Source organism: Ixodes scapularis, unplaced genomic scaffold, assembly GCF_016920785.2.
Source record: "Ixodes scapularis isolate PalLabHiFi unplaced genomic scaffold, ASM1692078v2 PGA_scaffold6__148_contigs__length_123643588, whole genome shotgun sequence".
NCBI classification, from domain to species: Eukaryota; Metazoa; Arthropoda; class Arachnida; order Ixodida; family Ixodidae; genus Ixodes; species Ixodes scapularis.
This window is the reverse complement of record NW_024609881.1, coordinates 8006436-8067383: the sequence shown is the minus strand read 5'-3', so window position 1 is coordinate 8067383 and position 60948 is coordinate 8006436. Positions and strand designations below refer to the sequence as shown.

Here is a 60948-nt window from a genome sequence, read left to right as displayed (position 1 = left end):
CGTGATTTTCAGATCTGCCACTTCCGCCTTGGACTCTTGTATGAGGAGCACATTGTAGGGCCTGCGTCTAGCTTGTCCCTTACTTGTGTGAGCTGTCCGCGAAGCCCGTTGATGTTCCACTGCAGAACGGAGGGACAGCTGGGAGTCTGGACACTCATCCTCTTGCTTGCTTTAGGGCGTGCTGTCATTGTGGTCCAGCGGTGGAAAGACGTGATGCCTGCGGAGAGTGAGAAGGGGAAAGTCGGCCGGCAGATCCGACTGGAATTGAGCGAACTAGGTTAGAGCTGGGCCCAGCATCCACAGCAGGACGTCCATTTGCCACAGAGCGTCCCAAATATGTTGCTCGAGGGGGTGTGGAGGGGTGCGTTGCCCGCCGTGCCAAGGGGATTCCTGGGTGCTTGCCGCTGCTGGGGGGAGGAGGAAAGGCGGCGGGCATGCGCCATTAGAAGAGGGAAGGAGGCCACCGTCCGACCAGACTGATTCGTGGGGGAGAGTGGGACCTGTCCATTCCGCTTGTAGGGGGGAGGAGGGAGCTGTTGGGCCCGCTGCTGTTGAGGGGGGTTGGGGGAGGAAGCGTTGCAGCGCTCCACTTGTCTTCGGGGTAGAGAGGAGGGTGCGCGCGCCGCTGCTTGTTTACATTTTAGTGGTCGTCGCACGAGATGACCGACCCACGGGTGTTGTGACAAAGTTCTGCCCTCCTCATGCGCTTGCGTTGTCGCTTCGAGGGCCGGCTCCGTTCGGGTCCAGACGTCTCCTTGTAGGGTTGGGGGTTCCGCTGGCTCTCCTGTTTTCGGTTCCCCGCGCGCTGTGGGCTTGTGTCTTAGGCACGGTGGGTGTCCCTCCTCTCCGCCGGGTGGTCCTCGCTGCTCGCCGTGTTCCTGTCGGCTGTGGGTGCGCATCAGAGGCTGTGGCAGACGCGGAGCCGCAAGTTGCTTTCCCTGTAGACTGTTGGCTTTGGTCGGAGACTGGGGGAGTTTGGTGCTCCGCGTTGCTCGTCGCAATCCTTGTAGGCTGTCGGACACGGTAAGGGGCCACCTGCAGAGTCCCTGTCGACTCGGGTCAGAGGCTGTGCTCGTCGCGCTCCCTGTTTGCTGTGCGACGAGGTCCGAGGCGCTGCACCGTCTCCAATTGTGCCCAGTGGTTGCGGGAGAGTTTGAATAGTGGCAGCATGTAGAGGCCTCGTGAAAGGATAAGTCCTTTGTACAGTGTGATCATCATAGCCCGCGATGTGCGGCGTTGCGGTCCCGCTAGCATACGGATTATGTTTGTGTGACGCCTCACTATTTGGATTACGTCGCGGACTGTGGGGCTCCATGTGGGCCCCCTCTCCAGCGCCACCCCAAGGTGATTCGCATGTTTTTGAATTGGAATTTTCGATCCGTCTGCCCAAATTGTTATTGCGAATTTGTAAGTGTGATGAGGCGGGCTACAGAGTACGACTGATTATGCCGCGGAGAGTGTTAGGCCGAGGCTAGTTGGGAAGAATTCTGTGTTAGTTACCGCGCATTGTGGGACTGTTTTTACTGCTTCTCTGTTCTAACCTCGGCCTGTGACCCATATTGCGATGTCATCCGCGTAGATAGCGATTCCGGGTTGTATTACTCCTTCGCTTGGGGGAGAGTGGCTAGGGCAACGTTGAACAAGAGGGGGGATAGTACGCCGCCCTGGGGGGAGACTCCTTGGCCGATCGGTCGCGGGGTGCTCAGCTAGCCAGAGGAACGAAGCTGAGCAGTCCTGCCCGACAGGTAAGCTCTCACGTACTTGAGTGGGCGGTCCCATATTCCGAGCTGCTTAAGCGCTTTTATGATTGCGGAGTGTTTGACGGCGTCAAAAGCTTTAGAGATGTCTAGCAGGACGACTCCCGTCATTCTGCTCAGTGCTTTACCCTTTTCGAGCAGCGTGGCAATTTCTACGATGGCATCGGCCGTGCATCGATTCTTTCGGAAGCCACAGGTGTTCTCGTGAAAAGCTCCGACTGACTCGAGATGGTGCTCGAGCCGTCGTTGCACGAGTCGCTCGAGAAGCTTCCCAACGCACGAAGTGAGTGCGATGGGCCTGTAGGAGCTGAGTTCAGTAGCTGGCTTGTTAGGCTTCCTAATGGGCACGACCACGGCCGATCGCCAGGACTCCGGTAGATCCGCGTCCCGCCACGCCTTATTGAGAAGCTCTAGGAGAGCAGGGCGGCTGTTTTTGTCCAGATTTCTGAGCGCTGCGTTAGTGACGCCGTCCGCTCCGGGGGCCGTCTTCTTGCGCGAGAGGCCTGCCAGGGCGCGGTCTAACTCGTGCAAAGTAAAATCCTCCTGGCCAGCGGTCATCTTGGTAGCTCTCACTGGCAACCAGCCTCTCCAGCCATAGGGGGCTCTTCGCGCGGGGGGAGGAGGGGGGGCACTGAGCAGCGTGTCTGCCAGCTTTTCCAGCATGTCGGCATAGGAGATGCCGAGGCGTATAGCTAATCCTTTGAGGGGATGTCTCGGCCCTGGCCGATTGGCCAGGACACGCGCCATTCTCCACGCCTCGGCTGCTCCTCGGGGTCCGGCAAAGGAGTCGCACTTGAGGTCTCATTGCTCTCTGCTGAGGCGCAGAGCGTGCCGTTTAAAGAGCGCGTCGAAGCGCCGGAACACGAGTGTGTCCACGTGCAGGCCGGTCCGATTCGCTCTCTTCTGAGCCTGCCGGCGCTTGGCTCGTAGCTGCAACCAGCGAAGGTCGGGGTTTGGCCGATTCACCGGAACGTGCACCGTTTGCGTGGCCTCTTTTAGGGCTTGGGCGATCGTTTCTGCTGTGAGGGGTTTACCGAGAGCTTCGAGGCGCCACAGGATCGCTCGATAGCGGTCCCAGTGTACCACTTTACAGAACTTGACGGCCGGTTTGGGGGCGGGGCCCATGAGAATCGGGGTGTGATCGCTCCCCCAGCCGTCTAATTGTGTCTGAGGCACTCCTGTGAGTGGGAGGCTCGCCGTGCAGATCGTTAAACCTAGGCGCTACTCTCTACTCCCGCCCTTAGAGACGTCGGGGCTCCCGTCCCACAATGAGCTATGTCGGTGCGGTCTAGGGTGCACTGAAGCTGCCTACCCCTCGCACTCGTCCGTTTGTCCCCCCACAGCTCATTATGCGCATTGAAGTCGCCCCCGAGAAAGATGTGTCCAGTCTCCCGCGCTCTTATAGTCGCGAGTACGCGGGAACGCCAATGTCCGACGGGGTGGACGTAACACGAGAATACAGAGAATTCGTGCTCACCCCTTCTGATGCGGACACCGACGATCTCCGCCCTCGCTGAGCAGTAGTCCCTTGTGTCGATTCCGCAGTGGGGCACAGAGTTTTTCACGTAGAGGACGGCCCAGGGATGTTTCTTGGCTCCACAGCAGGTGTACGACGTGTAGCCCGAGATGTCCAGTTTGGACGCCTCGAGCTTGGGCTCCTGGATCAGGAGCACGTCGTAGGGCCTGCGTAAGAGTTCGTCCCTTACATGAGCGAGCCGTCCGCAAAGACCGTTGATGTTCCACTGCAGAATCGAGGGACAGCTGGGAGACTGGACGCTCGTCCTCTTTCTTGTTTTAGGCTGTGCTGGCATAGTGGCTCAGCGGAGGGAAGGTGTGATGCCTGGTGAGCGTGAGCATGGGGGAGTCAGCCGGGAGGGCAGACTGGAGATGAGAGTATTCGACCAGAGCAGGGCCGATCACCCGAAGCAGGTGATCGATCTGGCGCAGAGTGACAACCAGCAGCTGTTCGAGGGGATGAATGGGGGGGCGTTGCCCGTCGCACCAAGGGGATTCCCCTGCAGCTGCTGGGGGGAGAGGGAAAGGTGGCGGAGGCGCGCCGTTAGAGGAGGGGAGGAGGCCACCGCCAGTCCAGACAGACTCGTGAGGGAGAGAGGGGCCAGTCCATTCCGCTTGCGGGGGGAGGAGGGAGCTGCTGCTGCTGGTGGCGTGCAGCGCTCGCCTCGTCTTCCGGGTGGAAAGGAGGGTGCGGGCGCTGCTGCGCCTCTTGTTCCGCAGGAGGGGGGGGGGGGGGGGGGGGGGGGGGAGGAGGAGGCTGCCTCGGTTTGTTTACATTGGCCTCTCCGTCTGTCTGGGCTGCCGGGGCGCTCTTGTTTTGATGGCGCTCAGCCTGTCTTTGGCGCTTCCGCTGTCGCTTCGAAGTTTTCGCCGGTCCGAAGGTCTCCTTGTAGGCCTGAGGGCTTTGTCGGGTTGACTGCTCCTTGCGTTGGGAGATCCTCTCCTCCGGTTGAGTTTGTCGGTTCTGCTCTGTCTGCCGATCCTGGTCCTCAATCCTGGTCGGCTGTTGGCGCTGTTCAGGGGCTGCAGGGCCGTGGTGCTCCGTGGTGCGTTCCCTGTTGGCTGTGGGCTCAGGTCAGGGGCTGTGTGGGCTGCGCTCCCTGTTGGCTGTGGGGTAGGGCCTTGTGTCGCTGCTCTCGCGGGGCCTCGCTGAAAGGGGGCGGGTGGGGCTGCGAGGGGGTTTGAATCCGCGAGGAACGGGAATTCCCGCCGTGACTCTTCGCTTGGGTGGCGGGTGAGGAGGAACGTCGTGAGGGACGGGTGCTTCCACGCGGCAGAAGAGAGTGGGCGTGGCGTCCGGAGTTCCTCCCGTTGGTCTTGTGCTTGGGGCCGACGTTTTTGGTCCTCTGCGAAGGCCACGGCGTGTTTTCTGGCTTCCGGCCTTGTGCAGCCCGTGCCGCGGAAAATCGTTTCCTCGAGCCTGGCGCGCTGGTAGGCGGGGCATCTTTTGTCGGTGGCTCGGTGGAGGTATCCGCAGTTGGGGCACTTAGGGTTGGCGGCGCGCGGACACTCTCCTCGGGGGTGCTTTTGTGGGCAAGTTGGGCAGGCGGTGGGCATGGTACACGCAGATCGTACGTGCCCAAGTCTCCCACACGCCGTGCATTGCGTGGGACGCACCTTCAGGGGCTCGACGTAGAAGCGCACCTGGAACAGCTCGACGAACCTCGGGCGAGGTCCGTCAAAGCGGAGTTTGGCGCATCTCCTTTCGCCGAACCGCCTCAGGTGCACGATGGGGCTGTCGGCTATCAGCCTGTCCTTCAGAAATGCGTCGCTATCCCTGGGGTTGAGGCCGCAGATAGTCCCGCATTCCTGGGCTGTAGGAACGGGCGTGAAGGCGTGAACCTCCATCTCTCCCAGTTTTTGGGTCCCGAGGAGGGTCTGTCGGGTTGCCGCTTCCTCAGTGTCCACGGCCAGGACGTTTCTTGCAAGGTTGAAGCGAATGGCCATCGTCTTCCCGGGCACGATCTTCTGCACGTAGCTGGCGATGCGCAGCCTGTTTTGTATAGTGAATTTCGCCTGACCAGCAGGACGAAACAGGACAGTGCAGGGGCCATCTTCTGCCAGCTCCGTGCCTCGGTCAGTGACGCCATCTTGTATAGCCGAGGAGGCCTTTTCTTGTGGTGTGGCCTTACCACGTTCGAGAGTGGCCTTGGTCGGTTGTCCGACGGCCTTGTCATTGGAAGGGGAGAGGAGGGCGAAGCTGTTGTGCACGGGCAGGGAGTGGTGCACGTCATCGTTCTCCTCCTCGCTCTCGTTGTCATTATCGGTGGAGGGGAGGGTGTCTTGTACAGGTTGGTTCCCTTCCTCCGTCGGGGGGGTGGGAGAGGGTGTCACGCCTTCCGTCCGCTGGCCGTCAGGCGAGGCAGGGGGGAGGGGGTTGTTTACGTCCGTTCGCGGAGGGCCGCCTGATGTGCTGGCGCCCTGCAACGGGTGAGGGGGGTGAGAGGGGCTCACCTCCTGGTGTCTTGGGGAGGCCGGCAGAGGCCGGCTCGCCATCTTGAGTGTTTGGGGACGCTTGTCCGCCATTGTCGTGTCCCGTGAGATCCGGGTTTGTGTTTGAAGATGGCTCCGCGAGGAGCTCTTTGGTGTCCCTCGCCAGCGTCTGGCTGGCGATTGAATCAAGGATAATGGCCTCAAGAATGGCCTCTTTATCAGAGTTGCGCATGGCCACGCTTCTTGTTACGTATGGGGGCTCCTTTGTGCCCTCCATTTGGGCTTTGTCTTGCCCCTCCCGAAGGAGGGGCGGGGGGGAAGGGTTAGATTAAGAAGAAAAAAGGGGTTTGGGTCCCTCTGCCCTGGGGCTCTGGGATCCCTTTTACCTGTACCCCTCCAGGGGGATGAGGTGTCCTAAGTTCCTAACGATGAATTAAATTAAATTAATGTGCTATTTTGTGGTCTCTCTGCCGCCTCTTTAAGGCAGCAGTTTAACCTTAACTTTACTCTCACTTTAACTAAACTTCTATTAACTTTAAGCTACCAAAAACGCGTGTGCTCACTTTGGTACCTAAATTAAGAGTCCACTCCCTGAACTCGTTGGCGCGTTTTAGCTTTTTTATAAGTTTTCACAGCATTCTGAAAAATGTGCTCCGCCCAAAATAAAGCTTCGCGATTGGTTCCTGCGCGAACCAATGAGCAAGCAGTTGAAAGTACAATTTTTTGGGAGAGGGTTTTGGGAGAGGAGTGTTATGAAGCAGAAACAGTGCAAGGCGAAAACGCGCTCTTGCAGCGCCCCCCAAGCGGAGAGGACTGGCACTTGCTTTGATTTTCTGCTTCTCGATGTGCTGACTCCCTCACTCACTCAGTGTTCGTTGGTTTGTTCGGTTGTCCACTTCTCACCTCCACCTCGAATTTATACACAACCCCCCACAAAATTGTAAAAAAAAAAAAAAAAAGAAAAAAAATCCACCAAAAAGAGATTTAATTGAAGGACCGGGTGAAAATAAAATTTTTACGTCTTGGTTCCAAAAAGACGTTTGCCCGAGCATTTAGACGACTTTGCAAAAAGAAATGCAGTCTTGGTTGCACAACACTCTTTGCCTGGACATTTGAACAACCCGGCGAGAATGGGAAATTTTTTCATCTTGGTTTCAAAAAGACGTTTGCCTGATCATTTGAACGACCCAGCGAGAATAGGAACTTTTTACGTATCCACTTTTGTGTGTGTTTTTTTTGATTATTGAAACACTTTATTTCAAAACGTACAATTGTTCTTGTCAAAGACTTAGCGCTAACTTGTGAAGTACGTCTATACCGGGCCTTTCGTTTATTTTTTTCCTCATGAGTGACGTTAACAAAGAAATAACATTTGAAGAATATAACAGTTTCTCTGTTTCAAAAGGGTCAATGGTTTCTAAAGTTTCGAATTTCCTAATGTCTTTCGTTGCCTTGAAAGGGCTTTTTCTGAACAATAGCTTCCAGAGTATAACGCCTAGAGTCCATACGACGGTACTCTCGGGGTAATATATACCATTTATATACCATTTTGGTGGCGCATAAAGTGGTGTTCCTGCGTATGTTCTCCTAAGACGTTTTGAACACTCTACTGCAAAATCGAAATCTAAAATGGTAATTGCCATTGTTTCTTTATTGATGAGTATATTTGCTTCTTTTAAATCACAGTGAATAATTCCACATTTGACCCAACAGTCGTAATATCATAATATCATAATATCATCATCATTCTTGACTCGATTATAATACGATGTATTGTCATTATCATCGTCCGCATTGTCACAATAAGTATCACTATAGACGCTATCGTCAATTAATGTATCATATATTGACGATTGTGATAAACAATCGTCAATACTGTCATTACTATCAAAACCGTATTTGATTAGATCTTCAATATAAGACTTGTTCATCCTCTCTTTAGTAATCAAGGGTCAAAATTAAACTCAGAGTCTGTATGGATACCTTGAAATAATTCTTCTGCTAATCTTCGCTTGCATACGTTATTAATAGCCACCCTGTTGATAATCGATGTACCAGGTTCTTTTGACGAGCTAGGACATGGTGTACCTGTAATGAAAGGAAAAAATAAATATTAAAAATTATATATAGAAAGGGAAGAACTAAACAAATAACGTACGTAAATAGATCTCGTCAAAATTGATTCGACCTTGCATGCAGGGTGCATCTTCGTTACAGCCGACATCTTCATTGCAAGGTAAATCACACTCGGCAATGGATTCTGTAATGTAGATAAATAGACAAATAAATAAAACAATCATAAAACTATGTTATACAATAAATTATTGACATACGTTTCAGAACATCGTCAAGATTGAGTGGTGGTTGCCAGGACACCTCGTCCACCAAAGAAGGTGCTGGTCGGTCGTCGATATCTCCATTAACTTTATCATAGAGTTCAACGTTGTCACAAGCGCCTGCTTCAGAGTAGCGCTTATGTTTGTCACACATTTCTTCTTCCCCATTAGTCATGAATTGTATATCACACTCTTTATCGTATTGGCAATCTTGAATAACTATGCCATCGTTACCAATAAGCGCTCTTTCGCTTCCATGATATTGGGACTCTTCCTGGCATATCGGTTGTCCGTCATAGCTTTTTACAACTTGTGTTATGCACTCTTCTTCGTTGTCTTTGCGAACTTGGGTAATCGCAGCCTGATATTCCTTGCCATCTTCTACTGCGTTGTCAACACCATGTTCGGTCGGCTTATCGAGCCCTTCTTTTTCCTCTTCGGAACCCCCTACCCCCAGCATTGGTTTTTCTGTAAAATGAAAGCGATATTTGTTCAATTTTGATTATATTACGAAATGAATACAAATAATTACTAACCAAAGAATAAAAAAAATACACTTACCATTCGAAGCGTTGTCGATTCTCGATGTCCATGCCATGTCTTCGTCACATCCTCCCCAGGGATCCGAAGATTCTGTCAATTGGTTAATGCGATCTCGCACATCTTGAAAAACCTGATCCTCTGGATCGTCCGTTGACACTTGTATTGCAGCAGAAGTTTGAGGTGTTTCCTTCTCATTGCTTTTAACAGCAGCAGCAGCAGCAGCAGCGGCGACACAATTGTTGCTTGATGGCATTATTCTCGTGAATATACGGATTGAATTAAGTACTTCACTAAGACATTGTTTAGACCACATATGTAGACGAGTGTCCGTAATGTCTTCAACGTTTGTATTAGTATAAATACTCATAAGAGTACTCATTATATCAATGAAGATTTGTGGGTGCAAGAACCTATTGGCAAAGGCTTCGTCTTGACCAGATTCCCAAAAATTCGTAAGATGAAATATGAAACTTTTTTTATTTCCTCTATTAGAGGTTTTTGGATTTGTAATAGTATGCCTTGCAACGTGAGCGAACCCCACAGCAGTGCGTTTGCCTTCTTGTGCATGTTTCATGTTCTCATTGACAGTGCCAAAGTTTGAATCGACGATAGACTTTATGTTATGCCTCACCATAAATAAGGAAGCTGGAGTATTCAGCTTCATGTTAAAGGGATTTAGTATAGGTCGCATCCTCAAATAGAATTCTGCCAATACTTGTACATTTGTGCATTCGATAATAAAGGTACAATCCATGGGATCACTGTATCGAATTACACTATAAATGACGTAAAAGAAAAAAGAAGCTTCGAGTAAAGAAGTGTCCAGTTGATTACCCTCATTTTTACACGAAAAAAAAATATTAGTCAAAAATTCCTTCAGAAAGTCCCAAGGAACTTGCGCATTCACACTCCGCACACCGCTTGCGTACACGTGTGGTTGTTCCCAAATGGCTGGATATGCACACATACTTTCGACAATGCTGCTCATGGAATCCAAATCGTTTTTCTGACTGATGACGAATTTTGAAAACACGTTCCATAAATCGTCGTCGGTTGTAAACATGGGAAGGGTACAAACCGTCTTGATGCTTTCTACGATTTGATTCACCATAACGTCCTGTTGATCAGATGGAGTTTCGTGTAAGAATTCCTTGATGTTGTTTCGGACCTCCTGCGACGTTAATGCTGGTATCATAAAATATTCGAGCATAGCACTGTTCCCAACAGTGGGTCGGTGAGTCTTGGTGGCTATATATTTGTACGGATAATAATACGGTAATGTATATCCATTGAATAGATTAAAACCAATATTCCATACTGGTTTCATAACTGTAATACTCTCTAATATAATGGGTTGCAAAACATTAGGTTGAATTGAAATATTCTTCCCAGAGCGGTAGTAAAATAATTTGCTTCTATCCATATCTTTTCTTAGTGGCAACAATATCTTCGAGTCTAACTTCTCGATGGTTTTCTTGAGCACTACCATCAAACTTTTAGCAACGGATCTTTCTTGAAGATCTCTAATTAACTTAACATCCATGTATGGTAGATACATGGACGTATCTATTGCTGGTATAAAATCCTGAGTCGAATAAAAGACTGTTAAATGAATTAAATCTTTTATAATGTTGTTAGGCATCACTATTTTAAAAGTTAGCATATCCCAATCCGATGGGAGTTCTTCGAAGATTGGCAATACGCTTCCATACTGCTTAGCACATCTCGTCAAACTTCTTTTCTTGAGAAACAATGAATTAACCTTTTCTTCATTCAAATCAATCGACGAACTTCTATTCCCTCTTCGACGACGTTTACTTTTAGTTTGCAGTTGCATAGACGGTGAATCTGAAAACGACGTATTCGATGGTACGAGTACGGCTATAGGCTCGGAAGAAGAAGAAGTCCGTGCGCCGAACGAACTGTCACTCTTACGCTTACGATCCTTTTTAGGGAAGTTCATCTCGTAGACTGATATTCGTAGTTACATGTACGGCCTATATATAGGCAAATATGCGTAGCGTCTCGTGTTACTATACGAAAAAAAAATAACAGCCACAATATAAACAAATGCTTTTGGAAGGGATAAATATTGTTTTATTAACGTACCCATCCAATCGGAGAGCATGGTACACTCTCATCCAATATCTTCTTTCTTTCATTCTACCAACACCCAGACGCACACAGACACACACATACACAAAAAAAGCACGTAAACTTCGTATAGACAACATATACACACCCCCACACTCTCTTTTTTGGGGGTGGGTCTTTTTTATATACCACTCCACACACTCTATTTTTTCTTTACAATAACAATAACGCAAAGAAAAGTCTATATGTATATTGTATAGAAATGTGAAGGAATACGAAAGAAAATGTAATAATTAAATGTCATACGTTTTTAAGAGCAATACCCTCCACAAGATATTTTTTGTGTGTGTTTTTTTTGATTATTGAAACACTTTATTTCAAAACGTACAATTGTTCTTGTCAAAGACTTAGCGCTAACTTGTGAAGTACGTCTATACCGGGCCTTTCGTTTATTTTTTTCCTCATGAGTGACGTTAACAAAGAAATAACATTTGAAGAATATAACAGTTTCTCTGTTTCAAAAGGGTCAATGGTTTCTAAAGTTTCGAATTTCCTAATGTCTTTCGTTGTCTTGAAAGGGCTTTTTCTGAACAATAGCTTCCAGAGTATAACGCCTAGAGTCCATACGACGGTACTCTCGGGGTAATATATACCATTTATATACCATTCTGGTGGCGCATAAAGTGGTGTTCCTGCGTATGTTCTCCTAAGACGTTTTGAACACTCTACTGCAAAATCGAAATCTAAAATGGTAATTGCCATTGTTTCTTTATTGATGAGTATATTTGCTTCTTTTAAATCACAGTGAATAATTCCACATTTGACCCAACAGTCGTAATATCATAATATCATAATATCATCATCATTCTTGACTCGATTATAATACGATGTATTGTCATTATCATCGTCCGCATTGTCACAATAAGTATCACTATAGACGCTATCGTCAATTAATGTATCATATATTGACGATTGTGATAAACAATCGTCAATACTGTCATTACTATCAAAACCGTATTTGATTAGATCTTCAATATAAGACTTGTTCATCCTCTCTTTAGTAATCAAGGGTCAAAATTAAACTCAGAGTCTGTATGGATACCTTGAAATAATTCTTCTGCTAATCTTCGCTTGCATACGTTATTAATAGCCACCCTGTTGATAATCGATGTACCAGGTTCTTTTGACGAGCTAGGACATGGTGTACCTGTAATGAAAGGAAAAAATAAATATTAAAAATTATATATAGAAAGGGAAGAACTAAACAAATAACGTACGTAAATAGATCTCGTCAAAATTGATTCGACCTTGCATGCAGGGTGCATCTTCGTTACAGCCGACATCTTCATTGCAAGGTAAATCACACTCGGCAATGGATTCTGTAATGTAGATAAATAGACAAATAAATAAAACAATCATAAAACTATGTTATACAATAAATTATTGACATACGTTTCAGAACATCGTCAAGATTGAGTGGTGGTTGCCAGGACACCTCGTCCACCAAAGGGGGTGCTGGTCGGTCGTCGATATCTCCATTAACTTTATCATAGAGTTCAACGTTGTCACAAGCGCCTGCTTCAGAGTAGCGCTTATGTTTGTCACACATTTCTTCTTCCCCATTAGTCATGAATTGTATATCACACTCTTTATCGTATTGGCAATCTTGAATAACTATGCCATCGTTACCAATAAGCGCTCTTTCGCTTCCATGATATTGGGACTCTTCCTGGCATATCGGTTGTCCGTCATAGCTTTTTACAACTTGTGTTATGCACTCTTCTTCGTTGTCTTTGCGAACTTGGGTAATCGCAGCCTGATATTCCTTGCCATCTTCTACTGCGTTGTCAACACCATGTTCGGTCGGCTTATCGAGCCCTTCTTTTTCCTCTTCGGAACCCCCTACCCCCAGCATTGGTTTTTCTGTAAAATGAAAGCGATATTTGTTCAATTTTGATTATATTACGAAATGAATACAAATAATTACTAACCAAAGAATAAAAAAAATACACTTACCATTCGAAGCGTTGTCGATTCTCGATGTCCATGCCATGTCTTCGTCACATCCTCCCCAGGGATCCGAAGATTCTGTCAATTGGTTAATGCGATCTCGCACATCTTGAAAAACCTGATCCTCTGGATCGTCCGTTGACACTTGTATTGCAGCAGAAGTTTGAGGTGTTTCCTTCTCATTGCTTTTAACAGCAGCAGCAGCAGCAGCAGCGGCGACACAATTGTTGCTTGATGGCATTATTCTCGTGAATATACGGATTGAATTAAGTACTTCACTAAGACATTGTTTAGACCACATATGTAGACGAGTGTCCGTAATGTCTTCAACGTTTGTATTAGTATAAATACTCATAAGAGTACTCATTATATCAATGAAGATTTGTGGGTGCAAGAACCTATTGGCAAAGGCTTCGTCTTGACCAGATTCCCAAAAATTCGTAAGATGAAATATGAAACTTTTTTTATTTCCTCTATTAGAGGTTTTTGGATTTGTAATAGTATGCCTTGCAACGTGAGCGAACCCCACAGCAGTGCGTTTGCCTTCTTGTGCATGTTTCATGTTCTCATTGACAGTGCCAAAGTTTGAATCGACGATAGACTTTATGTTATGCCTCACCATAAATAAGGAAGCTGGAGTATTCAGCTTCATGTTAAAGGGATTTAGTATAGGTCGCATCCTCAAATAGAATTCTGCCAATACTTGTACATTTGTGCATTCGATAATAAAGGTACAATCCATGGGATCACTGTATCGAATTACACTATAAATGACGTAAAAGAAAAAAGAAGCTTCGAGTAAAGAAGTGTCCAGTTGATTACCCTCATTTTTACACGAAAAAAAAATATTAGTCAAAAATTCCTTCAGAAAGTCCCAAGGAACTTGCGCATTCACACTCCGCACACCGCTTGCGTACACGTGTGGTTGTTCCCAAATGGCTGGATATGCACACATACTTTCGACAATGCTGCTCATGGAATCCAAATCGTTTTTCTGACTGATGACGAATTTTGAAAACACGTTCCATAAATCGTCGTCGGTTGTAAACATGGGAAGGGTACAAACCGTCTTGATGCTTTCTACGATTTGATTCACCATAACGTCCTGTTGATCAGATGGAGTTTCTTGATGTTGTTTCGGACCTCCTGCGACGTTAATGCTGGTATCATAAAATATTCGAGCATAGCACTGTTCCCAACAGTGGGTCGGTGAGTCTTGGTGGCTATATATTTGTACGGATAATAATACGGTAATGTATATCCATTGAATAGATTAAAACCAATATTCCATACTGGTTTCATAACTGTAATACTCTCTAATATAATGGGTTGCAAAACATTAGGTTGAATTGAAATATTCTTCCCAGAGCGGTAGTAAAATAATTTGCTTCTATCCATATCTTTTCTTAGTGGCAACAATATCTTCGAGTCTAACTTCTCGATGGTTTTCTTGAGCACTACCATCAAACTTTTAGCAACGGATCTTTCTTGAAGATCTCTAATTAACTTAACATCCATGTATGGTAGATACATGGACGTATCTATTGCTGGTATAAAATCCTGAGTCGAATAAAAGACTGTTAAATGAATTAAATCTTTTATAATGTTGTTAGGCATCACTATTTTAAAAGTTAGCATATCCCAATCCGATGGGAGTTCTTCGAAGATTGGCAATACGCTTCCATACTGCTTAGCACATCTCGTCAAACTTCTTTTCTTGAGAAACAATGAATTAACCTTTTCTTCATTCAAATCAATCGACGAACTTCTATTCCCTCTTCGACGACGTTTACTTTTAGTTTGCAGTTGCATAGACGGTGAATCTGAAAACGACGTATTCGATGGTACGAGTACGGCTATAGGCTCGGAAGAAGAAGTCCGTGCGCCGAACGAACTGTCACTCTTACGCTTACGATCCTTTTTAGGGAAGTTCATCTCGTAGACTGATATTCGTAGTTACATGTACGGCCTATATATAGGCAAATATGCGTAGCGTCTCGTGTTACTATACGAAAAAAAAATAACAGCCACAATATAAACAAATGCTTTTGGAAGGGATAAATATTGTTTTATTAACGTACCCATCCAATCGGAGAGCATGGTACACTCTCATCCAATATCTTCTTTCTTTCATTCTACCAACACCCAGACGCACACAGACACACACATACACAAAAAAAGCACGTAAACTTCGTATAGACAACATATACACACCCCCACACTCTCTTTTTTGGGGGTGGGTCTTTTTTATATACCACTCCACACACTCTATTTTTTCTTTACAATAACAATAACGCAAAGAAAAGTCTATATGTATATTGTATAGAAATGTGAAGGAATACGAAAGAAAATGTAATAATTAAATGTCATACGTTTTTAAGAGCAATACCCTCCACAAGATATTTTTTGTGTGTGTTTTTTTTGATTATTGAAACACTTTATTTCAAAACGTACAATTGTTCTTGTCAAAGACTTAGCGCTAACTTGTGAAGTACGTCTATACCGGGCCTTTCGTTTATTTTTTTCCTCATGAGTGACGTTAACAAAGAAATAACATTTGAAGAATATAACAGTTTCTCTGTTTCAAAAGGGTCAATGGTTTCTAAAGTTTCGAATTTCCTAATGTCTTTCGTTGTCTTGAAAGGGCTTTTTCTGAACAATAGCTTCCAGAGTATAACGCCTAGAGTCCATACGACGGTACTCTCGGGGTAATATATACCATTTATATACCATTCTGGTGGCGCATAAAGTGGTGTTCCTGCGTATGTTCTCCTAAGACGTTTTGAACACTCTACTGCAAAATCGAAATCTAAAATGGTAATTGCCATTGTTTCTTTATTGATGAGTATATTTGCTTCTTTTAAATCACAGTGAATAATTCCACATTTGACCCAACAGTCGTAATATCATAATATCATAATATCATCATCATTCTTGACTCGATTATAATACAATGTATTGTCATTATCATCGTCCGCATTGTCACAATAAGTATCACTATAGACGCTATCGTCAATTAATGTATCATATATTGACGATTGTGATAAACAATCGTCAATACTGTCATTACTATCAAAACCGTATTTGATTAGATCTTCAATATAAGACTTGTTCATCCTCTCTTTAGTAATCAAGGGTCAAAATTAAACTCAGAGTCTGTATGGATACCTTGAAATAATTCTTCTGCTAATCTTCGCTTGCATACGTTATTAATAGCCACCCTGTTGATAATCGATGTACCAGGTTCTTTTGACGAGCTAGGACATGGTGTACCTGTAATGAAAGGAAAAAATAAATATTAAAAATTATATATAGAAAGGGAAGAACTAAACAAATAACGTACGTAAATAGATCTCGTCAAAATTGATTCGACCTTGCATGCAGGGTGCATCTTCGTTACAGCCGACATCTTCATTGCAAGGTAAATCACACTCGGCAATGGATTCTGTAATGTAGATAAATAGACAAATAAATAAAACAATCATAAAACTATGTTATACAATAAATTATTGACATACGTTTCAGAACATCGTCAAGATTGAGTGGTGGTTGCCAGGACACCTCGTCCACCAAAGGGGGTGCTGGTCGGTCGTCGATATCTCCATTAACTTTATCATAGAGTTCAACGTTGTCACAAGCGCCTGCTTCAGAGTAGCGCTTATGTTTGTCACACATTTCTTCTTCCCCATTAGTCATGAATTGTATATCACACTCTTTATCGTATTGGCAATCTTGAATAACTATGCCATCGTTACCAATAAGCGCTCTTTCGCTTCCATGATATTGGGACTCTTCCTGGCATATCGGTTGTCCGTCATAGCTTTTTACAACTTGTGTTATGCACTCTTCTTCGTTGTCTTTGCGAACTTGGGTAATCGCAGCCTGATATTCCTTGCCATCTTCTACTGCGTTGTCAACACCATGTTCGGTCGGCTTATCGAGCCCTTCTTTTTCCTCTTCGGAACCCCCTACCCCCAGCATTGGTTTTTCTGTAAAATGAAAGCGATATTTGTTCAATTTTGATTATATTACGAAATGAATACAAATAATTACTAACCAAAGAATAAAAAAAATACACTTACCATTCGAAGCGTTGTCGATTCTCGATGTCCATGCCATGTCTTCGTCACATCCTCCCCAGGGATCCGAAGATTCTGTCAATTGGTTAATGCGATCTCGCACATCTTGAAAAACCTGATCCTCTGGATCGTCCGTTGACACTTGTATTGCAGCAGAAGTTTGAGGTGTTTCCTTCTCATTGCTTTTAACAGCAGCAGCAGCAGCAGCAGCGGCGACACAATTGTTGCTTGATGGCATTATTCTCGTGAATATACGGATTGAATTAAGTACTTCACTAAGACATTGTTTAGACCACATATGTAGACGAGTGTCCGTAATGTCTTCAACGTTTGTATTAGTATAAATACTCATAAGAGTACTCATTATATCAATGAAGATTTGTGGGTGCAAGAACCTATTGGCAAAGGCTTCGTCTTGACCAGATTCCCAAAAATTCGTAAGATGAAATATGAAACTTTTTTTATTTCCTCTATTAGAGGTTTTTGGATTTGTAATAGTATGCCTTGCAACGTGAGCGAACCCCACAGCAGTGCGTTTGCCTTCTTGTGCATGTTTCATGTTCTCATTGACAGTGCCAAAGTTTGAATCGACGATAGACTTTATGTTATGCCTCACCATAAATAAGGAAGCTGGAGTATTCAGCTTCATGTTAAAGGGATTTAGTATAGGTCGCATCCTCAAATAGAATTCTGCCAATACTTGTACATTTGTGCATTCGATAATAAAGGTACAATCCATGGGATCACTGTATCGAATTACACTATAAATGACGTAAAAGAAAAAAGAAGCTTCGAGTAAAGAAGTGTCCAGTTGATTACCCTCATTTTTACACGAAAAAAAAATATTAGTCAAAAATTCCTTCAGAAAGTCCCAAGGAACTTGCGCATTCACACTCCGCACACCGCTTGCGTACACGTGTGGTTGTTCCCAAATGGCTGGATATGCACACATACTTTCGACAATGCTGCTCATGGAATCCAAATCGTTTTTCTGACTGATGACGAATTTTGAAAACACGTTCCATAAATCGTCGTCGGTTGTAAACATGGGAAGGGTACAAACCGTCTTGATGCTTTCTACGATTTGATTCACCATAACGTCCTGTTGATCAGATGGAGTTTCTTGATGTTGTTTCGGACCTCCTGCGACGTTAATGCTGGTATCATAAAATATTCGAGCATAGCACTGTTCCCAACAGTGGGTCGGTGAGTCTTGGTGGCTATATATTTGTACGGATAATAATACGGTAATGTATATCCATTGAATAGATTAAAACCAATATTCCATACTGGTTTCATAACTGTAATACTCTCTAATATAATGGGTTGCAAAACATTAGGTTGAATTGAAATATTCTTCCCAGAGCGGTAGTAAAATAATTTGCTTCTATCCATATCTTTTCTTAGTGGCAACAATATCTTCGAGTCTAACTTCTCGATGGTTTTCTTGAGCACTACCATCAAACTTTTAGCAACGGATCTTTCTTGAAGATCTCTAATTAACTTAACATCCATGTATGGTAGATACATGGACGTATCTATTGCTGGTATAAAATCCTGAGTCGAATAAAAGACTGTTAAATGAATTAAATCTTTTATAATGTTGTTAGGCATCACTATTTTAAAAGTTAGCATATCCCAATCCGATGGGAGTTCTTCGAAGATTGGCAATACGCTTCCATACTGCTTAGCACATCTCGTCAAACTTCTTTTCTTGAGAAACAATGAATTAACCTTTTCTTCATTCAAATCAATCGACGAACTTCTATTCCCTCTTCGACGACGTTTACTTTTAGTTTGCAGTTGCATAGACGGTGAATCTGAAAACGACGTATTCGATGGTACGAGTACGGCTATAGGCTCGGAAGAAGAAGAAGTCCGTGCGCCGAACGAACTGTCACTCTTACGCTTACGATCCTTTTTAGGGAAGTTCATCTCGTAGACTGATATTCGTAGTTACATGTACGGCCTATATATAGGCAAATATGCGTAGCGTCTCGTGTTACTATACGAAAAAAAAATAACAGCCACAATATAAACAAATGCTTTTGGAAGGGATAAATATTGTTTTATTAACGTACCCATCCAATCAGAGAGCATGGTACACTCTCATCCAATATCTTCTTTCTTTCATTCTACCAACACCCAGACGCACACAGACACACACATACACAAAAAAAGCACGTAAACTTCGTATAGACAACATATACACACCCCCACACTCTCTTTTTTGGGGGTGGGTCTTTTTTATATACCACTCCACACACTCTATTTTTTCTTTACAATAACAATAACGCAAAGAAAAGTCTATATGTATATTGTATAGAAATGTGAAGGAATACGAAAGAAAATGTAATAATTAAATGTCATACGTTTTTAAGAGCAATACCCTCCACAAGATATTTTTTGTGTGTGTTTTTTTTGATTATTGAAACACTTTATTTCAAAACGTACAATTGTTCTTGTCAAAGACTTAGCGCTAACTTGTGAAGTACGTCTATACCGGGCCTTTCGTTTATTTTTTTCCTCATGAGTGACGTTAACAAAGAAATAACATTTGAAGAATATAACAGTTTCTCTGTTTCAAAAGGGTCAATGGTTTCTAAAGTTTCGAATTTCCTAATGTCTTTCGTTGTCTTGAAAGGGCTTTTTCTGAACAATAGCTTCCAGAGTATAACGCCTAGAGTCCATACGACGGTACTCTCGGGGTAATATATACCATTTATATACCATTCTGGTGGCGCATAAAGTGGTGTTCCTGCGTATGTTCTCCTAAGACGTTTTGAACACTCTACTGCAAAATCGAAATCTAAAATGGTAATTGCCATTGTTTCTTTATTGATGAGTATATTTGCTTCTTTTAAATCACAGTGAATAATTCCACATTTGACCCAACAGTCGTAATATCATAATATCATAATATCATCATCATTCTTGACTCGATTATAATACGATGTATTGTCATTATCATCGTCCGCATTGTCACAATAAGTATCACTATAGACGCTATCGTCAATTAATGTATCATATATTGACGATTGTGATAAACAATCGTCAATACTGTCATTACTATCAAAACCGTATTTGATTAGATCTTCAATATAAGACTTGTTCATCCTCTCTTTAGTAATCAAGGGTCAAAATTAAACTCAGAGTCTGTATGGATACCTTGAAATAATTCTTCTGCTAATCTTCGCTTGCATACGTTATTAATAGCCACCCTGTTGATAATCGATGTACCAGGTTCTTTTGACGAGCTAGGACATGGTGTACCTGTAATGAAAGGAAAAAATAAATATTAAAAATTATATATAGAAAGGGAAGAACTAAACAAATAACGTACGTAAATAGATCTCGTCAAAATTGATTCGACCTTGCATGCAGGGTGCATCTTCGTTACAGCCGACATCTTCATTGCAAGGTAAATCACACTCGGCAATGGATTCTGTAATGTAGATAAATAGACAAATAAATAAAACAATCATAAAACTATGTTATACAATAAATTATTGACATACGTTTCAGAACATCGTCAAGATTGAGTGGTGGTTGCCAGGACACCTCGTCCACCAAAGGGGGTGCTGGTCGGTCGTCGATATCTCCATTAACTTTATCATAGAGTTCAACGTTGTCACAAGCGCCTGCTTCAGAGTAGCGCTTATGTTTGTCACACATTTCTTCTTCCCCATTAGTCATGAATTGTATATCACACTCTTTATCGTATTGGCAATCTTGAATAACTATGCCATCGTTACCAATAAGCGCTCTTTCGCTTCCATGATATTGGGACTCTTCCTGGCATATCGGTTGTCCGTCATAGCTTTTTACAACTTGTGTTATGCACTCTTCTTCGTTGTCTTTGCGAACTTGGGTAATCGCAGCCTGATATTCCTTGCCATCTTCTACTGCGTTGTCAACACCATGTTCGGTCGGCTTATCGAGCCCTTCTTTTTCCTCTTCGGAACCCCCTACCCCCAGCATTGGTTTTTCTGTAAAATGAAAGCGATATTTGTTCAATTTTGATTATATTACGAAATGAATACAAATAATTACTAACCAAAGAATAAAAAAAATACACTTACCATTCGAAGCGTTGTCGATTCTCGATGTCCATGCCATGTCTTCGTCACATCCTCCCCAGGGATCCGAAGATTCTGTCAATTGGTTAATGCGATCTCGCACATCTTGAAAAACCTGATCCTCTGGATCGTCCGTTGACACTTGTATTGCAGCAGAAGTTTGAGGTGTTTCCTTCTCATTGCTTTTAACAGCAGCAGCAGCAGCAGCAGCAGCGGCGACACAATTGTTGCTTGATGGCATTATTCTCGTGAATATACGGATTGAATTAAGTACTTCACTAAGACATTGTTTAGACCACATATGTAGACGAGTGTCCGTAATGTCTTCAACGTTTGTATTAGTATAAATACTCATAAGAGTACTCATTATATCAATGAAGATTTGTGGGTGCAAGAACCTATTGGCAAAGGCTTCGTCTTGACCAGATTCCCAAAAATTCGTAAGATGAAATATGAAACTTTTTTTATTTCCTCTATTAGAGGTTTTTGGATTTGTAATAGTATGCCTTGCAACGTGAGCGAACCCCACAGCAGTGCGTTTGCCTTCTTGTGCATGTTTCATGTTCTCATTGACAGTGCCAAAGTTTGCATCGACGATAGACTTTATGTTATGCCTCACCATAAATAAGGAAGCTGGAGTATTCAGCTTCATGTTAAAGGGATTTAGTATAGGTCGCATCCTCAAATAGAATTCTGCCAATACTTGTACATTTGTGCATTCGATAATAAAGGTACAATCCATGGGATCACTGTATCGAATTACACTATAAATGACGTAAAAGAAAAAAGAAGCTTCGAGTAAAGAAGTGTCCAGTTGATTACCCTCATTTTTACACGAAAAAAAAATATTAGTCAAAAATTCCTTCAGAAAGTCCCAAGGAACTTGCGCATTCACACTCCGCACACCGCTTGCGTACACGTGTGGTTGTTCCCAAATGGCTGGATATGCACACATACTTTCGACAATGCTGCTCATGGAATCCAAATCGTTTTTCTGACTGATGACGAATTTTGAAAACACGTTCCATAAATCGTCGTCGGTTGTAAACATGGGAAGGGTACAAACCGTCTTGATGCTTTCTACGATTTGATTCACCATAACGTCCTGTTGATCAGATGGAGTTTCGTGTAAGAATTCCTTGATGTTGTTTCGGACCTCCTGCGACGTTAATGCTGGTATCATAAAATATTCGAGCATAGCACTGTTCCCAACAGTGGGTCGGTGAGTCTTGGTGGCTATATATTTGTACGGATAATAATACGGTAATGTATATCCATTGAATAGATTAAAACCAATATTCCATACTGGTTTCATAACTGTAATACTCTCTAATATAATGGGTTGCAAAACATTAGGTTGAATTGAAATATTCTTCCCAGAGCGGTAGTAAAATAATTTGCTTCTATCCATATCTTTTCTTAGTGGCAACAATATCTTCGAGTCTAACTTCTCGATGGTTTTCTTGAGCACTACCATCAAACTTTTAGCAACGGATCTTTCTTGAAGATCTCTAATTAACTTAACATCCATGTATGGTAGATACATGGACGTATCTATTGCTGGTATAAAATCCTGAGTCGAATAAAAGACTGTTAAATGAATTAAATCTTTTATAATGTTGTTAGGCATCACTATTTTAAAAGTTAGCATATCCCAATCCGATGGGAGTTCTTCGAAGATTGGCAATACGCTTCCATACTGCTTAGCACATCTCGTCAAACTTCTTTTCTTGAGAAACAATGAATTAACCTTTTCTTCATTCAAATCAATCGACGAACTTCTATTCCCTCTTCGACGACGTTTACTTTTAGTTTGCAGTTGCATAGACGGTGAATCTGAAAACGACGTATTCGATGGTACGAGTACGGCTATAGGCTCGGAAGAAGAAGAAGTCCGTGCGCCGAACGAACTGTCACTCTTACGCTTACGATCCTTTTTAGGGAAGTTCATCTCGTAGACTGATATTCGTAGTTACATGTACGGCCTATATATAGGCAAATATGCGTAGCGTCTCGTGTTACTATACGAAAAAAAAATAACAGCCACAATATAAACAAATGCTTTTGGAAGGGATAAATATTGTTTTATTAACGTACCCATCCAATCAGAGAGCATGGTACACTCTCATCCAATATCTTCTTTCTTTCATTCTACCAACACCCAGACGCACACAGACACACACATACACAAAAAAAGCACGTAAACTTCGTATAGACAACATATACACACCCCCACACTCTCTTTTTTGGGGGTGGGTCTTTTTTATATACCACTCCACACACTCTATTTTTTCTTTACAATAACAATAACGCAAAGAAAAGTCTATATGTATATTGTATAGAAATGTGAAGGAATACGAAAGAAAATGTAATAATTAAATGTCATACGTTTTTAAGAGCAATACCCTCCACAAGATATTTTTTGTGTGTGTTTTTTTTGATTATTGAAACACTTTATTTCAAAACGTACAATTGTTCTTGTCAAAGACTTAGCGCTAACTTGTGAAGTACGTCTATACCGGGCCTTTCGTTTATTTTTTTCCTCATGAGTGACGTTAACAAAGAAATAACATTTGAAGAATATAACAGTTTCTCTGTTTCAAAAGGGTCAATGGTTTCTAAAGTTTCGAATTTCCTAATGTCTTTCGTTGTCTTGAAAGGGCTTTTTCTGAACAATAGCTTCCAGAGTATAACGCCTAGAGTCCATACGACGGTACTCTCGGGGTAATATATACCATTTATATACCATTCTGGTGGCGCATAAAGTGGTGTTCCTGCGTATGTTCTCCTAAGACGTTTTGAACACTCTACTGCAAAATCGAAATCTAAAATGGTAATTGCCATTGTTTCTTTATTGATGAGTATATTTGCTTCTTTTAAATCACAGTGAATAATTCCACATTTGACCCAACAGTCGTAATATCATAATATCATAATATCATCATCATTCTTGACTCGATTATAATACAATGTATTGTCATTATCATCGTCCGCATTGTCACAATAAGTATCACTATAGACGCTATCGTCAATTAATGTATCATATATTGACGATTGTGATAAACAATCGTCAATACTGTCATTACTATCAAAACCGTATTTGATTAGATCTTCAATATAAGACTTGTTCATCCTCTCTTTAGTAATCAAGGGTCAAAATTAAACTCAGAGTCTGTATGGATACCTTGAAATAATTCTTCTGCTAATCTTCGCTTGCATACGTTATTAATAGCCACCCTGTTGATAATCGATGTACCAGGTTCTTTTGACGAGCTAGGACATGGTGTACCTGTAATGAAAGGAAAAAATAAATATTAAAAATTATATATAGAAAGGGAAGAACTAAACAAATAACGTACGTAAATAGATCTCGTCAAAATTGATTCGACCTTGCATGCAGGGTGCATCTTCGTTACAGCCGACATCTTCATTGCAAGGTAAATCACACTCGGCAATGGATTCTGTAATGTAGATAAATAGACAAATAAATAAAACAATCATAAAACTATGTTATACAATAAATTATTGACATACGTTTCAGAACATCGTCAAGATTGAGTGGTGGTTGCCAGGACACCTCGTCCACCAAAGAAGGTGCTGGTCGGTCGTCGATATCTCCATTAACTTTATCATAGAGTTCAACGTTGTCACAAGCGCCTGCTTCAGAGTAGCGCTTATGTTTGTCACACATTTCTTCTTCCCCATTAGTCATGAATTGTATATCACACTCTTTATCGTATTGGCAATCTTGAATAACTATGCCATCGTTACCAATAAGTGCTCTTTCGCTTCCATGATATTGGGACTCTTCCTGGCATATCGGTTGTCCGTCATAGCTTTTTACAACTTGTGTTATGCACTCTTCTTCGTTGTCTTTGCGAACTTGGGTAATCGCAGCCTGATATTCCTTGCCATCTTCTACTGCGTTGTCAACACCATGTTCGGTCGGCTTATCGAGCCCTTCTTTTTCCTCTTCGGAACCCCCTACCCCCAGCATTGGTTTTTCTGTAAAATGAAAGCGATATTTGTTCAATTTTGATTATATTACGAAATGAATACAAATAATTACTAACCAAAGAATAAAAAAAATACACTTACCATTCGAAGCGTTGTCGATTCTCGATGTCCATGCCATGTCTTCGTCACATCCTCCCCAGGGATCCGAAGATTCTGTCAATTGGTTAATGCGATCTCGCACATCTTGAAAAACCTGATCCTCTGGATCGTCCGTTGACACTTGTATTGCAGCAGAAGTTTGAGGTGTTTCCTTCTCATTGCTTTTAACAGCAGCAGCAGCAGCAGCAGCGGCGACACAATTGTTGCTTGATGGCATTATTCTCGTGAATATACGGATTGAATTAAGTACTTCACTAAGACATTGTTTAGACCACATATGTAGACGAGTGTCCGTAATGTCTTCAACGTTTGTATTAGTATAAATACTCATAAGAGTACTCATTATATCAATGAAGATTTGTGGGTGCAAGAACCTATTGGCAAAGGCTTCGTCTTGACCAGATTCCCAAAAATTCGTAAGATGAAATATGAAACTTTTTTTATTTCCTCTATTAGAGGTTTTTGGATTTGTAATAGTATGCCTTGCAACGTGAGCGAACCCCACAGCAGTGCGTTTGCCTTCTTGTGCATGTTTCATGTTCTCATTGACAGTGCCAAAGTTTGAATCGACGATAGACTTTATGTTATGCCTCACCATAAATAAGGAAGCTGGAGTATTCAGCTTCATGTTAAAGGGATTTAGTATAGGTCGCATCCTCAAATAGAATTCTGCCAATACTTGTACATTTGTGCATTCGATAATAAAGGTACAATCCATGGGATCACTGTATCGAATTACACTATAAATGACGTAAAAGAAAAAAGAAGCTTCGAGTAAAGAAGTGTCCAGTTGATTACCCTCATTTTTACACGAAAAAAAAAATATTAGTCAAAAATTCCTTCAGAAAGTCCCAAGGAACTTGCGCATTCACACTCCGCACACCGCTTGCGTACACGTGTGGTTGTTCCCAAATGGCTGGATATGCACACATACTTTCGACAATGCTGCTCATGGAATCCAAATCGTTTTTCTGACTGATGACGAATTTTGAAAACACGTTCCATAAATCGTCGTCGGTTGTAAACATGGGAAGGGTACAAACCGTCTTGATGCTTTCTACGATTTGATTCACCATAACGTCCTGTTGATCAGATGGAGTTTCTTGATGTTGTTTCGGACCTCCTGCGACGTTAATGCTGGTATCATAAAATATTCGAGCATAGCACTGTTCCCAACAGTGGGTCGGTGAGTCTTGGTGGCTATATATTTGTACGGATAATAATACGGTAATGTATATCCATTGAATAGATTAAAACCAATATTCCATACTGGTTTCATAACTGTAATACTCTCTAATATAATGGGTTGCAAAACATTAGGTTGAATTGAAATATTCTTCCCAGAGCGGTAGTAAAATAATTTGCTTCTATCCATATCTTTTCTTAGTGGCAACAATATCTTCGAGTCTAACTTCTCGATGGTTTTCTTGAGCACTACCATCAAACTTTTAGCAACGGATCTTTCTTGAAGATCTCTAATTAACTTAACATCCATGTATGGTAGATACATGGACGTATCTATTGCTGGTATAAAATCCTGAGTCGAATAAAAGACTGTTAAATGAATTAAATCTTTTATAATGTTGTTAGGCATCACTATTTTAAAAGTTAGCATATCCCAATCCGATGGGAGTTCTTCGAAGATTGGCAATACGCTTCCATACTGCTTAGCACATCTCGTCAAACTTCTTTTCTTGAGAAACAATGAATTAACCTTTTCTTCATTCAAATCAATCGACGAACTTCTATTCCCTCTTCGACGACGTTTACTTTTAGTTTGCAGTTGCATAGACGGTGAATCTGAAAACGACGTATTCGATGGTACGAGTACGGCTATAGGCTCGGAAGAAGAAGAAGTCCGTGCGCCGAACGAACTGTCACTCTTACGCTTACGATCCTTTTTAGGGAAGTTCATCTCGTAGACTGATATTCGTAGTTACATGTACGGCCTATATATAGGCAAATATGCGTAGCGTCTCGTGTTACTATACGAAAAAAAAATAACAGCCACAATATAAACAAATGCTTTTGGAAGGGATAAATATTGTTTTATTAACGTACCCATCCAATCAGAGAGCATGGTACACTCTCATCCAATATCTTCTTTCTTTCATTCTACCAACACCCAGACGCACACAGACACACACATACACAAAAAAAGCACGTAAACTTCGTATAGACAACATATACACACCCCCACACTCTCTTTTTTGGGGGTGGGTCTTTTTTATATACCACTCCACACACTCTATTTTTTCTTTACAATAACAATAACGCAAAGAAAAGTCTATATGTATATTGTATAGAAATGTGAAGGAATACGAAAGAAAATGTAATAATTAAATGTCATACGTTTTTAAGAGCAATACCCTCCACAAGATATTTTTTGTGTGTGTTTTTTTTGATTATTGAAACACTTTATTTCAAAACGTACAATTGTTCTTGTCAAAGACTTAGCGCTAACTTGTGAAGTACGTCTATACCGGGCCTTTCGTTTATTTTTTTCCTCATGAGTGACGTTAACAAAGAAATAACATTTGAAGAATATAACAGTTTCTCTGTTTCAAAAGGGTCAATGGTTTCTAAAGTTTCGAATTTCCTAATGTCTTTCGTTGTCTTGAAAGGGCTTTTTCTGAACAATAGCTTCCAGAGTATAACGCCTAGAGTCCATACGACGGTACTCTCGGGGTAATATATACCATTTATATACCATTCTGGTGGCGCATAAAGTGGTGTTCCTGCGTATGTTCTCCTAAGACGTTTTGAACACTCTACTGCAAAATCGAAATCTAAAATGGTAATTGCCATTGTTTCTTTATTGATGAGTATATTTGCTTCTTTTAAATCACAGTGAATAATTCCACATTTGACCCAACAGTCGTAATATCATAATATCATAATATCATCATCATTCTTGACTCGATTATAATACGATGTATTGTCATTATCATCGTCCGCATTGTCACAATAAGTATCACTATAGACGCTATCGTCAATTAATGTATCATATATTGACGATTGTGATAAACAATCGTCAATACTGTCATTACTATCAAAACCGTATTTGATTAGATCTTCAATATAAGACTTGTTCATCCTCTCTTTAGTAATCAAGGGTCAAAATTAAACTCAGAGTCTGTATGGATACCTTGAAATAATTCTTCTGCTAATCTTCGCTTGCATACGTTATTAATAGCCACCCTGTTGATAATCGATGTACCAGGTTCTTTTGACGAGCTAGGACATGGTGTACCTGTAATGAAAGGAAAAAATAAATATTAAAAATTATATATAGAAAGGGAAGAACTAAACAAATAACGTACGTAAATAGATCTCGTCAAAATTGATTCGACCTTGCATGCAGGGTGCATCTTCGTTACAGCCGACATCTTCATTGCAAGGTAAATCACACTCGGCAATGGATTCTGTAATGTAGATAAATAGACAAATAAATAAAACAATCATAAAACTATGTTATACAATAAATTATTGACATACGTTTCAGAACATCGTCAAGATTGAGTGGTGGTTGCCAGGACACCTCGTCCACCAAAGGGGGTGCTGGTCGGTCGTCGATATCTCCATTAACTTTATCATAGAGTTCAACGTTGTCACAAGCGCCTGCTTCAGAGTAGCGCTTATGTTTGTCACACATTTCTTCTTCCCCATTAGTCATGAATTGTATATCACACTCTTTATCGTATTGGCAATCTTGAATAACTATGCCATCGTTACCAATAAGCGCTCTTTCGCTTCCATGATATTGGGACTCTTCCTGGCATATCGGTTGTCCGTCATAGCTTTTTACAACTTGTGTTATGCACTCTTCTTCGTTGTCTTTGCGAACTTGGGTAATCGCAGCCTGATATTCCTTGCCATCTTCTACTGCGTTGTCAACACCATGTTCGGTCGGCTTATCGAGCCCTTCTTTTTCCTCTTCGGAACCCCCTACCCCCAGCATTGGTTTTTCTGTAAAATGAAAGCGATATTTGTTCAATTTTGATTATATTACGAAATGAATACAAATAATTACTAACCAAAGAATAAAAAAAATACACTTACCATTCGAAGCGTTGTCGATTCTCGATGTCCATGCCATGTCTTCGTCACATCCTCCCCAGGGATCCGAAGATTCTGTCAATTGGTTAATGCGATCTCGCACATCTTGAAAAACCTGATCCTCTGGATCGTCCGTTGACACTTGTATTGCAGCAGAAGTTTGAGGTGTTTCCTTCTCATTGCTTTTAACAGCAGCAGCAGCAGCAGCAGCGGCGACACAATTGTTGCTTGATGGCATTATTCTCGTGAATATACGGATTGAATTAAGTACTTCACTAAGACATTGTTTAGACCACATATGTAGACGAGTGTCCGTAATGTCTTCAACGTTTGTATTAGTATAAATACTCATAAGAGTACTCATTATATCAATGAAGATTTGTGGGTGCAAGAACCTATTGGCAAAGGCTTCGTCTTGACCAGATTCCCAAAAATTCGTAAGATGAAATATGAAACTTTTTTTATTTCCTCTATTAGAGGTTTTTGGATTTGTAATAGTATGCCTTGCAACGTGAGCGAACCCCACAGCAGTGCGTTTGCCTTCTTGTGCATGTTTCATGTTCTCATTGACAGTGCCAAAGTTTGAATCGACGATAGACTTTATGTTATGCCTCACCATAAATAAGGAAGCTGGAGTATTCAGCTTCATGTTAAAGGGATTTAGTATAGGTCGCATCCTCGAATAGAATTCTGCCAATACTTGTACATTTGTGCATTCGATAATAAAGGTACAATCCATGGGATCACTGTATCGAATTACACTATAAATGACGTAAAAGAAAAAAGAAGCTTCGAGTAAAGAAGTGTCCAGTTGATTACCCTCATTTTTACACGAAAAAAAAATATTAGTCAAAAATTCCTTCAGAAAGTCCCAAGGAACTTGCGCATTCACACTCCGCACACCGCTTGCGTACACGTGTGGTTGTTCCCAAATGGCTGGATATGCACACATACTTTCGACAATGCTGCTCATGGAATCCAAATCGTTTTTCTGACTGATGACGAATTTTGAAAACACGTTCCATAAATCGTCGTCGGTTGTAAACATGGGAAGGGTACAAACCGTCTTGATGCTTTCTACGATTTGATTCACCATAACGTCCTGTTGATCAGATGGAGTTTCGTGTAAGAATTCCTTGATGTTGTTTCGGACCTCCTGCGACGTTAATGCTGGTATCATAAAATATTCGAGCATAGCACTGTTCCCAACAGTGGGTCGGTGAGTCTTGGTGGCTATATATTTGTACGGATAATAATACGGTAATGTATATCCATTGAATAGATTAAAACCAATATTCCATACTGGTTTCATAACTGTAATACTCTCTAATATAATGGGTTGCAAAACATTAGGTTGAATTGAAATATTCTTCCCAGAGCGGTAGTAAAATAATTTGCTTCTATCCATATCTTTTCTTAGTGGCAACAATATCTTCGAGTCTAACTTCTCGATGGTTTTCTTGAGCACTACCATCAAACTTTTAGCAACGGATCTTTCTTGAAGATCTCTAATTAACTTAACATCCATGTATGGTAGATACATGGACGTATCTATTGCTGGTATAAAATCCTGAGTCGAATAAAAGACTGTTAAATGAATTAAATCTTTTATAATGTTGTTAGGCATCACTATTTTAAAAGTTAGCATATCCCAATCCGATGGGAGTTCTTCGAAGATTGGCAATACGCTTCCATACTGCTTAGCACATCTCGTCAAACTTCTTTTCTTGAGAAACAATGAATTAACCTTTTCTTCATTCAAATCAATCGACGAACTTCTATTCCCTCTTCGACGACGTTTACTTTTAGTTTGCAGTTGCATAGACGGTGAATCTGAAAACGACGTATTCGATGGTACGAGTACGGCTATAGGCTCGGAAGAAGAAGAAGTCCGTGCGCCGAACGAACTGTCACTCTTACGCTTACGATCCTTTTTAGGGAAGTTCATCTCGTAGACTGATATTCGTAGTTACATGTACGGCCTATATATAGGCAAATATGCGTAGCGTCTCGTGTTACTATACGAAAAAAAAATAACAGCCACAATATAAACAAATGCTTTTGGAAGGGATAAATATTGTTTTATTAACGTACCCATCCAATCGGAGAGCATGGTACACTCTCATCCAATATCTTCTTTCTTTCATTCTACCAACACCCAGACGCACACAGACACACACATACACAAAAAAAGCACGTAAACTTCGTATAGACAACATATACACACCCCCACACTCTCTTTTTTGGGGGTGGGTCTTTTTTATATACCACTCCACACACTCTATTTTTTCTTTACAATAACAATAACGCAAAGAAAAGTCTATATGTATATTGTATAGAAATGTGAAGGAATACGAAAGAAAATGTAATAATTAAATGTCATACGTTTTTAAGAGCAATACCCTCCACAAGATATTTTTTGTGTGTGTTTTTTTTGATTATTGAAACACTTTATTTCAAAACGTACAATTGTTCTTGTCAAAGACTTAGCGCTAACTTGTGAAGTACGTCTATACCGGGCCTTTCGTTTATTTTTTTCCTCATGAGTGACGTTAACAAAGAAATAACATTTGAAGAATATAACAGTTTCTCTGTTTCAAAAGGGTCAATGGTTTCTAAAGTTTCGAATTTCCTAATGTCTTTCGTTGTCTTGAAAGGGCTTTTTCTGAACAATAGCTTCCAGAGTATAACGCCTAGAGTCCATACGACGGTACTCTCGGGGTAATATATACCATTTATATACCATTCTGGTGGCGCATAAAGTGGTGTTCCTGCGTATGTTCTCCTAAGACGTTTTGAACACTCTACTGCAAAATCGAAATCTAAAATGGTAATTGCCATTGTTTCTTTATTGATGAGTATATTTGCTTCTTTTAAATCACAGTGAATAATTCCACATTTGACCCAACAGTCGTAAGTTATTTGTACGAGACGTTTAAATATATTAATAATTTCTTTTTCGTTGAGAACATGCGTCTTCATATATGAATAAAGTGAGATACTTTTAATCGATCTCTCCATAACCAATACATAACCGTGTTCAATTTTGAACCAATCGTACAACTTAATAGTACCATCAACTTTATTTACTCTTTTCAACATGTGTATTTCCATTGGTATTTTCGATTGAAACGGTTGTTTCACAGTATGCCACCTCCAAACATCTTTGTGATAAATATATTTAACAGCTATAGGAGCGTTATCGTTCAAGCGTACTCCCGCGTATACGATACCAAAACCACCTTCTCCCAATTTACTCGTAATAGAGACGTCGTATCCACGGTGTAGCAGAGCATATTCAAAGGTGGTAGACATTTAGTGGTTTTTATTGCTGTCTAAACAAATCATATGCATGAGCTATATTTTTTGAAACGAATAAATCTTGTAAATGAGTTTTTTCAACTACGTTTTTATCTATTCTACGTTCTAAAGTGACATTTTGAAATTGAGCATTATTTAAAAGCGTGTTTACATCCCCACTATTACTCATAGAATATATTATTCTAATTTGATGATGAATTCCAATTACGTTGGGAAGTAAAGACATATCTTTTCCCACAAAATAAACATTACATGTACTTGATAATCAGTTTATTTTTTGCATAATATAGTTCTATACATAAATATTCGCATATTTTTGTTTAAACCGTAGTCGTTGTAATACCGTCGTCTTCTATGGCATCATAGAAGTCTTCGCTATCTAAACTATCGTAGATGTGATGAACAGTACCAGTAAGATTCGCACCCAACCAGTTTATAACATCGACGATGACTTGAACGTCGTCTGGATCAATTTTTTCACGTGATTCGAAAACCAAAGGAGCGTCAACGTGTTTTTCAACTGAATTAATAAATTGTATGTATTGCATAGTGAGGTCTTTCGATATATCAATGGTGGGGACAATGCCAGTGCGAAATACGTTCGCGATATTCTTTAGCATACTCGTCATTTCTTCGCTCAAATGATAAGGCATATTGTACTTTGGTACGAAAGTGGTAAATAACTTGGTATTCATTTTAAGTATATATTTTTATAACGTTTATTTCATTATATACATACATATGTTCGAATGAAAGAAATAAAATGTTAAAAAGTGTGTACAACACCATGGATATAACGTATGAATATTTAGGTCGCGGTGCACATTCTAAAGTATTCAGAGTTTGGCTTTCCAAGGAAAGGAGCATAATCCTTAAAATAAGTAAATGGAAAACTGGACTTCAGGCTGAATACGTTATTTTAAAGACTCTATCTCAACGATCTATAAGAGGAATTCCAATGTGTCTAAAGCAATGGTCGAATAAAACATTCGGTTTTTTAGCATTTTTCGATACGGGAAGCACGTCTTTACGAGATCTGTTATACTCTCATAAACTTTTAAATATTCGAGATATATTTCGTCAAGTCTTCAACGTACTTTATGAAACTGTAAAGAAATGTAAAGTGTACCATTGCGATATTAAATCTGGAAATATCGTAATAGATAAGGATATGAAGTGTACAGTTATAGATTGGAGTGACGTGCATCTTGTGAATAAACGCGTTCGGACTTTCAAAAGCACATTACCGTACTCGTCACCAGAAGCAATTGCATTTTATCGCGGAGAAAGGAAGTCGTACAATGCAGAACTGTTAATGTCATGGAGTTTAGGCGTCTTATTATATGAAATGTATTTTTTACATTTACCGTTTGAAAATTTTGACGAATCAGATTTCGTGGCTGCTGGTATCGGATGTCCCGAAGCGATCATGCGTTTAGAAAAATACACCATGTCGTTGTTATACGATGCTCCAGGAGACATTGCCAGTCTCATTTGGGATTGTTTAAATCCAAATTGCAAATATAGATGTAGATTGCGAACAATTAAAGAATACATTGAAATTTCTCGGTTTTAATAATCATGTTTTATTGTTTCCTTTAATTAAAGAGTTAACATAATAATGCAAACTTTTCGTATGAGTTAAACGCACTAGACCGCCGTCGGAATCTACAAAATAATCCACATCGTTCGCGTGTATTTGCATACCACTATCGAAAGTTACACATTTGGCCGTTATATCATCGGTTGAGTTAATATAATACGGTATTCCAAACCTCGTGAAAAATTGACTAGATACATAATCCGCCGCACCACCTACATTACACACCGGCGGATACACAAATTCGTCGTGGTCCACATCAACTACAGAAAATGTTTCTTTAATTGCAAGTCCGTCAAGAGTAAATTGAACGGAACGACGCCAATAACCACCTTCACCAGTACACACAATAGATCTTACCATATTTTCTATGGAATTACAGGACATTATGAATTGTTGTACCGGTCGCAAACCGTCCCAAAGATTATCGTATAACCAAGCACACGAAACGTCTCCACCGATGTTACTATCATCTCCCCCAAAAACACACACACCCACATCTCTGCACATTTTAGCAAAATTTCGAGAATAAAAATTAACCACAGACGGTCCAATACAACCTATGGCTTGTAATACGTGTACAGGTGTCGCTTTAGCTCCGGAATTCACCATCACGGATAAGGTATCTCTTTCGTCTAGAATGTCCATAACTGTGCTCGTAACTTTTTGCCAATAATCAACCATCGATTTCGTTTCCTCAAAATGTTCTGGAACTTTACCAAACTTCTTTTTAAACAATTCAGAACAACGAGAAATTTCCTTTGCGGATATGTCAAAACCGTATTGCGTCATAAAGTCGTCACAAAATCGAGTAATTCTACTTCTATTACTTAATAATCGTTCTTCGTCTCCTTTGCATGCTCTTATTGCAAAAAGATCAAATAGTGTGGTATTTTTTTTCGTCCAAGGCCAAGATCCAAATGCTTCCACGACCAAATCGCTGGTCCATTGAAATTCGGAAGGATTACCCCCAAACACCCACATATACGTTAAGAATAAAAAAAAATCTTTATACGTCTTTATGTTCTGTATTTTCCTCAATTCATGTTGATCCTTTGCATGTTTATTTTTAAGATAGTCTACAAACCACCATTCCAGTACGTCGTCTGGCCATGAAGTCAAAACAAAAAAAGCCATGACTGTGTTATAAGAACATTTGACTATATTTGTTCCGTTGAGTTCAGAAAACATCAAGACGGACAAGGAATTTAATATCGCATCAGGTTCACAAGGAGTATATTCCGTTTCGGTTACGTACAAAGTCATTTCGTCTCCGTCGTAGTCTTGATTAAAGGATCCGCTAAGTTCGTGATGTACACCCAAGACTAACATATTAGTCTCGTAAGGTATTGTCTGTACTAATTGCATTCCAGAAGAATAAAGAGTTGGTTGCCTACACAGAAATACACTTTTATTCTTTACATATTCTTGCACTTTAGGGGAGACCTTAACCTGCCACAAAGACACGTCTGTGTCGCATACGATTACTCCACGCACAGTGTACATGGGTCTAGTTCCACCAAACATTTGACGAAATAGACCCTTCTTGTGTGCTAAAACATCCAGCATAGACATATGTATTCTACCACCCGAAAATACGTTATTCGTAACAGAGCCGTTGCCTCGTGTACATACTACATCTCTTCGTATGTCGTCCGACGGAACGAGAGCATTGTTATTGGTAGAAACACTCATGTACATGGTGTTTGATATAGATGCGTTGATGTCGTTAGATATAGACGAGCTGGCAGTAGACAAAACGGGTCCACTTGCGGATTTTCCAATAGCCATATTATAAATCATGGTCACGATTCTCGTTTGCACTTCGGGTGGAAGCCATGGCTCGCCCGTTGTTGGATCTTTTCGTATAGTCGAAATGAGTTTGTTCACTATAGGATAATATTCGCATAATCGATAAACAGTTTTTGGCCTACAATGTTTACGAGACAGGTCGGACGCTGCCAAGGAAGACGAATGTTGTGATATTAAAGATTGTTGATCGGGATGATTGTGAGTGTAACTTATTTGTGAATGTATAAGTTGTTGTAAATTTTTATCTTTCATAAACTCCAATCGCGCGCACGGAGGTCTCACGATTAAATAGTGAGACGTATACCGCAAGAATTCGTTAGGGAATTTATTTTTGAAAAGAAGTACACTAGAATGTGATGCTACATCTTTAGTTTTAAGTAGAGATTGAACTTTATCAACGTATAATGGTAATATGTAACGAAATCCCAAATCTACAACGGCAGTGTGTCCTGGGCAACGCGTATGGTTCTGTTGGCATATCTCACAAATCGCCGTCGGGGAATCGTACATGTTGAGTCCAAAGAAAGACGAATCGTAAAGCCGCGAAAGAATTGCATTGTTTCCCAATCGCAATTCTCCAATGAGCTCTTTAACATCAAACATGACCTTCACCGTTCCGTTCGCTATGCTTTGATCGATTACATCGTCCGTAAGAACAAAGAGTGACACGTGTGTCGAATGCATTGTTTTCCTTTACCACGTGTTGACGTGTAATTTATTATATTACTAAGGTATTTTTTTCACTTTTCGTATAATTTCAAGTCTCACATTTATATGCTGCTTCATAGGCCGGTGGTCGTATCTCGAAGATAGAGTCTTGTGCGTTTCTTAAATCTATTTCACTTTCAATATTTGTTGTAGTTTCGTGAACGTCGTTTGTTTTGCGCCCTTTGTTGTAATACACGCTATCTACAATTATTTGCCAAATACAACAGAACATACATAAAATGCTAACGCAAAGCACAAGACCGCTTTCAAACCCAATAGTCTTACCCCACAAATTGCAGATCTTGGTTTTATCCATGTTACATATTAAATCATGAGGTCCAAATGGAACTATGTATAACAAATGAATACACGCTGCCGACACTTCACAATAGTTCTTTACACTTGAGGATGTAAAGCAAATTATCGCTGTGCAAATAGCTACCATAATGTTGTACATTATCATGATTATGTTACACAATATATTACCAACGTACATATATTTATTAGCGGTACGTGTCATTATTTTCGGTATTAAGTACGACGATATTGCCAAACATGTAATGTTGAGCGAAGACGTAAGGACTACAAAGGTTCGTAGATTATTGACATGTTCAAATTTATAATAAATCATGAGCACTAGTAGTGGACGTGCAAATGTAAAATTAATTAATAACCATAACATAATGAATAACATGTAAGGCCCATAAATACCAGACATATTAGTATAACTCATTGTAGTGCACTTTTGTAATGATTTTGGTTTGTTTAAATTAAATATTAAAAAAGCACAATGTATACATCTATTTTCAATTCACATCAGCAATGGAGAGAAAACGCGTCACATTTAGCAAAATTGTTACAGTCCACGTGGTGGAATATGTTGATAGACAAGGCTTATGGGTGAGCGATCGTGTACACTTTCAAAAACGCATTTTTGACACTGAGAAGATTTTAAACGTAATATTAGATCCACAACATAGACTGGAAGTTATGAAACGTTTCGAAACTATCGAATATAAAGAATATTTTAAGTAAAAATTTGGAGTAATGAACAGTTTTTTTTTATTAAAGTTTTTATTGGTCGGTCTCAATATCCCGATAAAGATTTAATTTTTCTGCTACCGCATTGTTTACATGTTCGAAACGTTTAGGTGACATAAAAATATTTGTAGCACTTAGAATTTCTTTACTGGTGAAGGTGATTCGATTAGAAGTACGAATGAAACGAGCAGCTTGTTCGGCTATACGACGGAAAAGTTCGTAAAGTAAGGAATTAAAGATTTTTGCACTTGCATCCTCCATGGAAGTTTCTTCGTTGATAGCTTTTAAAATTTTAGCAATATACACTCGGTAAGATTCCTTCCTCTTCTTTTTACGTACCGACATCCCCGGAAGCTTCGCTAGATTTTTTACTCCACTTCGACGTTGTACAGTCGAGGGTCGTGGTGGTCCGTAAAAAACGCCATCTACCTTTGTTCTAGCCATAATAAACGTTATTTTATATTCTAACATGAAATAAAGAAACTACAGAGTTTATTATAAAAAACCTTGTAGAATATAAAATTTTTTACCTATTGTTATAGTATAAGAAAAAATGCCGAAGAAGATTCTAAAAAAGCAACCGCAAAGTCTTTCTTCGAAACTTGGTATGATTTTACCAATTAGAAGAATTAGGCGATATTTAGCTGATGGATCGTATTCAATATGTACTGGGATATCGTCAGCAATAACTATGGCTGTAGTAATGGAATACGTTTTGGAAGAGATAATGCGTAACTCTATTAAAGTTATGAATCATTGTAAAAGATCGAGACTTTCGCCGAAACATATTTTATATGCAATCGAAAATAATGCATTTTTGAAAACTTTCTTTCATCGATATGTTATTAGTGAATCTGGAGACATCCAATCTGTGATAACTAAGGATAATTATAAAGACGTTAATAAGAACCTTATTCCGGTAATGCCAACAACTGTACCATTTACTATTCCCAAGACAAGAAAAACAACAACAACAACAACGCCATCTACTAATAAACCCTCAACATCACGTGCAACTAATAAATCTTCTACATCACGCAAAGCTAAATCACGCATAGTTAAACCACGCATGGTTAAAACACCACGCAAACCCAAAGTCAGTACACTACATACGGCAAAAACACGACCGTCTAGATCACGTGAGCGACGGACGATTATTTTAGCACGCCCACAAACACCTGTTGCATCGTCTCTGGATTCGGAGGAAACGATAATTGATACTCAAGAGCATAGATCTCGATCTTCTACACGACAACCACCAACACCGAGACCAATAGGACTTGCCCCTCCCGAAGGAGGGGTGGGGGGGAAGGGTTAGATTAAGAAGAAAAAAGGGGTTTGGGTCCCTCTGCCCTGGGGCTCTGGGATCCCTTTTACCTGTACCCCTCCAGGGGGATGAGGTGTCCTAAGTTCCTAACGATGAATTAAATTAAATTAATGTGCTATTTTGTGGTCTCTCTGCCGCCTCTTTAAGGCAGCAGTTTAACCTTAACTTTACTCTCACTTTAACTAAACTTCTATTAACTTTAAGCTACCAAAAACGCGTGTGCTCACTTTGGTACCTAAATTAAGAGTCCACTCCCTGAACTCGTTGGCGCGTTTTAGCTTTTTTATAAGTTTTCACAGCATTCTGAAAAATGTGCTCCGCCCAAAATAAAGCTTCGCGATTGGTTCCTGCGCGAACCAATGAGCAAGCAGTTGAAAGTACAATTTTTTGGGAGAGGAGTGTTATGAAGCAGAAACAGTGCAAGGCGAAAACGCGCTCTTGCAGCGCCCCCCAAGCGGAGAGGACTGGCACTTGCTTTGATTTTCTGCTTCTCGATGCGCTGACTCCCTCACTCACTCAGTGTTCGTTGGTTTGTTCGGTTGTCCACTTCTCACCTCCACCTCGAATTTATACACAACCCCCCACAAAATTGTAAAAAAAAAAAAAAAAAAGAAAAAAAATCCACCAAAAAGAGATTTAATTGAAGGACCGGGTGAAAATAAAATTTTTACGTCTTGGTTCCAAAAAGACGTTTGCCCGAGCATTTAGACGACTTTGCAAAAAGAAATGCAGTCTTGGTTGCACAACACTCTTTGCCTGGACATTTGAACAACCCGGCGAGAATGGGAAATTTTTTCATCTTGGTTCCAAAAAGACGTTTGCCTGATCATTTGAACGACCCGGCGAGAATAGGAACTTTTTACGTATCCACTGCACAAAACTCTTTGCCTGGGCAGTGGAACGACCCTGCGAGAATAAGACATTTTTGTCTTTATTGCACAACACTGCCAATACTTTTGAATGGTCTGGATCCTTCGTTGCAGAAGACGTTTGCCTTAAAATAATTTGTTGCCATGTCAGCGAGATGGCAATTAATATTCTTGAAACATATTCACACAACTGACTTCTATATCCAGTTCGTTCATTGGCATGTAAAAAAACATTTCAGTGACCTGAGCATTTAAATGACCAGGCAAGAATAGTAACTTTTTACGTATCCACGGCACAAAACTCTGCCTGGGCAGTGGAACAACCTGGCGAAAATAAGAAATTTTTATGTCTTGGTTCCAAAAAGACGTTTGCCTGAGCATTTGAACGACCGGGCAAGAATGGGAAATTTTTACATATCCTTTGCATGAAACTCTTTGCCTGGGCAGTGGAACGACTCGGCGAGAATAAGAAATTTTTACGTCTTCATTGCACAACAACACAACACAACTCCCATGCTGCCCGTTGTGAACAAGGCAGAGTACTTGCAGTACAGATCCTTGTGAGGGTTGGAGAGAACAAACTCATTTAGATGCTACCAACCTATGTATTGCTTCTTTCCTTTTGTGGACTCAGCACGGAAAACTGTAGTTCTCCTGAGGGCACCAGTGCGTTTCCAACCAAATGCCGTTTAGCGTCGTCATAGACTTGTTTGCCAACGAAGTTTCCAATGTCGCTGGGAGCTGCCACTATTGAAATCTTGTTGCTTGGGCAGGTATTCGAGGACGTCACGTCCGATTCTTTGCCTTGCTATTCAGCATTTTGGTTAGATCCGGATGCAGAAGCAAGGTACGAACATGCTCATTGAACAGGTAGCGATATGCGACATGATGCTGACCCTCGTCCAACAGCAGCGTTGTGAAGATCGCTTTTGAAATCGCCTGTTCGATGCCTTCGACCTTGATATTTCTGGGGACACACGCTCCTGTAGAGAGAGGCTGAGTGACCTGGCCGCCCTAATGAAGCCGGTTCTGGACCATCCACCACCTGTGTTTACAACTTTCCGGCAACAGCCAAAGAAACAGTGCAAAAGAAAAGACGTGACAAACTCGTAGTCTCAGCATCCTACTTTGTCCCTAACATGCACCAGTAAGGAAACAAATTTCTTTATCGGACGGACCAACGGAGATTGTCTTGGTTTATTTTGTCAGCTTCTATTAGTTAGATTGCCACTGCTCCTTTTTGGTATTTTGCTTTTTTGGTAGTCAGGGGTGCATCCCCAGTCACAGCAGTGAATTCCCAGATGACCGGAGATTTGTTTTGTTACGTTATACTGATGTTCCCTTGATTGGTCATTAATGCACCGTCCGGTTTGTCTGATGTAGAATCTGTCGCACGACGGGAATAGAATTGTACGACGCATTTTCAACAGTTAACGAAAAGCTCTCGGTGTTTTTTTGTGCAACGTTTCTTCACTTCCCGATCTTGTTTACCTTCCTGCAGGGGGCAAAGAAACGCTCTGGAGCAGAGAAAACAAGTTTAAGTTCTGCTCTTTTTCCTATTCTCTTTGAATTGTGGGAAATCTTGCGCATGTTCGGAATGACGGAGATTTTTTTGCTACGGGCTCAGCAATTTTTCGGCCACTGAAGTTAGAATATTCTGTGGTATTCGCAAGTCTGTCTACTTGTTTTAGGTAGCTATTCGACATGCGGTGGTGACTAGATTTAGGAAGAGCAGAATTAAAGCATGAATTAACGATTCCTCCTCACAATCTTGGAATGTGCCGAGACGAATGAGAGGATCGGCTTGTTACTTCTGGGTTCAAAGGCCCAGCATACATGTCCGGCTGACAGATCTGGGCCGAGGTCTCTGGGCCGAGGTCTAAAGATCTGACGAAATTGTCGACTCAATTCGTGCCTCAGCTACAAAGGCGCGAGGCAGTCTTTAAAAATTTCCGAAATGTGAGTGAACTCTGAATCAAATTTTAATTGCGCGCAGTCTACGAAAACTAAATAATAGTCTTCATATATAAAAACTTTTGCTACTTTGGTGCTGTGAAGGCGATCTGCTGTCAGCCTGTCAACATTGGCAAAAAAAATGTCACTCGTGATCGGTGCACTGCGTACGAGTCTTGCATTGCCCAGATAGGCAAGGCGCTTGCATCGTACGAGCAAGAAATTCTCATTCTCCCATTGGCTAAGCAAAACGGCACCTAAATTCCCATTGGCTGCAACGCGTCATAGTTCCAAAGATGGCCGCCCCAAAGAGAAGCCCTCGTGGTGCTGCGGCCCCCGCTCAAAGGGAGAGGGTGGTGGGGCCGCACCTCTCTCTCTGCTTTTTCGGGTCAGGTGTCCGGCGTGGCCAGAGGCCTGGAGGAGGTGGAAATTCTCGCTCTTCACATGTTCTACGCTCTGCTTTCAGCAATGTCGTGCCGCAGAGGAGCGGGGCACGCTGCCTGTTGTCTCTCACTGCATGAAGGGCTAAAGACCCACAAGAACTGAAGAACCACCTCAGGTGTTCACATTGTCCGTCGTGTTTGACTTGCAAAAATGGCGACCAAGCCACCTCCCCCTCCGATTTCCTTCCTATACCTGGTGAGCTGGTACTGGGTTTACTATGGTTGATCAAACACTGTTTAGAGCGGGCACATTTTATAGAAGCTCGGTGTGGGGGAAATAGAGCCTCAGTTTTGAGAGATGCGGCTTCTTGGGAGGGCGATGCTGGCTAATTAAAAGGGTTCCCTTCTTCGTGTTAACCCAGCCGACCCTTCGGCTTATTACAAGAATGTTAACCCACCTGGCCCAGCCGTATACGAGGCTTTGCAGCGATCGCTAAAAAAATGCTCGTGCTATTTTCTCTAAACTGAGTTATTCTATCGAGATTCAATAAACTGGGGTCGGTAAAACGGTGTTTGCTTAATTGAGCTTCTCTAAACGGCCGGTAATGCCGTGGCTCACGTGGAAGCGAAGCTTTCTGAACATCCTCGAGGCGATTGATGCCAACAGCTTTCCGCCAAAAAGGAAAAAGCCAATGTTGTTGTCGTTCCTTGGAAAGGAAGGGCATCGCTTTGTCGAGGCTTCAGTTTCAGGTCTTGCTGTCTGCTTTGAACGCCCATTTGAACGCCCATGGCAAGAGGACAGCCTCCAGGGGAAATCATCCACAAGTATCTTGGAGCGCTCAAATGTCTGGGTTTGCTCTGCAGATAAAGGGAAGGGAGTCTTTGGAGTGCCGCGTCGCAGAATTGTTTATTTTGGAGATCTGCAACACTGAGATGCAGGATCGTTTAATCGGAGAGTCCGGCGGAGCTAAAGCACCTAGCCTTGAGCGTGCTGTGCAGCTGGCACAGCAGTTCGAGCGGACGTCTTGTGATTGCGATCTTTTTTGATGGTTGTTGTTGCATCCAAATTCGAACGCAACTTACGCGCTAGATGTCGTCCAACATGGCCGCTCACGGGGTCCGCTAGGCGAGCAGGCACCCCACATGGCGAGCCAGTCTTTCCCCCGGAGATGCGAGCGTTCTCCTTCCCCATCGCACTGAGAGTCGAGCGTTCCTTCTTGCCCTTTGGTTGTTCGTCATGTCGGGCCCCGACGACGGTGTGTGTGCAGCTCCTAACCAGAGTCTTCACAAGATGACCCTCCTCTTGAAGCACATGCGCTCTCGTCCACGAGGGCGGTGGTCCTTTTTGTGGCCGACGCTGCCACGCGCGACAAGAATGCTCGGCGTCTTGGGCAACATGCTTCTCGTGTGGATGCACGGGTCGCTTTGTCGTGTGCCGAAGTTGTCCAAGGGGAGATCGTGACCAGTGCCAGGTGACTCTTCCTGCTGGACGAGGTGCCTCCATCTGCCAGTACCAGTGTCGACGAGGGGACGCTGACCAGTCACGGACTCCAAGACGTCTTCACCTTTCTGGACGATGATGAGCTCCAGTCAAACGTCTACTGTGTGGGGTCGTCCGATGGTCTTCCGGAGCGGCAGCCTGGTCGTTGACGTCGGACTTTCACGGCCGGTGTGGATGTGAGCTGTTTTCCTCTCTCCATACTGATTGACACTGGTGCCGAGGTGTTCCTTCTCTCGGATGGAAGTTTTAAACGCATCGACCGGAGCGGCCGCATTAGGTTGTCGAAACCGCCACACACTTTGGTGCACTACCTAAAAAGCTCCATTCCGGTTTTGGGTTGTTTCTGCGCGAACATCGTGTTCAACGATAGCTTCGGGACGATCAAGTTCTACGTTGTCCGCAACGGTCATTCCCTACTTGGTGTCGACGTGGTGCATGACCTCAGGATGATCTCGTCCGGCGTACCACTCCTTTCATGGCACGTAAACAGCGTCTCGGTAAGAGTCATCCCACCTCGAATGTATTCTGAAAGAAATGTACAAGTGTTTATTACTGACCGGTAAACGAACTGAAAATTACCGAAAGCTTCTCTTAAAAAATTGTGATTACACGTTTATATTCGAAACCATGCTTAAAGGGATGGTGAACCGAAATTTGTATTTCGAAAAAAGAATGCAGGAGATGTAGGTGGGACGCTACAATCCCTACAGCACTACTCGTACGGCGATATCTCAAATGGATGGCCGTATTTTTGGGAAAAGAGGTCGAGATTGAACCAGGTTGACGAGGCGCTTCGCTCCCTCAAGGCGGCGAGGCGGAGAAGGCGCGAGGCTGTTCCCTCTCCTTCTCGGTTAAACATGACATTAACATTTCTGCCAAATGCGCCTCCTTTTTTGAGAAATACGGTCATCCGTTCGAGATATCGCTGTACGAGGGATGTTTTGGTGTTTGTAGCATCTTGTTGCACGCTTTGGTCGCGTGTTTTGGGGAATCCAGATTTCGGTGTGGCATCCCTTTAATGTTATATTTCAGAGGAACATAGAACCAAAAGAAAATGTGGTTGTTAATACATGGACTACTGTCGCCTCTGTACTCGTCCCAACAGAGGATGACATTTCCAAGACGTTGGAGTATCTAGAGAAAGACACGTTATATCGTCACGTAGAGTCGATTTGCGATAAATTGGGCGGTCGCGTTGCTTACACCAAAACGGACCCATTGGCTGGTAAATGTTTGCGAATCATACATTTTCCAAACGAGAGAGTCCTTTGGATTGCGAACACCCATGGATGAGAAATGATGTGATGTATTCAATTGAACGGGCCGAACGTTGCATGGATAAGGTGAATAAGATTAAGGTGGTACAAATGACCGAAGAAAAAAAATTTACGTTACATTGACGAGGAGAGGGCCATCATTATAGATCAATACTTGGATGCTCATCCCTTAGATTTTTACCCGAGTCACGAAAACATGACACGGGATGACATACTCTATCTATTAATGTCAGCTAAAAAGAAGGGTGATATAGTATCAAATGTATTTTTGGTTAAAGAAATTAGGTCGTCGATGTTATACGTGAAACGCTTGCAGATACCGTATACAATGCCAGCGTGGTTACCTGATGAGAAACTGGATCGCAAGTCAATTAAAAGAGGAAATCTGATCATTAAAAATTTAATACTACCATGACGTCTTTAATTTTTTTAAAAACATGGTTTATAAACGATACACTATACAAAGAGAAAAAATGAACCCACCATTGAAATGATAGTGATTACTGTAGCAATTTTTTTCCACATACGAATAAAATAAGCTAAGATACTCTCCTTTGATGGTACACATATTTTATTCAGATCTTTGAATTCTGCACTAGCTGTCGAATTCATATTCTTATTGTAGTAAAGTCCATTAAAGCTACAAACGTAACTTTCGTTCAAGCTTTTGTTCGTACATTGGAGGTTGACGTTATCGAATACCTGCATCTTGTTTGACGGCAAAATTTTGCACCGTAAAGAAAATAAATGGCTTTACCGTCACTATGCAGTCCTTGGTTTTATTTGGAGAATTGCACGTTTTCACTACGTATGGTGCTACGATTCCTTTGTCGTCAACTAGTCACTGTTGATTTCTTCGATGTATTCGGAGAATTGGATGTCTTTACTAAATATGGTGCTACCATTTGATCGTCGGCGTCGATTGGTTCACACCATCCCTCAGTATGGTTACGCATTAAAGTGATTTTACTTTTTCCGGAACCGCATACGTAATAAATATTGTTTCGTATCGTCATAGTTACTGTTGACGAGTCATTTGTAGACTCTATGTTCATTTCTTTAGCGAAAGAATTTACGTATCCATCGTGATCGTTTAAAGTATCCGTACTACATGTTTCGTTTCGTCTTGGAAAGTCTCCTTCACTTTGTCTATATGTCATAAGGTCATCACTACAAAATGCCGGACCTATCAGTAACATCAGAAATACAATAGGAGTCATAGTGTTTTAATATCTTTTTATTGGCATACTTCTATTAGGCTTGCATCAAAGCACGCTCGTTGGTATCTCCTCCTTCCCCTTTTTGTAGAAGTATATGTACAGTACGAGGACGATGGCGAGCAGGAAATTCACGTAAGCGGTGGTGATGCCGATTTCAATTGGGAGCTGAAAAACAAAAAAATAGTACATAAATATCCTGGTTATTTAAATCTTAGACGAAAAAAAAGAGAGACAAGAATTCACATGGGATGCGATATATTGGTCGGCGCCATGAGGGGAACCAAGTGAGACTACATGTTTTTCGGAGCTGCGTGTTGCGAAGCAAATATGGGTTCGTCGCAATATTTGAAGACTTCTTCGGCTTTCACGGATCTCCTGGGAGAGTTCTTCACTTTCGCAAGTTTCGATTCCATCAAACGGGTCTTGTGGAGCTGGTGTATGTCTGACAGTATGCCGAGTTCTCAGTTGCAATATAAGATAGATTGAGATTGATATGAAAATAAATAAAATTATGGATGTTCCCATTACTATGCATTTCGAAGCTTCTTTACTATAGCCAGTAAATAGACTCATCAAAATAGGTGAACGATTATTTGGCATATCTGAGCAATTAATAAAATCCATCTATGCATTTATACTCATACACATCATCATTTGTACATAAAACCTCCACTATACTATTTGGTATTGATGGTATCTCCATTACTGTACATGCACCATATGGAAAAGTAGTCTTGGTGTATCGAACACCTGGTTCAAGCCTTAATTTATTACACAATTCAATCATATACGGTGGCCTTAAATTATAACTGGGGACAGGTTCAAACCACTTTTCACCCTCATTGCAATACACACGAATGGTATTTTGTGTGGTCCCGCAGACATGCCAATTGTTGTTTATGGATGATAAATATAATTCGGTATCATTATTTTTATTGCGATACCGCGTTTTTTTTCGAGTTTCATGTGATAATATACTGGAACTAAAAAATCGTCTGAAGCGCGCATAAAATATTTACCATCTTCAACTCAATTTCTTAAACGACGTTTACAATTTACTCCAATAGTTTGTCGGTCATTCATTAGCGAATGTCTAGTTACACTTTTCAGAACGCAGAAGGCTACAAATAATTTAATAGTTATCATATCGATCGGTACGATCTCCTTCCTTCTCTATTCAAAACATTCTTTCTGGATGATGTAGTTTTTCTTTTCATCATATAATAAGCTAACTTTTTTAACACACTAGTGTCTTTTTACTTATTCATAAAGGAAATTAATCGACGCCAAAGAGGTACAAGTTCTTCCTTTTCTGGATTAGCCAAGTCTTGTAAAACCTCTTCCTCTTAATGTGTTTTAATGTCGGCACACTGAACTTCACAATTAATTTTCCGCTTGTGTAAAATTTTCGAAATAACTATGATTTTAAATATAATTATTGTTTCAATAGAACACATTATACCCTTAGGTTCAAAATAGTTTTCATCCAGAGAATACGCCTTTTCAATAACTACGAAAAATGAGCCATATCGAAATGAACGTTGGTTTCGAAGCCATGTTTTGTGACTTTTTTTCTATATTTTTAAACTAAATTGTTCGTAACAATTTTTTTATATAAATTAATTATACTACACTAAACAGAAATAAAAATAAACAGGAACTTGGTACATTGAAATAAATAACATTTATTTTTTATTTCATGGATAATCAAAGCAAAGCTTAATTGTCGTCAGTGGAAACTTTACTCTTTTTACAAGGGGGATCTTCCTTGCTGGGTTCTCCATCTTCGTCTTCTCCAGATTTGCGAAGGTCAGGAAAAAATTTGTGCACGTAGTCGTCGCTCTTGATGCCGCCATCGTCGCTGTTGTTGCCGCCATCGTCGCTGTTGTTGCCGCCATCGTTGCTGTTGTTGCCGCCATCGTCGCTGCTCTCCTTCTTTACAGCTCCCCATGCCTTGAGCATTTCTTCATGAAGAATGTTGTTTGCGAGAGCTTTTAAATCTTCATTGGTGTCGTCCAGTGGCACCTCCCCCCCCCCCCCCCAACGTTCCGTAGTTTGTATTGAGTGTTTTAATAACTCCACCTCCAAATTGAATGCGACATGTAATGTTTTGTAGATGTACAACGGGTTCGATCGACATCTGTGCAAAGCGTTTGTAAACGTTAAAGGAATTACCTGTCTTTTAAATCCCATAGGGGATCGTAGCATACAGTTTTTTTGCCGTTGACTGCTTTGTATATTGGCTCGACAATATTAGAAGCCGGAAATCAATGAATCGCAGTACAAGAATTGTCGTCCCTGCTTTTTTCTTCTGGAGTCCGATACGTTAGCATGCATTTATAATCGGCGGCCCCTGCCTCGGTAAAAGATTTCATACCATCCATGGCTAAGGGCATTTTATGAGAAACAAAGGTATTTTTGTATCGAGGGCTTTAGTTATTACCAAAAATCAAATGGCTGATCTTTTTCGAAAAATGAATCCAATTTAGTTAACGAACCGTAAATCGTTATGTTACGCAAAATGTACATTATCATAGATACAAATATCCCAACATTTGAAATTACAGCCATGTCACTATGGACTAATGGCCAAACAGATATTCCCAGTTTCATGTCTTGTTTGAAAGCAGCGAAATATTTAGTCTCGGCAACGTTTGGTTGCATTTCACCTCCCCTCCACTACATATCCATTGCTCGTAATGAGTGCCGGGGTGAATCGTTATCAGTTTCTCGGTTATCAAACTTAGACCGTTGTAAGAAAGACCATCCTTTGTCTTAAATTCGAATTGCCCACCTGCCTTTCCTTTAACTGAGTTCAAAATCAAATCCGCATCGTTCACTCTCGTTAAAGAAATGATGGTTCTGTTGTTCGTAAGGTAGACGATGTGCACTCCTTACGATGGTGTTCACGGATATACTTTTCGGAAAGGTTCTGGAAGTGTGTCGAACTTGCACGTTATTGCCAATATTGTATTGAGAGTCTCGAAGTCATTTATAATGCATGAAATATCCGCATGGCTTCATTTCGTTTGGGATTTCACCCTCTGGGTCTTTAGGTGGGTGGACAGGCGGATCGTTCACTAAACTCCATATACCTTTGACTTCCACGTCTTTAGGCAATTCTAGCGGTTCGGTATCCCAAGGATCTAGATTCTGCGCCTCCTTAGCAAAATCATGTATAAACTGCGCAGAGAGTAATTTCGTAGCGCTCTTAGAAGCATTTTTTCCTTCGTAGTGGTCCTGAATAATATCCACCAACATAAACCAATCACATTCTGGATTATTGGGTATACATTCTTTTTCACAAGCGTCGCAATATATATTTCGATCGACTTTAGGGTTTCTAGTAAAAAGCAACTTGGGATCACAGAGACGTGCAATAGTCATCTTGAATGTCTGTAGTGCGAATGATTTCCTCGTCGGTGGTGGTGCCCCTATTTATAGTCAAAAAGAATGGTTCACCACTTTGCAAACTGTATGAAACATCACTCGTTACGGACATCCACACCATTGTGTTGTTGAAACCTTATCTACGTTGGTATCGCACGATTGTATAGACGTTTCTAATATAGTCTACTCGAAAGAACGAAAATACCATAGGATTCTGTAAAACCGCATTTAAGAACGCACAGTGCAAGTTTTCCCTCTTAATTTTAGATATGTTTAATTTGAAAAAAATTACCAAAAAAGTTGCACCGCACAGTTCAAAAGAGTTAACTTTTTAAAGACATATAAACTATATTTAAAAGTTCGAGATGGTAGAGATTGTGAAAATAGTTTGGAAGTAGTGTACGCTAAATTATGTAACTTTTACGAAATTTCCTTTTCGACAGTAGCCCCAAGAGGTCTTTGTTGTGGGACGTACAACGGGGTTTTTGAAAATGGACACATGTCTATTACTTAGCACGCATTCCATAACACTTCATTAGGACGTCATGGTTAATGAAATGACTGGTTTAGAAGACGATAGACAGTGTTGGTCTCATCTGAATACACTTATCGTTCAGCACGAAAAAAGAATGGATGCAACGAAATCGTACAGTGCGATTGCAGCTATGATAATAGAGGAAGCTTCCCGATTGAAAAATGTGGTCATATGTACTCCTTGTGAACTTCGCCCAGTAAATCACTGTGACGTTTTTTACGGACAATTGTTTAAGGATATTATACGAAGTGTAAATTTGTTTACGTTTTATGATACAGATGATATTATCGACGTGTACCTAGTTGTAGTGTGTGACAACAGCGACGGGGTTACCTTCGATGTTTTTACGTTGATGCGCGCACCTTTACCTGGAGTTGTAGTCAATATAACGCACAGTGTAATTTTGAAACGCAACGAAATTTCACCGTATAGTGATTAAAACTAAAGAAATTCAGTTTAATGAGATGGTCATTAAACATTGCGTTTCAAAATGCATTAGTTTTGTCGTGTGAAAGTTCTAAAGACTAAGAGCATTTTGATTGGTATTTCATGTATTCTACTATATGTCTAAATCCAAACATGAGACATTTTTCAGTTCCATTTCCATAAGGAACAATGAATAAAAAGGTTTATTTTCTCACAATCAATGTGGAATAATTCCTCAGACATTTTCATAGCCGTACAAGACATCGTCTGTAAAACATTTGATGTCTTGACAAAAGGCGTCTTGGACGATGTCCACATCTATCAATGGAATCATACACACATTTAAAAAGTACAAATTATTAACGTGTTTTGATATACTGTACAATAAATCGCCTGTTAGTTGTTAACACGAATTCACATCTAACACTTGCAAAAGCTAACAATTCTTTACAAGTTCCATCACACCGTCTGTCGTGATGCTACCAATATCCCCGGCGTGAAGTTCCTCTAGCATAGGAAGTCCGCATCCTATAGCGATGATACCGTTGTCGGTAATTTTCTAACATGAATTAATGTATCAGCATTTCTTTTGACGGAAGGAAATGCATGACTTTGTCAGTTATTAAAGAACAGCCAGATAAGTTTATCTCTGTCAAATTTGGCATACTTCAAAAGATTGACACATAAGCGTAGTCGTTCAATAACCGACAGTAACTTATGTTTAAAACAAACATTTTCAAGTATTTTCGTTCCCCGTATAATAAAGCAAGGTTTACAGTGTGGTAAGACAAGTCAACATTATGCGAAATGTCAAGATATTCTAAATGCACTGCACTTCTCATTAAAAATAAAAAGTTATAAGTTGACATTTTACATTGAACAGTCAATGTACGTATGCTTCACTTATTCATGATTTCCAGATGACACATTTCCAGAGGCTTGAAAACTTGGATCTTGCTTTGTCTCCAGAGACGTTTGTTGTCGTCCACAATGTCCTTCCATCTGGCGCACACTCTTGCAGCAAGGGCCTTTTCGTGTGTTCAAAGGTATTCAAAGACTTGTAGCAAGATCTCGGTGGCCAGGGAGTCCATGTCGGACGATTCAGAAGATGTTGTGACGTGCGTTGGGACTCCTAAAACGGTCGAATGACGTATATACTAGACGTACGGTGCGAAGCACAGTGCTTGAAGGGAGGTCTAATTCCGTGCCCTCATCACCTCCTTGTGAATCGCTATCCAAGTACTCTGGGACGTAAATATAAAATGTAAAAAATTGCAATCGAGGTAAGTTTTGAACAGCAAACAACGCATCTGTAATTATTAGAGATTTGTCAATATATAACTGAGAAATTCCAGTGCGAACGAAGTACTAGTAATAGATTCTATGGACGTTATAGTTAGAGGTTGGCTGCCGGATATCTTAAGCTTCGCATTACCACGAACGAGTGTGTAAACACTAGTCAGTTGTTTCTGGACAATCGGTGACATATAACTCTTGCAGTATAGTTAAATTGTGTCCGATCACTACTAAAGCATAATCGGTGATTAATAGTCAATAACTTATTGTTAAAGTCTTGAAACATGGCATAACTTCCGTTAGACAAACGACGTCATCGTTTTTCAGTTGCGCATCTTCGATGTGCAATTGTTCTACATGACGTGACAATAGACCGATCTCACCAGGAGTTGCGCGACGCCACCGCTGCCGCGGTGCATTCTGCTACCTGTAGTTCTCACTTTTCCGGCCGCGTCAATGCGCATTCTACGCCCGGCGTTTGGAACTTTTCGGGTTAGCACGAGACTTTTAGCCTGGTGTTTACTCATGGTTTTCAATCGGTGGCTTCACCTGTTGTATTCCACTGAGCTATAATAACAGCACCAGGCGAATAGGCCTCGGATATTATGTCTTCCCGAAAGAAAGAAGCATGGTCAAAGAAAGGTAAACACAACCGGACAGAGCTGCAGGAAAATGAGCGTTTTACGATTTGTTTAGCGGTTCGCTTCATAATTTATATCCACCCTATTGCACGTCAGCTAAAATGTGTAAGATTACAGGGCACGAGATGTAGAGCGGACCAAAGTGTTCCGTACGCTGGAATCTCTCTGAGCATTCGTTCCGTAGCGGTCTATCCGTCGGTCTGTCTCAAATAAGACCTCCGCACTGATTTGCGGAGGCCATTTTTAATACACTTTTTGCTCGATGTATTTTGGTGGTTATAACTATTATTGCGACATGTTTCAAGCACAGCTATGCTTCAAAAGATCACGACAATCACTAAAAAAGAGCAGCGATTCCCGATATGCATCGCTTGAAATAAAACAACTTTTTTCTGAAGCAGTCTTAATTTTTTATATATATAAACGTGAAAACATCACATAATTCAATTTAGAAGTGCGACACTTACCACCATAAATGTAACAAACGAACCTCATTCATTTTGTGGTCGTCTATTAGGCTGGTGTTACTGATCCATTCTGCATTAACAACAATCGAAATCGCAGAAAAAAGCTTTGCCACATCGGGCGACTGTTAGCGTTTGGAGCTTGCGCAAACAAAACAAAACTGAACAGAAACTGTGCACAAAAGATCATCCCACCTTAAGCTTTCAGGTATCTGGCATGGTTGCTCCTTTTTGACAGATGCCAATTGTTACGGTGCGTCAGGCATGGCCTTTCTGTAGATCACTTCTTTCTGTGCAGGCTTTTCCCGCAGTTAATCTGTACCTTGTTGCACAGGCTGTCAACCAGAATGAAACAACTTTTAGAAAACTATTGCTCACCGAGAAAGTTTATTTAGCCCATCTATACTTCATTGTCAATTAAAACTTATGCCCAAGCCTAAGCACAACCAAGCACAGTGTTTCACCAACACATTTGATGCTGCTCTGCGGCGCGACACCGAGCCGATGGTCCTTCGAATTTTCTTGTTCTTTGCCATTGCGCCATTGTTTCCAAGTTAATTGAGACGTCCAACCAGCCGGAATGCTCGAGTAGTGGTGTCCTTGTTTTTTTCCCGCGGCCGCAGTGCGACCACCGCGTAAATGGTAGTAGGCTCACGCGTTCACGAACACAACGAAGCAGACGACAAAGGGATTCTGAAGCGATAAGACGACCGAAACTGCTTTTCTGCGGATGCTCACCAACTAAGGCATCACAAACAACACAATGTTATGAAGTGCAGACAGGCAGGAGAATCAAGCTGATTCCGGGGCGTGCCAAACGATAATCTATGATGATGTACGCGCAGCCCTATGTAGCCGGGAAGCCGGAAAGGGATGACTACAAGTAGCATGGCGGCGGCACCACTTCCGGAATGCGCGCACCTGCGCAGTTTGCTTGGTGACATCGGTCTATTGTGGGATCCATGCCACCGAATTCAGACGAACCTTGCGGATTTCGCGACTTTCAAGCACAGAAAGTGCTTCATCACTTCGCATTACATTCGCATTACATTCGAGCACTGTGATGTCTCCACAATTCGGGAAAATTGTTTAGAATTGTGTTCCGGGCACAACATACGAAAGTAGCACGCACCAAGTCCGCCTTGTCCAAGTACGTGAAGACGCTTCTCAGTAGTTCAAGGGGTGAGTTCGAAATGTGCATGACCAAACGAGATTTATATACACTCTCTCCCTTTTTAGCAACTCTTTAGAAAAGAGCAAAACGAAAATAACACCTTATCCAGATGTTAGGGGAGGGGGGAGGGTGGTGTCTGGGGGATTGAGGTTGTCATTTTTTAAACGAATAAAGTCATTGTTTGGTTACCACATGTCGTTCGTTATGTAGCCACATATCATGTGGAGGTGTGCGCGTGCCAGGCGAAAGAGCATGTTACAATTCATCCCAGTGCAACCAATCAAACATAACGTGACGAACATCTGTTTCGAGTACATTAATATCTTCAGACCGGAAGGGGTCATTAGAGTACAGACGATGAGGGATAGATGCTTTAAACCCTGGAGAGAGGTTATCGGTCAAAGTCCCTCGTCGGTCACTTGGGTGGCATCTTCAATGTGCAGATATTCCAAACTTGGGCAGCGCTTCTCCAGCATTTCAATGTCTTGATCGGTGATGTTCCGCTTGTTGAGTCTTAGAACTTTGATGTCCTCTTCCGGCTCAGATATCCAGGATTGATCCAACGCAGTAGGCTCCTTGTCGTCCACGATGATGGCGCGTAAAAAGTCGGGTTTGAACTTTTCGTGTACTTCAGTCCACGAGATGCGTCCATAGGTTAAGCAAGGATCTACCCGGCTTTTCCAGGTGTCGAAAGATGCGGTCTGCATCCTCAAAGGTAATTAACCAATGCGGAGATGTCGGAAAGCACCCAAGGGGCACTGAATCTGCCGAACAGCCGGAACGTTCGCTCCTCTCTTTTCGACTCGGCTAAACTCGAGAACGTAAGCAACTCTCAGTCAGTCAGTCCGTCGGTGAGCAGTGAGTGGTCGTACGAGATCTTCTCTTGTGTGAGCGGATGTCTGATAAATGTAAAGGAGGTAGTAACATAGAGCTAGCGGAAACGTTGCAACGTGCCACTGGAAATAGAATACGTGCGTGTGCTAATCTGGGTTCTTATATGGGGCCCTCGCCACTGCTCGACCTACGTTTCAAACATTATGCCTCATCGGAGCCAAGAATTTGATGCAAAAAAGTTTTCAGAAATTAATATATATACAAAAGAAACTTCTGTGTACTTATTGCACCATTTAATATGTACAAATGCCTCATTATATTTTTGTCTGTATGAAATGTTATCATCAATAAACTAGAAATGAACACATGTAAATCATTTGTTTCAATTTCATCATATCAGTCCCAACAAAGGCCATTGTTAGTCAATTATAAATTCCTCACCCCCCCAAAAAAACAATTATTGACCATGTCCCACTATAGCGTCAGATAAACGATAGGAACACGTTGCCTCTATTATCGTGCGCACATTAAACCCAAAATGTCAGGTATATTTATATTGCAAAATAATATCATTAATTGGGAAAGGAGCTGATAAAGAATACAAGACATTTTTTTGAAAAAGCGACGATAAAAGATGTGTCTCCGCTAGGAGCCCTGATGTCATCGCACCGCGTTGCAGCTGCTCCTCGTCCCGGCCGTCAGTTATCCTCGCAACTCGAATGCCCACTCCCAAAAGTACATGTAAACTTCGATTGGAGAATGTGCAAGAGTATACAAAATGCAGTTCACTTTTTTGCTTGATACTCCATCAGTATCACTAATTCAAAGTCGAACACAAGTCAGTCGATAGTGCAGTAAGCATACAATAGCTTGGGCTGGTTTTGTGCAGAGGTATAAAAAGTTAATTCATCAACGTGCAAGCAACCAACCATGCGCAAAGTCTGTAAATGAAGATTGGCATTTTGCAAAATAGTAAACGCCTGTGCGTCAACTTTTTCACATGCATAGATTGCCAAATGGTTGGGCAGACTTTTAGCCATCGTCTCTACACCTTTGTTTGTCAGCCCTGGTGCACATGACGGACTCCAAGACGTGGCAACTTTTTTGAAGTACTTCGGCGTCATCAATGTCCATCATATAACGAATCTCTACATGTTCTATGTGTTCTGGCAGATGATGGAGTCAGGTCGCACATATACAGTCGCATAATTCTTTCAGTTGTCAAACGTTCAATCAGATGAGGCTCCGGTGCTTTGTAGCAACATTGCATGACAGGGTTTACCTGCCAATAATCGTTCAGACCATAATAAATGTCTGTCCAGGAAGTATGGAAATGAAGAGGACATCCTTCGTTGAACTTGTTCGGGTGACGAAAAACTTCTTGACATTTTGCTATCAAGAGGTCTTCTTGGTTGAGTCTGCCTCTGGTGTATGCTCCGTAGACGGGAAACATTTCGCTTCGTCCAGTACAGTCTGAAAAATTCTATAAAGTAAAGTGAGAGTAAGATATAATTTAAAGAAATTTTTTCATTAAAAATAAAGGTTAATGTAAACACACACCACCAACAAAGTAAAGAAAATATACTCAAAATTCCAAAAACCGTTATCACAAAACTAATTGTGTCTTGGAGTAAATGGCTGTGAGTATCTTTTGTGATGCTGGTGTTCGTTTTGAAGCAAACTTAACTCAATCACCCCCCTCTTCCTTAAGCTGATATGATCCTCACTCTCACAAAACTAATCGTGTCCTGGAGTAAATTGCTGTGAGCACCTTTTGTGGTGCTGGTGTTCGTTTTGAAGCAAGCTTAACTCAATCACCCCCCTCTCCCTTAAGCTGATATGATCCTCACTCCCCACCTCTAACCACTTAAAAGCTAGTCTATTCCCCAAAACTCAAACCGGACTTTGGATAATCTCCATTTCACAGGCAAAGAATAAGTGACAAGTGATAACAGAAGACGAGTAGGACGTCCTAATGATACAAACCAGTTTTAGCCAATCGTAGTTTGCCATAGATTTACCCCACCCCCAAAAATATCTTTGGATTCCCTCTCCCCTTTCTGTGATACCTCCCACCATTTAACCATCCTATAGGAAAGGTTACTATTCGAACAATTCCCTGTAGAAGCAAGCAGAAAAAAACCACTTGGGTAAACCAAGATTGGGGATGGGGAGGATTATCTTTTAGCCACAGGCTAAAGGGGACTGAACTTTTGTTCCGCTTTAGACAGCTATTTTGTAACAATGCGATACTATCTTCTAGACAGTAATTATAACAGCAAAGACTTACTTACCTATGCAGAATATATATTCGGAATATATAAATACTGCAAACTACCACTATGGTTTGTCACAAAAATGGCTTCCTGCTTAAACACTGCTTCTTTCGAGGAGGATGACCGGTAAAAACAAGATCTCACTTGAACGTTATAATCATCACATTAGGAATTTGGAACTTCAATTTGGAACTTCAACTTCAACTTCAATAGGACACGTTTATTACATAATAGTATAAATAGCATACCAAAGATTGGCTTTTTTAACAGTAAGCAAAACTCTGAAAACAACACGCACATGAATGCCGTTATCCTACAGCAACGCAAATATCGGCAAAAAGTAAATGAAACCCTCTACGACACTTGGATTGAAACCACGAGAAATATTGCTGAAGCAACAAATAAGTCTTTATTCCATTCTATAATTCAAGAACACAATAAAATATTACAACACTTTTACAACAGTGCGAATTCACAATTAAATTGGACAACAGCAAACAATTTACTACGCGAACGAGACCAGGCACTAGCTAATCGAGATAACTGTACACAGACTATAACGACGCTCAGTGATATATTGAAAAACATAGCATCACAGTGCGTCTTAAACGAAAGAATTAAAATGTATATAGAGCAATGTGAAAAGGAAATAAATTTGAACCGAGACCTTTTGCACAACAGTATAACACAGTTTGGCAAATTATACTCAATTAAAAAAAATGCAATCATGACCTAAAAGTTTGTAAATTAGATCTAAAGAGAGTAGCATTCTCCTGTAGTGAATGTCGCGTAATTAGCAAAAGTTTGCAATCTGAAAATTTTTTAACGAATATTAAACTAGATTCATGCGGCAAAATATTAGAAGTGTGTCACAAAGACACATCCTGTCAAGAATGTTGTCAAATTGCAAAATATTTATGACGAAGAATTCGTTTTACATGAAAATTTACATTTGTGTAATGTCTTGACTCAAGATTATCAAATTTTGAATTGTAAACAAGCCCTTGAATTGGAAGAGTTGAATGCCAATTACGAAGATGTGGTGCATTATAAGCAAATGTTTCTAGAGTTAAATGAAGTACACTTAAATAAGCAGCTGGAAATTGACAATGTTACTTGTGATATGAAAATAAAAGAAGCTGTAAGTGTAGCATTAGTCAAGTCTGCAAAGCTGTACAATGAAAACTTTGATCTCGTGTTTGGTTTAAGGCAAACCGTTGAAGATTGTGTAGACGAAATTGCGAAAAACGTGTCTTAGGCAGAGTTGTATGCACCATCCCTAGAACACTTGCGCTCTACAGCGAAATGTAGATCAAACATTTTTCAATGTGACGTGCAACGAGCTGATTGGTGTTTACTATACATGACTACCGATTTGCCCCTGGCGAGTGTAGACGTACTGCGATATTTTAATGTAACTAGAACCTCAATCACCCCTCCTTCTTGTGAAAATCCTATCAGTAGATTGAATGAGAGCAGTCACGTCATGCGTTTACTCAGGTATACATTCCTTGGTCGCGATGAAAACTACGTGGGTGAAACATTCAATGCATTGGATCTTTGCAGAAGCTACCTTGCTCGAGATGCAAAGAATATTCAACCAAGGAACAGTATAAATACAAATAAGCCACAGGAGACCCCATATCTACCCCTACTAGAATTGCCACACGTCGTAGACACCCACGATAGTGATATTTTGGAGGCACTTATGTTTAAAAGGGATCTAGAAAAATGTCAACAAACCGTGAAGGAGTTAGAACGAAGCAACAAAGCGTTACTTAATCAAAGCGACATAATTCTAAGGAAATGGGATGTCGTTACGGATCCATTAGACTTTACAGGAAACAAAAGGAATATATTGAATGAAATTAATGACTAAAATTAAAATTCCGCTCGAAACACCGTCGTATTGCGACAAAATTATACATTGGTTTAAAGAAATATATGTTTTCGTGGGCATAGAAGTCCACCGTTAACAAGAAAATTAATATTGCAATATATTTCTCGTGGCTAAGGATGGCCAAGCTTTGGGGAGGTCATCATTATCGTCGTTTTCACTCTTCTTACTTTCACTTCGTTGTGGCTCCGCTTTCTCAGCAGAAGCTCGTTCCTTCGACCAATAGACCATTTGCAGTCTCTCCCAAGCGCCCCGGCGCGCGCGCGAGGAATCTTGGGATCGGTGTTCTGTCGGCCCCCGTCGTCTGGCTGCTCTCCGTTGGAATCGCATCACCTCGCCCTAGACATACTTTTCATCTTCGTTGTTTATACTTAATAATCCTCTTTTTTATCTACTCCAGTGTATTTTTCTTGTTCATAAGTGTATCTATTTCGTTCAGCGCTTTGTATTTCTTCTGTATATTACGTGTTTTTGTGCATATTCCATCGTTTTCGACGCGGCCGTCGACGGACACCACGCCGCTTCGTTCGCCGCTCCCGGGGTGAGTACTGACTGTTGCCGTTACGCTCTATCCCGCTCCTAGGCCGTTCATTTAACTCGTGTGCGGTCGCGAGAGAGCAGTTTCGAACATCACTACAAATGTCACCGCTGTAAGCAGAGAAATAAAGTAGTCATCACGAAGCGAAGGCCGACATGCCTTCGCTTCGTGATGCGCTCGCCCTGTGAAATGTGAGCGTGGGATATCGAGTACTGCTTGCGTGCTCAACATTCGGGACGGTGCTTTGTCGTTGCGATCTTTTTGCCCTTCGGACGCTTGCGAAGCTGTACCAGCGGTCGGCGTGCCTCGGCAGCGCTCGTCAACAACCGTCCGCGCAGCATCACATCCTTCGCGTTCGGTTCTTCGTCGCGGCGGGAGAAGGGGTTCTGACTGCGTTTTATGCATAGTATGGGGGAGATTCCATTGTTTATCGAAATTACAGTTCAGCTAGCGCGCTCACTGTGGTGAGGCAAGATTGCCCCTGCGAACCGCGCTAACACAGCGTCCCGCGAGTGCATATCTTTATTGATCATCCCGTTTTCACGCAAGCGCGTGCATATGAAATGCTAGACACTTTTTAGTGGCTCTGCGAACTGCTTCTTTTGGACGAACACTGACGCATTGAAAGCTGGAGTGTCTTTGCCACTCCTGTACAACACTTCACGGTCGTGCCAGCAGCTTTATGCTGCTGGCACGAAACGGATTATGGTCAAAACGCGTTCTTCGTATTCAGAGCTGCACTATATCATGGACACTGACAGGGCAGCAGCAACAAGCAGCTCAGTGACACTGGAGATGCTTGTCCCCAATGCCAGTGCGTGGCTTGCTTTCAGAATGCTCCTTCGACTGTGTAATGTTCGAAAGTGCACAAGAAGTTGTAGATTACAAAAGCTGGCATGTTTGCCTAATAGCAAACGCTCTTTTTTTAGCACAAAGTTTACAGCAGGCTTTTTTTGAGGGGTTGTTACCCTAGATGAACTCTTACTTCGCAAGTTTAGGTTAATTCTGTCAAAACAACACCAAACCCATTAAAAAACTGTGTTGGTCAAATTTCCGTCCTCCTTTTAAAACGCTGACTGAGCTGCCTTTTTTTCAGGGAAGGCTATGGCGACACGGGATGTACCAGAGCCGCAAGAGCTACCACTTCCAGCAGGACCTTGGACCAAGCAGCTGAAGGACTTTCCTTCCGCATTCTCGGAAAGCCACATCCAAGGGCATGGCCAAGCAGCTGGAGCACAGAAGCACACAAGTTCTGGCTACAAAATGTTCAAGGCCCACAAAGTGCAGAACATCTTCCTCCACACCACAAGTGCATCAGAGACAATTGTCAAGGCTAACGTGGAGGCTTCCATGACCCTTACGAAGCGATACGCAGTGCATGCTGTGCTCTGCCAAGATGGGCAGGTCAGCAAGGCTTCCTGTTCCTGCAAGGCTGGACAAGGCG

General features: G+C 41.5%; 6 protein-coding genes, 1 long non-coding RNA gene and 1 pseudogene across 12 annotated transcripts; all 8 read right to left on the bottom strand.

Annotated features, from left to right (window-relative positions):
* Positions 1–3045: 3045 nt before the first annotated feature.
* LOC115309034 lies at positions 3046–3568 on the bottom strand (annotated as a pseudogene).
* Positions 3569–7454: 3886 nt separating this feature from the next.
* Positions 7455–8093, bottom strand: LOC120841816. The gene is made up of 3 exons (XR_006078469.1): positions 8039–8093; positions 7864–7965; positions 7455–7793 (listed from the first exon to the last, which is right to left on the bottom strand). It is a non-coding gene; the product is annotated as an uncharacterized LOC120841816 (long non-coding RNA).
* A 13-nt stretch (positions 8094–8106) lies between these two features.
* Positions 8107–13764, bottom strand: LOC120841813. Of its 2 annotated transcripts, none has more exons than XM_040212800.3 (5): positions 12695–13764; positions 12131–12601; positions 11956–12057; positions 8603–11885; positions 8107–8509 (listed from the first exon to the last, which is right to left on the bottom strand). In XM_040212800.3, exons 1-4 carry the CDS (start codon positions 13737–13739, stop codon positions 11743–11745), a joined length of 1761 nt encoding a protein of 586 aa, XP_040068734.3. In that variant the 5' UTR covers positions 13740–13764; the 3' UTR covers positions 8107–8509; positions 8603–11742. The 2 variants fall into 2 exon arrangements, with proteins under 2 accessions (XP_040068734.3, XP_040068735.3); XM_040212801.3 differs by having other exon boundaries at positions 11986–12057.
* A 1890-nt stretch (positions 13765–15654) lies between these two features.
* Positions 15655–19657, bottom strand: LOC120841814. Of its 2 annotated transcripts, none has more exons than XM_040212802.3 (4): positions 16771–19657; positions 16207–16677; positions 16032–16133; positions 15655–15961 (listed from the first exon to the last, which is right to left on the bottom strand). In XM_040212802.3, the coding sequence occupies exons 1-4, from the start codon at positions 17861–17863 to the stop codon at positions 15819–15821; spliced, it is 1809 nt and encodes a 602-aa protein (XP_040068736.2). In that variant the 5' UTR covers positions 17864–19657; the 3' UTR covers positions 15655–15818. The 2 variants fall into 2 exon arrangements, with proteins under 2 accessions (XP_040068736.2, XP_040068737.2); XM_040212803.3 differs by having other exon boundaries at positions 16062–16133.
* A 44-nt stretch (positions 19658–19701) lies between these two features.
* On the bottom strand, positions 19702–20974 carry LOC120841815. Of its 2 annotated transcripts, none has more exons than XM_040212804.3 (4): positions 20850–20974; positions 20286–20756; positions 20111–20212; positions 19702–20040 (listed from the first exon to the last, which is right to left on the bottom strand). In XM_040212804.3, the coding sequence occupies exons 1-4, from the start codon at positions 20884–20886 to the stop codon at positions 19898–19900; spliced, it is 753 nt and encodes a 250-aa protein (XP_040068738.3). In that variant the 5' UTR covers positions 20887–20974; the 3' UTR covers positions 19702–19897. The 2 variants fall into 2 exon arrangements, with proteins under 2 accessions (XP_040068738.3, XP_040068739.3); XM_040212805.3 differs by having other exon boundaries at positions 20141–20212.
* Positions 20894–24435, bottom strand: LOC121838360. Its single transcript, XM_042294554.1, has 4 exons — positions 24381–24435; positions 24206–24307; positions 20987–24135; positions 20894–20900 (listed from the first exon to the last, which is right to left on the bottom strand). The coding sequence occupies exons 3-4, from the start codon at positions 22795–22797 to the stop codon at positions 20894–20896; spliced, it is 1818 nt and encodes a 605-aa protein (XP_042150488.1). The 5' UTR covers positions 22798–24135; positions 24206–24307; positions 24381–24435.
* On the bottom strand, positions 24352–25779 carry LOC120841817. The gene is made up of 2 exons (XM_040501787.2): positions 24945–25779; positions 24352–24851 (listed from the first exon to the last, which is right to left on the bottom strand). The coding sequence occupies exons 1-2, from the start codon at positions 25678–25680 to the stop codon at positions 24352–24354; spliced, it is 1236 nt and encodes a 411-aa protein (XP_040357721.2). The 5' UTR covers positions 25681–25779.
* Positions 25780–27876: 2097 nt separating this feature from the next.
* LOC8039773 lies at positions 27877–32336 on the bottom strand. Of its 3 annotated transcripts, none has more exons than XR_006078467.1 (4): positions 29025–32336; positions 28461–28931; positions 28286–28387; positions 27877–28215 (listed from the first exon to the last, which is right to left on the bottom strand). XR_006078467.1 is itself a non-coding variant. In XM_029982058.4 (4 exons), the coding sequence occupies exons 1-4, from the start codon at positions 30967–30969 to the stop codon at positions 28073–28075; spliced, it is 2661 nt and encodes an 886-aa protein (XP_029837918.4). In that variant the 5' UTR covers positions 30970–31049; the 3' UTR covers positions 27877–28072. The 3 variants fall into 3 exon arrangements, 2 of the variants coding, with proteins under 2 accessions (XP_029837918.4, XP_042150470.1); XM_029982058.4 differs by having other exon boundaries at positions 29025–31049; XM_042294536.1 differs by having other exon boundaries at positions 28316–28387; positions 29025–31049.
* Between the last annotated feature and the right edge of the window lie 28612 nt (positions 32337–60948).

Bases quoted from the DNA above. Each gene is read 5' to 3' on its own strand.
- LOC120841815 (XM_040212804.3), bottom strand. From the start codon at position 20,886: ATGGCATGGACATCGAGAATCGACAACGCTTCGAATG. The intron at 20,213-20,285 runs GTATGTCAATAA...TCTACATTACAG, and splicing joins TCTTGACGATGTTCTGAAAC to AATCCATTGCCGAGTGTGAT. The intron at 20,041-20,110 runs GTACGTTATTTG...CTTTCATTACAG, and splicing joins TTTTGACGAGATCTATTTAC to GTACACCATGTCCTAGCTCG.
- LOC8039773 (XM_029982058.4), bottom strand. From the start codon at position 30,969: ATGAACTTCCCTAAAAAGGATCGTAAGCGTAAGAGTGACAGTTCGTTC. The intron at 28,932-29,024 runs GTAAGTGTATTT...TTCATTTTACAG, and splicing joins AATCGACAACGCTTCGAATG to AAAAACCAATGCTGGGGGTA. The intron at 28,216-28,285 runs GTACGTTATTTG...CTTTCATTACAG, and splicing joins TTTTGACGAGATCTATTTAC to GTACACCATGTCCTAGCTCG.
- LOC120841814 (XM_040212802.3), bottom strand. From the start codon at position 17,863: ATGGTGAATCAAATCGTAGAAAGCATCAAGACGGTTTGTACCCTTCCC. The intron at 16,678-16,770 runs GTAAGTGTATTT...TTCATTTTACAG, and splicing joins AATCGACAACGCTTCGAATG to AAAAACCAATGCTGGGGGTA. The intron at 16,134-16,206 runs GTATGTCAATAA...TCTACATTACAG, and splicing joins TCTTGACGATGTTCTGAAAC to AATCCATTGCCGAGTGTGAT.
- LOC120841813 (XM_040212800.3), bottom strand. From the start codon at position 13,739: ATGTTTACAACCGACGACGATTTATGGAACGTGTTTTCAAAATTCGTC. The intron at 12,602-12,694 runs GTAAGTGTATTT...TTCATTTTACAG, and splicing joins AATCGACAACGCTTCGAATG to AAAAACCAATGCTGGGGGTA. The intron at 12,058-12,130 runs GTATGTCAATAA...TCTACATTACAG, and splicing joins TCTTGACGATGTTCTGAAAC to AATCCATTGCCGAGTGTGAT.
- LOC120841817 (XM_040501787.2), bottom strand. From the start codon at position 25,680: ATGGATTGTACCTTTATTATCGAATGCACAAATGTACAAGTATTGGCA. The intron at 24,852-24,944 runs GTAAGTGTATTT...TTCATTTTACAG, and splicing joins AATCGACAACGCTTCGAATG to AAAAACCAATGCTGGGGGTA.
- LOC121838360 (XM_042294554.1), bottom strand. From the start codon at position 22,797: ATGAACTTCCCTAAAAAGGATCGTAAGCGTAAGAGTGACAGTTCGTTC.